Source organism: Tachysurus vachellii, chromosome 9, assembly GCF_030014155.1.
Source record: "Tachysurus vachellii isolate PV-2020 chromosome 9, HZAU_Pvac_v1, whole genome shotgun sequence".
Lineage (NCBI taxonomy): Eukaryota > Metazoa > Chordata > Actinopteri > Siluriformes > Bagridae > Tachysurus > Tachysurus vachellii.
The window spans coordinates 12780335-12852423 of NC_083468.1; the positions used below are offsets into that span (position 1 = coordinate 12780335).

At 39.4% G+C, this 72089-nt stretch overlaps 1 protein-coding gene across 4 annotated transcripts; it reads left to right on the plus strand.

Moving 5' to 3' along the window:
* Nucleotides 1–15655: 15655 nt before the first annotated feature.
* On the plus strand, nucleotides 15656–47564 carry alpk3a (alpha-kinase 3a). Of its 4 annotated transcripts, none has more exons than XM_060877713.1 (15): nucleotides 15656–15744; nucleotides 16034–16313; nucleotides 16896–16919; nucleotides 17391–17512; nucleotides 20608–20725; nucleotides 20971–22273; nucleotides 29627–31916; nucleotides 35960–36107; nucleotides 36304–36431; nucleotides 36540–36575; nucleotides 36677–36951; nucleotides 37455–37543; nucleotides 46378–46595; nucleotides 46846–46894; nucleotides 46994–47564. In XM_060877713.1, the coding sequence occupies exons 2-15, from the start codon at nucleotides 16183–16185 to the stop codon at nucleotides 47313–47315; spliced, it is 5253 nt and encodes a 1750-aa protein (XP_060733696.1). In that variant the 5' UTR covers nucleotides 15656–15744; nucleotides 16034–16182; the 3' UTR covers nucleotides 47316–47564. The 4 variants fall into 4 exon arrangements, with proteins under 4 accessions (XP_060733696.1, XP_060733698.1, XP_060733697.1 ...); XM_060877714.1 differs by having other exon boundaries at nucleotides 15685–15744; nucleotides 16037–16313; XM_060877715.1 differs by lacking the exon at nucleotides 16896–16919.
* The last annotated feature ends 24525 nt before the right edge of the window (nucleotides 47565–72089 follow it).

Here is a 72089-nt window from a genome sequence, read left to right on the forward strand (position 1 = left end):
GTCTGTGTGTGTCTGTGTCTGTCTGTGTGTGAGAGTGTGTGTGTGAGTATGTGAGTGTGCGAGTGTGAGTAAGTGTGCGAGTGTGAGTAAGTGTGTGTGTAAATGTGTGTGTAAGTGTGTGTGTGTGTTCCTCATAAAGACCTTTCTGATTCTGATTCTGATTTTGTGTGAATGGTGCTTGCACGTGGCAAGTTCCCCTCATCAGGCTGAGTGTTTTGATATATGACATGTCCATGTTGTGCAAAATTTTTGATTTTGCTTATTTTGGGGGCGGGGCTACACGTGACGACACGTGACGTGACCAAAACACGCGTGAGGCAGTTCCCCTCATCGGGCTGAGTGTTTTGATGTATGACATGTCCATGTTGTGCTAACTTTTTGATTTTGCTTATTTTGTGGGCGGGGCTACACGTGACGTCACGTGAATACCCGGTGGGGTGCCAATACTTTTGGACAAAAGTGACTACTAAGTGTTTTGACATTTCATGTAAAAACTGCAGTCATTATGGAATTCTACTTATTATTATACTGAATAGAACAGTATTTTGGGGGCGGGGCTACACGTGACGTCACGTGACGTGACTAAAACACGCGTAAGGCAGTTCCCCTCATCGGGCTGAGTGTTTTGATATATGACATGTCCATGTTGTGCAAAATGTTTGATTTCACTTATTTTGGGGGCGGGGCTACACGTGACGTCACGTGACGTCAGCAAAACACACGTGAGGCAATTCCCCTCATTGGGCTTAGTGTTTTGATATATGACACATCCATGTTGTGCAAAATTTATGATTTCGCTTATCTTGGGGGCGGGGCTACACGTGACGTCACGTGAATACCCGGTGGGGTGCCAATACTTTTGGACAAAAGTGACTACTAAGTGTTTTGACATTTCATGTAAAAACTGCAGTCATTATGGAATTCTACTTATTATTATACTGCATAGAACAGTTTTTGGGGGCGGGGCTACACGTGAATACCCGGTGGGGTGCCAATACTTTTGGACAAAAGTGTATTGACTGGGGGCCAATACTTGTGGAAACATTGGATTGATAGTGTGGAGTTGATAGTTACATGTATTGAGAGTGTGCTTTACATCTACAGACAGAACAAAAGAATTTTAAGAATTCCCCATTCAAGTCTATGGAAAAAAAAATCCCTTTGAGCTTCCGTAGCGGGAATTCCGGAATTCCGATCGCTTATAAAAGTCATAGCACACCTCTCCTCAACGAGCTGGTCGATTTGACACCTCATTCATGGGTCTAGGACAAAAGCTGCGGGACAAGTTACGCGCCGAAAAAGTGTCCGGAATAATAATAATAATAATAATAATAATAATAATAATAATAATAATAATAATAAGTATGCAGAATAACAATAATGATGCTTTTCAAGCACCATTAATAATAAGTATGCAGAATAACAATAATGATGCTTTTCAAGCACCATTAATAAGTATGCAGAATAACAATAATGATGCTTTTCAAGCACCATTAATAAGAAGAAGACCGACAATAACAATAGGTGTCTATGCCCCTTCGGGGCTTGACCCCTAATAATAATAATAAGAAAACTAACGATAACAATAGGTGTCTACGCCCCTTCGGGGCTTGACCCCTAATAATAATAATAAGAAGAAGAAAACTAACGATAATGATGTTGTGAAAAGTTGTTGCACTATAAGACGTGCCCCAAAAGAAGTGCTCTTACATTATAGATTGTGAAAAATCATTGCACTATAAGACGTGCCCCAAAAGAGAAGTAATCTCACACTATAGAAGTGCCCCAAAAGAAGTTGGGATCATGTTTTAAGAATATTATAATTGGTATCATATGATACATGGGAATAGTTCCCAGATGTTATAATAAGATTAAGGCGATATATAACTAATGAATAAATAAAGCACACAGGACTCAGAAGGAATAAGAAGTTTATTACAAGTAAACTTAATAGTAGTGAGATCCAGAGCTATCAGGCCTGGGAGAAGTAGGGGTGTAGTCTGGAGACCCAGGTCTAGGAGAGGGAGAAGAAGGGACAAAGCCTGGGGAACCAGGCTCAGAGTTAGATGGAGAAGATGCCAAAGTAGGGGAGAGAGGGCGAATATAGGCAAAAGGAGGAGATGAGATACGAGGAGGAGAGGAGAGTTGTCAGCCTGGGGCAGCAGGGTTCAGCATGAGGACAACCATCAGTTTGTGTCCTTTGGTCCACCAGAACAGGAGGCAGGAGTGTTTGAGTAGAGAAAGACCGAGTCATAGGCGTCTGCACAAGGTGAAAGAGCGTGAGAGGCTGCTCAGGGAGTGTAGGGGAACACAGTCGTTCCAGGAAGGAGCAGAGCTCCTGAGACAGATGACCCAGCTGATAGCGGCGAAAATTGGCCAAAACCTCAGCAGGAACTGGCCTCCTATAGGGAGTAGGCCGAGAAATCCAAATGGTGTGACCAGGACGAATTGGCTGACCCTGAGGTTGAGAACCTAAGGGAAAAAGGGAGTAGCCTTTAATAGGAATAGAGGAACTAAAGCTTAAAGTATGCAATAGGCAAGCCCGGTCTGAAGGCCAGACTGAGATCATAATAAAGTTCAAAAGTTTAGCAAAGCTTAAAAGAGTCAACATTAAGGACTCCAATAATATACAAAGTAGCATTACAGCAATAAAGCTTAGCAACAGTAGCAATGCAATATAACCAAGTAGAAGTAAGGACTTATGATATAGTTAAACTCGTAAAGTTAACAAATAATCAGTAAACATATATAAAATAGTAATAAAAGAAATGAGAAAAACTTACTCATTGTAGCTGAAAAGAGGATTAATCCACAAGACGTCTGTCATGAAAGGCTGAACGACAAATGTGATACCAACTAGGAAGTAGAGCTCTCTTGAGCATATTTTTTAATAAGTGACGAAAAAGGCTGAAAATAATAGGAAATTAAGAAAAGAGGAAAACCCATACATGGGCATACGAGTAAAGGTCAGGTGATGATTCTGGGAAACAAGGGGAATTCAGAAAGATAGGATATTAGGTCACCGAGGAGGCATATGAGGTAATTCGAGGAAATAAGGGGATTTCAGAAGAAGCATGTAAAGGATCAGGCGGGGCTTCAGAAACAACATCAAGAAATAATGGGAAATTGCCTGAAAGTATGCAGATTAAGAGGGGAGGCGCCTAGAGGCGCCAGGGTATATATTGAGGGGAAATTTCATTGGAAAGTTCAGTTCCTTTTCGTAGGGAGAGTAGTTCTTTTTGGACGGAGAAGCTATCTTTTGATGCTACAGCTCTTTTATTCTTTTGATACTTTGAGTCTTTTTGTTTTGCAAGGGAGAACCTTTTGGTTACATGTGGATGTTTTCTTTTCGAGTTTTCATTTGTCACTTGTGACTTATTGGTTTTTCTTGAGCTCAATGGAATGGATGACTGATTGACTGCAATAAAGAAGTTTTTGCTCATTCTCATCCAGGTCTGAGAAGTTTCTCATTATATTATCAATATTGATTATAGTGTAAGTAATAGAGCTTGAGTAAAAGTAGACGACAAAATAAATATAGTTATAAGTATAAATCACCCTTGTGATATGTCAGCTTGGAGGCGGGTTCTAAGTTCCGACAATAACAATAGGTGTCTACGCCCCTTCGGGGCTTGACCCCTAATAATAATAATAATAATAATAATAATAATAATAATAATAATAATAATAATAATTAAAGCTGCAAGCAGCTTTTCGCGGGTTCAAGCGTTTAAGGCCTTTAGGGAGTTTAAGGCCTTAAAGGATTTTCACATACACAAAGTGACCCGCAAGTTACAGAGGGTGGCACCTGCTCCTAACCTAGTGTCTCTAATACAGAAAAGCTTACCAATGTGTTGCACAATATATGTCATGTGAAGTACTCACCTGTCCAGTTTTCCCTAAAATAAACAAAGTCATATCCATAAAGTGAAGAAGTATAAGCATCCAGATGCAGAACGAGTGACCCGCAAGTCACATACACAAAGTGACCGGCAAGTCACATACACAAAGTGACCCTCAAGTCACATACACAAAATGACCCTCAAGTCACATACACAAAGTGACCGGCAAGTCACATACACAAAGTGATCCGCAAGTCACGTACACAAAGTGACCCACAAGTCACATACACAAAGTAACTAAGAAATTGGGATACATGAACAGTCTGACATACTAAAACTGAATGAACAACAATAGAGCCCTCTAATTGAAGCTGAATGTGCTTGGAGGAGAGCACTAATTCTAGAACACTGAGAGCACTGATTCTAGAACTGTGTTCGGACTGTGATGTCACACAGGATAATGAAGATTGACAGGAGATGTCCAATGGTAGGGATCTGAAAAGATAGATAGTGGAGCAAAGAGAGAGAGAGAGAGAGAACAAGAACAAACAATCGCCACGGTTTTTGAAATGTGACCTCAGTTTGACCTCTTTCATATGTGTCCCAGGTTTGGTGTTGATAGCTCATTTAGTTCTTGAGTTATTGACATTTTAGTAAAACTGGCTCCTCACAGTCCAAACTTTTTGGGGCCCCTTAAGGACCCTGAATCAAAATTTCGACTTTTTTTCGAAGATTATTGACATTAGGACTCCAGAGAATATTACTGCACTGGATAGGTCTCGACCAGGCGAAAAACCTAGGACTAGTTTGCAAAAGTAGGTTTCGGACAAAATGCACTATAGCGAAAAAATTTAATGGCGGAAATGAAATCGGAGATATAAGTTTTTTAAGTCATGAGCCAAGGATTCCAATGATATAAAGCGCTTGAGATTTGGACATAGGGGTTTTAGGGGTTTAGGGGTTATGGGGACAAACGCGTTGAGGGGTGCTGAAGAGCCCCAAATTGTCCGATTCTGCTGAGATCTTGGCCCTGAGTAACTGTGACCAGTACTACCATCTGACCAAGTTTGAGCTCTCTAGGCCTTACGGTTTGGGCTGCACGATCGTTTCTAGGGTGGATTAATAATAATAATAATAATTAAAGCTGCAAGCAGCATTTTCCGGGTTCAAGCGTTTAAGCCCTTTAGGGAGTTTAAGGCCTTAAAGGATTTTCATATACACAAAGTGACCCGCAAGTTACAGAGGGTGGCACCCGCTCCTAACCTAGTGTCTCTAATACAGAAAAGCTTACCAACGTGTTGCACAATATATGTCATGTGAAGTACTCACCTGTCCAATTTTCCCTAAAATAAACAAAGTCATATCCATAAAGCGAAGAAACACAAGCATTCAGATGCAGAACGAGTGACCCGCAAGTCACATACACAAAGTGACCCTCAAGTCGCATACACAAAGTGACCCTCAAGTCACATACACAAAGTGACCCTCAAGTCACATACACAAAGTGACCCTCAAGTCACATACACATAGTGACCCGCAAGTCACATACACAAAATTTTAGGATGTTGAATGCATGGAATGCATTGGGGTTGGCAACATGGTAAACTCTGATTCTAGAGTTTACCATGTTGCTATGACAACATGGTAAACTCTGATTCTAGAACTGTGTTCGGATTGTGATGTCACACAGGATAATGAAGATTGACAGGAGATGTCCAATGGTAGGGATCTGAAAAGATAGATAGTGGAGCAAAGAGAGAGAGAGAGAGAGAGAGAACAAGAACAAACAATCGCCACTGTTTTTGAACTGTGACCTCAGTTTGACCTCTTTCACATGTGTACCAGGTTTGGTGTTGATAGCTCATTCAGTTCTTGAGTTATTGACATTTTAGTAAAACTGGCTCCTCACAGTCCAAACGTTTTGGGGCCACTTAAGGACCCTGAATCAAAATTTAGAAGTTTTTTGAAAATTTTTTTAAATTTTTTTCGAAGATTGTTGACATTGAGACTCCAGAGAATATTACTGCACTGGATTGGTCTCAATCAGGCGAAAAACCTAGGACTAGTTTGCAAAAGTAGGTTTCGGACAAAATGCACTATAGCAAAAAAATTTAATGGCGGAGATGAAATTGGAGATATACGTTTTTTAAGTCATGAGCCAAGGATTCCAATGATATAAAGCACTTGAGATTTGGACACAGGGGTTTTAGGGGTTTAGGGGTTATGGGGACAAACGCGTTGAGGGGCGCTGAAGCTCCCCAAATTGTCTGATTCCGCTGAGACCTTGGCAGAGAGTAACTGTGACCAGTACTACCATCTGACCAAGTATGAGCTCTCTAGGCCTTACGGTTTGGGCTGCACGATCGTTTCTAGGGCGGAATAATAATAATAATAATAATAATAATAATAGTAATAAAAATCCTAACAAAAACAATAGGTTTCCAGCGCTTCGAGCTTGAACCCTAATTAAAGCTGCAAGCAGCATTTCCCGGGTTCAAGCGTTTAAGGCCTTTGGATTGACATGACAATATATGTCATGTCATGCTACATATGTCATGCTACAGAGGGTGCCACAATATATGTCACGTGAAGTACTCACCCGTCCAGTTTTCCCTAAAATAAACAAAGTCATATCCATTAGAGATGAGCCGGATACTCGGCTGAAACGAGTATCCGGTATGGATAAAGCACTTCTGCCGAGTACGAGTATTATACGAGTAATACGAGTCAATATCTGTGCTCGGATTGAATGAAAATCATCATTGGCTAGCTGATTGTGTCAGCGTTCTGTGATAGGCTAGTCACAGCGCCCCTCCCCTACAGTGATAGGCTAGTCACAGCGTCCCTCCCCTACAGTGATAGGCTAGTCACAGCGCCCCTCCCCTACACACATACAGATGTATTGTGTTGCTGTGTCTCGCTCTGCTCACTCACAGTCACACACAGAACAGCTCTCTGTCTCTCCCTCAGTCACTCGGGTTCGCGGGTCTTTTTCGTTAACGTTTAGGGTTTCTTCAGCTTTTTACTTCGGGTTGTAACGTTAATAATATGTACTTACTAACCAGTAGAGTTCTGGTAAACGTGGGTTCGTTCAGACGTGGTGCTTGCTTGGTAGAATGCGACTCGCATTGCGTCTCTGCCTGTCGGAGATTTTTTTTCTTTTTTAAACCTTCAGCTGTCTCTAACCAGTAACCAGACACTGTGTGTCTAACACGTTTTTGCTGTATTTCATAAAAACATAAAGGTAGAAAGCTAGTGTTATAAATATTACAAATTAATTATTACCGGTTAAAGCCCCGCCCACTTAAAGACAAGCCTACTTCGGGGTTAGGCCCCACCCACTCCGAGTCAGAACCAGAATCAGAATCTTTGCCTTACAAGTCAGCACAAAATTGGGTTTTTGGACTGTTGGCATCTTTCACATGTGTCCCAAGTTTGGTGTTGATAGCTCATTTAGTTCTTGAGTTATTGACATTTTAGTAAAACTGGCTCCTCACAGTCCAAACGTTTTGGGGCCCCTTAAGGACCCTGAATCAAATTTTTTTTCAAAGATTATTGTCATTGAGACTCCATAGAATATTACTGCACTGGATTGGTCTCGATCAGGCGAAAAACCTAGGACTAGTTAGCAAAAGTAGGTTTCGGACAAAATGCACTATAGCGAAAAAGGTTAATGGCAGAAATGAAATCGGAGATATACGTTTTTTAAGTCATGAGCCAAAGATTCCAATGATATAAAGCACTTGAGATTTGGACATACGGTTTAGGAGTTATCGGCACAAACGCGTTGAATTGTCCGATTCCGCTGAGACCTTGGCCCTGAGTAACTGTGACCAGTACTACCATCTGACCAAGTTTGAGCTCTCTATGCCTTACGGTTTGGGCTGCATGACCGTTTCTAGGGCGGAATAATAATAATAATAATAATAATAATAAAAATCTGAGCAAATACAATAGTGTTCCAGCGCTTCGCGCTTGAACCCTAATTAAAGCTGCAAGCAGCATTTCCCGGGTTCAAGCGTTTAAGGCCTTTAGGGAGTTTAAGGCCTTAAAGGATTTTCACATACACAAAGTGACTCACATGTTACAGAGGGTGCCACAATATATGTCATGTCATGCTACATATGTCATGCTACAGAGGGTGCCACAATATATGTCATGTGAAGTACTCACCTGTCCAGTTTTCACTAAAATAAACAGTCATATCCATAAAGTGAAGAAACACAAGCACCCAGATGCAGAACGAGTGACCCGCAAGTCATTTCTTGAAGAAAATGTGAATGTGCTTGCACGTGGCAAATTCCCCTCATCGTGCTGAGTGTTTTGATATATGACATGTCCATGTTGGGCTAACTTTTTGATTTTGCAAATTTTGGGGGCGGGGCTACACGTGACGTCATCAGAATACCCGCGAGAATCAGAATCTTTCTCAGAATCAGAATCTTTGCCTTACGAGTCAGCACAACATTGTGTTTTTGGACTGTTGGTGACGCTAGCAAAAGTAGGTTTCGGACAAAATGCACTATAGCGAAAAAATTTAATGGCTTCGCGCTTGAACCCTAATAATAAAAATCCTCACAAAAACAATAGGTTTCCAGCGCTTCGCGCTTGAACCCTAATAGCAATAATAATAATAATAAAAATCCTGATGAACCATACCAAGTTTCGTAACGATATGGCATTGCATTCGTAAAATACTGAACTTCACATGAAAATTCAAAATGGCCGACACACACACACGCACAGTGTGAATGTGTGTGTTTGTGAGTGTGTGTGTGTGTGTCTGTGTCTGTGTGTTTGTCTGTGTGTGTGTCTGTGTGTGTGTGTGAGTGTGTGTGAGTGAGTGTGTGTGTGTGGTGTGTTTATTGAGTGTAAGTGTGAATGTGTGTGTGCATGTGTGTGTGAATGTGAGTGTGTGTGTGTGTGTGCATGTCTGTGTGTATCTGTTTGAGTGTGTGTGTGTGTCTGTGTGTGTGTCTGTGTGAGTGTGTGCGTGTGTCTGTGTGAGTGTGTGTGTGAGTGTCTGTGTGTGTGAGTGTGAGTGTGTGTGTGAGTGTCTGTGTGTGTCTGTGTGTGTGTGTGTGTGAGAGTGTGTGTGTATGTAAATGTCTGTGTAAGTGTGTGTGTGTGTTCCTCGTTTGTGAAAACATACTTGGCAATAAAGTGTGTGTAAGTGTGAGTGTGTGTCTGTGTGTCTGTGTGTGTGTCTGTGTGTGAGACAGAGTGTGTGTGTGTGTGTAAATGTGTGTGTATGTGAGTGTGTGTGTGAGTATGTGAGTGTGCGAGTGAGTATGTGAGTGTGCGAGTGTAAGTGTGCGAGTGTAAGTGTGAGTGAGTGTGTGTGTGTAAATGTGTGTGTAAGTGTGTGTGTGTGTGTTCCTCATATGTGAAAACATACTTGGCAATAAAGACCTTTCTGATTCTGATTCTGATGTTGCAAGAATCTTGCCTCTAGGCCTTACGAGTCAGCACAAAATTGGGTTTTTGGACTGTTGGTGGCACTAGAGGGTTTGAGCTAGACACACCAAAGTTGCTATAGTAACTTCTAAGACTGGCCTCTACATGTGTGCCAAATTTCAACTTTCCTACGTATGGTTCTATGGGCTGCCATTGACTTCAATGGCTGAAGAGGAAGAATAATAATAATAATAAATATAGCTGCAAGCAGCGATACCGGGGTCAAGCCAATCAAATGCGCTCAGAAAATGTCGCTGATGAACCATACCAAGTTTCGTAGCGATATGGCATTGCATTGGTAAAATACTGAACTTAACGTGAAAAACGTGAAAAAGTGTGAGTGTGTGTGGGAGTGAGTGTGTGTGTAAGTGTGAGTGTGTGTGTAAGTGTGAGTGTGTAAGTGTGTGTGTAAGTGTGTGTGAGTGAGTGTGTGTGAGTGAGTGTGAGTGTGTGAGTCAGTGAGTGTGTTTGTATGTGAATGAGTGTGTGAGTATGTGAGTGTGCGAGTGTGAGTGAGTGTGTGTGTAGATGTGTGTGTAAGTGTGTGTGAGTGTGTGTGAGTATGTGTGAGTGTGTGTAAGTGGGTGTGAGTGTGTGTAAGTGTGTGTGTGAGTGTGTGTGAGTGTGTGTGAGGGTCTGTGTGTGTGAGAGTGTGTGTGTGTGTGTGTGTGTGTGTTTAAATGTGTGTGTAAGCGTGTGTGTTCCTCGTATGTGAAAACATACTTGGCAATAAAGACCTTTCTGATTATGATTCTGATTCGGATGTTGCAAGAATTTTGCCTCTAGGCCTTACGAGTCAGCACAAAATTGGGTTTTTGGACTGCTGGTGGTGCTAGAGGGTTTGAGCTAGACACACTAAAGTTGCTATAGTACCTTCTAAGACTGGCCTCTACATGTGTGCCAAATTTCATAACTTTCCTACGTACGGTTCTATGGGCTGCCATTGACTTCAATGGCAGAAGAGGAAGAATAATAATAAGAAGAAAACTTACCGATAACAATAGGTGTCTACGCCCCTTCGGGGCTTGACCCCTAATAAGAAGAAAACTAATGCTAACAATAGGTGACTACCCCCCTTCGGGGCTTGACCCCTAATAATAATAATAAAAATCCTAACAAAAACAATAGGTTTCCAGCGCTTCGCGCTTGATCCCTAATAATAAAAATCCTAACAAAAGCAATAGGTTTCCAGCGCTTCGCACTTGAACCCTAATAATAATAATAATAATAATAATAATAATAATAATAATAATAATAAAAATCCTAACAAAAACAATAGGTTTCCAGCGCTTCGTGCTTGAACCCTAATAATAATAATAATTATAAGTATGCAAGAGAACAATATTGTTGCTTTAGCAAGCACCATTAACTAGAACGGTACATTTCCTGAAGAAAATGTGAATGGTGCTTGCACGTGGCAAGTTCCCCTCATCGTGCTGAGTGTTTTGATATATGACATGTCCATGTTGTGCTAACTTTTTGATTTCGCTTACTTTGGGGGCGGGGCTACACGTGACGCCACATGACGTGACCAAAACACGTGTGAGGCAGTTCCCCTCATCGGGCTGAGTATTTTGATATATGACATGTCCATGTTGTGCTAACTTTTTGATTTAGCTTATTTTGTGGGTGGGGCTACACGTGACGTCACGTGACGTGACCAAAACACGTGTGAGGCAGTTCCCCTCATCGGGCTGAGTGTTTTGATATATGACATGTCTATGTTGTGCTAACTTTTAGATTTCGCTTACTTAGGGGGCGGGGCTACATGTTACGTCACGTGATGTGAAAAAAACACACGTGAGGCACTTCCCCTCATTGAGCTGAGTGTTTTGATATATGACATGTCCATGTTGTGCAAAATTTATGATTTCGCTTATTTTGGGGGTGGGGCTACACGTGACATCATGTGACATCACCAAAACACACGTGAGGCAGTTCCCCTCATTGGGCTGAGTGTTTTGATATATGACATATCCATGTTGTGCAAAATTTATGATTTCGATTTGACCCCTCATTCATGGGTCTAGGACAAAAGCTGCGGGACAAGTTACGTGCCGAAAAAGTGTCCGGAAGAATAATAATAATAATAAGTATGCAAGAGAATAAGAATGTTGCTTTAGCAAGCACCATTAACTAGAACGTGCTTGCACATGGCAAATCTCTGAGGCTAGTGCAGACGAGCATGTGATGTCATCTGAATACTCTTGAGGCAGTTCCCCTCATAGTGCTGAGTGTTTTGATATGTCACATGTCCATGTTGTGCTAAATTTAGATTTTCACATGACATCACGTGACGTGTCGTGACCATAATACACATGAGGCAGTTCCCCTCATTGTGCTGAGTGTTTTGATATGTCACATGTCCGTGTTGTGCAACTTTTTTTATTTTCACATGAAATCACGTGATGTCACGTGACTTAATCAAATTACACGTGAGGAAGTTCCCCTCATTGTTCTGAGTGGTTTGATATGTCACATGTCCATGTTGTAAAAAGTTTTTTTGATTTTGCATATATTGGGGGCGGTGCTGCGGCACAACCAGAAGGCCAGTCGGTACTCCAATTTAAAAGTTTGTTCAGAGTATCACCCTAAAGGAGCTGGCCGAGTTTGGTGTAGATAGTTCGAAAGCTTGCCGAGTTATAAACCTCCAAAATTTAAGGGAAAGTCTAAGGGAAAAAAGGCCACTTTGAGACCTGGTACCGGAAGTACCGGTACTTGGATCGCTTAGAAATGTCATAGCACACCTCTCCTCAATGAGCCAGACAATTTGACACCTCATTCATGGGTCTAGGACAAAAGCTGCGGGACAAGTTACGCGCCGAAGTTTTGTCCGGAAGAGTATGCAGGATAGTAAGAATGTTGCTTTGCAAAGCACCATTAATAAGTATGCAAGAGAACAAGAATGTTGCTTTAGCAAGCACCATTAATAATAAGTATTCAAGAGAACAATAATGATGCTTTGCAAGCACCATTAATAATAATAATAATAAGTATGCAGAATAACAATAATGATGCTTTGCAAGCACCATTAATAAGTATGCAAGAGAACAAGAACGTGCTTTGCAAGCACATTAATAACTAGAACGTACATTTCCTGAAGAAAATGTGAATGGTGCTTGCACGTTGCAAATCCCGGAGGCTAGTCGAGACGAGCATGTGACGCCATCTGAATACTCTTGAGGAAGTTTTCCTCATTGGGCTGAGTGTTTTGATATGTCACATGTCCATGTTGTGCTAATTTTTTATTTTTACATGACATCACGTGACATCATGTGACATCATCAAAATACATGTGAGGCAGTTCCCCTCATTGTTGTGAGTGTTTTGATATGTCACATGTCCATGTTGTAAAAAGTTTTTTGATTTTGTGTGCGGCACAACCGGAAGGCCAATCAGTACACCAATTTAAAACTTTGTTTAAAGTATCACCCTAAAGGAGCTGGCCGAGTTTGGTGTAGATAGTTTGAAAGCTTGCCGAGTTATAAACCTCCAAAGTTTAAACCTCCAAAGCCACTTTGAGACCCGGTACCGGAAGTACTGGTACTCGGATCACATATAAAAGTCTTAGCACACCTCTCCTCAATGAGCCGGTCGATTTGACATGTCATTCATGGGTCTAGGACAAAAGCTGCGGGACAAGTTACGTGCCGAAGTTTTGTCCGGGACAATAGTAATAATGTTGCTTTGCAAGCACCATTAATAATAAGTATGCAAGAGAATAAGAATGTGCTTTGCAAGCACATTAATAAGTATGCAAGAGAACAAGAATGATGCTTTGCAAGCACCATTAATAAACACATTTTTAGATTTGAATTAAAAAAATAGAAAACTACCCTTTCATAACCGCCATATATAGATAATATTTGAAGCCTTACAAACCTACGTGGCGGGCAATAACATTTTGGGTTACCTTAAAGAGTTATATCGTATATGTCCAATAGAATCGTCAGTATTTTTCCTCCGAGAATCAAGTGCAGACCTCAAACAGAAATCAAAATGAATCGTCCAGAGAATCAAGGAAAGCCTTAGCTGACTTCGGATCATTCATTGAACAGTGTAATCTTTCTGTTGTGCAGACACCTGAGTCTGGCTGGATAGCCGAATCCCCGATATACACCGCGGGCGGCCAGAGCTTTACCCACGGTCGCGAACTCACGGCGCTTCTGCAGCAAGCCAGCTGATTAATCCGAGTAGAACTGAAGCTCCGAGCCATTGTTAGTAACAGTCTTCTTCATGGCTACTTTCAGAATTTCTTCTTTATCAGTAAACCATAGGAACCGAACTAAATACTTAAAAAAAAAAAAACGAACTAAATACGAATAAAATACTTCGCGGAGCTGAGTTCAGATTGTTAGATGCGAAGGTGGGAGATCGGTGAGCCCTCTCGATATCCAATGCAGGGAAGTCAACAGGCAGATCTAACCATTTAGGGATCATGTCTCGCAGAAACGCTGAGAGTGAGCCAGAGCCTTCCGACTTCTCAGGTAGACCCACTGTTTTCAGATTCTTGCAACGGCCTCGGTTTTCAAGATCATCTACCTTCGCCTGTAGCTGATACACCGTCTCCTTCAGTCTGGTCAGTTGCCCCTCAGCAGTTGCTGCCGAATCTTCGGCGGATGAAATCCTCCGTTCGGCTTCATCTAAGCGAGTTTCAGCACCCGTAACTCTCTCGGTGAGGGCAGCAAATGAATTCTGGAGACAAGACACAGAGTTGGCTATCCCCAACAGACGGCTATTAATTCCATCGAGGCGTGATCCATTGGCCTTTATTTCTGATAAAATTAGCGACATATCTAGAGGAGATTCGGCCATGCTAACGTCCGCTTCTGCCGAAGGCGCTTGGTGAGTAGGCCTCTTCTTGTCTTTTTCTTTAGCCTCTTGTGAGCGCATCGAGCCAAAAATAGGAAAATCTTTATCAGAAGGTATGTCTGACATCGTTGTAAACCAGTTCAATGAAATAAAATAAGAAATCAGAGGAGAAAGATGTAAATTATTTGTAAATTTGAGCGGAGCTAAGAACTCAGGCAGCCACCTCACTCTGGGTCACATAACGCCCCCGAGCATGTCGTTTTTAATTGTTCCGCTAGTTCATTTAGCTTACATGGAACACACAAGCTCTCTCGGTTTTTCTCATGTTTAAATGAATTCTGAATCTAGAATGATGCAGGATATACTTCAAAGCCTCACAGTCACTTTTACAATTCTTTGTTAGCTCTCTTGTCGACAACTTACAAATATTGTTTTAATTTTTTAATTACCTAAATCAAAGACTGTCAAAAATTCTAACACCATTCCTTTCTTCTCCCACATACTAAGTGAACAGACAGTTAGTCGAGCATAAAAGTGTCCCTTTCCTCACTAAGGTTCAGTCTTGGGTAGACATGGGCAATCAAAAACCTCTATAAAATATATGATATGATTATAAAGGGTTTGAATTAAATATAAGGAATGAGCAAGTGGACTCACCTTGGCAGACTCAATTTTGTTTGTGAAGTGAAGTCTATTTCGAGTATCTTTTGCAATATAAGTTATTCATTATATTACAGTTTATGAATTTGTGTCCATTTTAACTCTTATCCATGAATGTCCATTTTGTACATTAAGAGAAACTTAGAGAGTTTTGTACACATTAACTTTGTCAATCATAAAAAATTTAAAATGTTAAATTATTTTTTAGTAATTTTTGATGCTATAAAATGTTTTTAAATATATAATATTCAAAGATCAAGAAAATCTCTCTCACTCAGACACATACACGCACACACTTTCTTCCTTTTGACCAAAGAATCACATGCAGAAACGAACATTGACTGTCTGATTAGGTGAATGAGAGAGAGAGAGAGAGAGAGAGAGAGAGAGAGAGAGAGAGAGAGAAAACCAAAGTGTGTTTCTGTGGGGATCTGTAACCAGAGCCATTTTATGTTTGGAAAATGAAGCAACAGGACTAGAGCAGTGGCCAAGTATGTTGACTCTAGAAGAGAGCTGAGTGTAGTGAGTGGCAGTATCATCTGAAAGGGGCTGCCCTAATTAAGGTTGAATGCTGCTTTTAGACAGGTCACTGTCCACTGATCTGATCCCCTCAACTATCTCTGTATAAACTGTAACTTATGTATTCGGCTAGAAGGAACTATCGCGACTGGTTCATCCCTTTGGTCATCTGGATGATATTTGTCCCAGTCTTAGGAAATGGTTATTAAGCTGTATAATTTTGCCATTGATCAGTGCCTGTGTATGACACTGATTATAACTCTCCTTTTGAGTGTCCTAGCAAGTGGCTTTGGAACAGTGCCTAGATTCAGAAAATGTGATGTGCTCAAGCACCTATTTTTAAGCCTGCTATAAATAGGGCCCTTCTGGCACCACATGCTCAGCCATGATTGACAATTGCAGAGCTTTGGTCCAGCGAAAGCTGCCTCTAAACAACTAGAAAAACACCCGAATGGTAAGAATTTGAAAATGTTAGAATGTATTCTTTTACAGCAAAGTAAATTTACAGTGGATGTTTATCTATTCAAACATCTATAACTACACACAACCTTAAAAGTAGCTTACATGTTCTATTTATAACTTTTCCAAGTACTCTGTCTGAATAAACTAGGTTGTTCAGATTTTCTTGTTCAGTTTTATGAATCATCTGATTAATTCATCTGATTAAGTTAATTTTATCAACATTATTATGCTTAACGAAGTCTAAAATTCCATAAACTTTGTTTATGTTTTTTTCCTTTCAGCAGCTCCAGACTCAGTAGAGTGGAGTTTTGTTTTTTTTTGGAGTAGATTTTTGGATAGCAGAGACTGTTTATTTCCAAACAACAGAGCTATTCTACAGCAAGACACTGTATTCATTTGGATTATATAAACCACAGTATTTTTTTGGACAATGACATCACGGAGGCCAATGGCCAATTCATATTCAGGCAATGGGAGATATGGCAGTCAAAATGGGGATGATGTCCTTTCACCACGTTTAGATAGCCGAAGCTACCTCTCCAATGTCCGGCCTGAAAACAGGTAAGAAAGACTTTGTCTATCCAGTGTGGCAGGGCATAAACTGAATTTGTTGATGTTTAGGAGTCAAATATCATCTGATAAACATCTGATCAGATTGAGTGGTCACTCATCACAAGTGTGTACCATAATGTAATGTAATGTCTGTACACATTAAAACATAAATTCATATCTAGAAATTGATCTATGGTCTGGTTTAATCATTGCCCTGTTCCTATTTAATTATTATTTTAAGACTAAAAAAGCATAATAAATATGTTTAATAATATGATACTGCTGCTACTTTACAGATACAATACTAATACAATGCTGAAAAAGATTTATATGGACTGTGCTTTAAGAAAATGTCTCTAAGGTACATCAGCAGCAACATTTAAAATGAGCACAGGCTGATGATGTTGCAAAATAATAGCTATAGAAATTTGCCAAGATATTTAGAGATACCTATGTTTTATCAATTCTTTTGTATTCCATTTACTAAATAGGTACTCAATTCACTATAGAGATTTGGCAAGATATTTGGAGATACCTATGTTTTATCAATTCTTTTGTATGCCATTTACTAAATAGGTACTCAATTCACAGGTATTCAAACTACAAACCAGTGAGGTAAACCATGTTTTAAAACAGATTTTTTTTTTTTACTAATGGCACCTAACAAAATATAACTATTCCAGTATTACAACCCTTCTATTTCCTTAAACAAAAAGCAGACAATTTGAGATTAATGAAATGAAATGAAATGAAATGAAATGAAATGAAATTAATTTAATTTGAGATTCATATATTGTACACATGGTTGATATATTTTACTTACAAAAAATAATGGTTCTCATTTCTTACATACAATGAAAGTATTTAATAATGCAACTTCAGTTACTGAATTCACTTCTCTCTTCCCAAAGTCATAGCAATGTTAAATCACTGACAATCCCCCATATCCCATCCCCTTATCCTTTAATTTTTAACCTGTATATTTAGTCATAATTGGTTCTCGCAAAAATGCCTGTACACTGAAATCACGGATACCTTGTGAATTAAAGATGAATTTACTAGATATAGATGTTCTTTCATGTTCAGGAGTACATTTTGTACTGTCATGTCTCAACTGACAGAAGAAACTCAGCCATGTTTTGAGACTACCATTAAGTCCAAGGCGGTATCAGAGACCTGCAATGTGAAATTCACCTGTGTGGTCACAGGTAGGCAATGCTGAAATACTACTAGATGTGTATATAAACTTTGAAAATTTTAACTTGTGTAATTTTTAAAATTGAAAAATTGTAACTTTTGATCAGATAATTTGAAATGCGAACCAAAATTATTTAGATTTGAAAAAGGTTCAAATCATACTACACTTGACCCTGTGAGACCCTCTCTATGAATATGGGCATCTTGCCAGGATACAGTGTTTCTAGAAAGTATTCCTAATGATTATTTCTTTGTGTTGCAGCATAAAATTTAAGTACATTAAAATGAATATTCTTCTCCTCTTTATTATTATTATTATTATTATTATTATTATTATTATCGATTATTTTTTGCTCCTTTAAGATTGACTGTCTATAAAAAAATGTCTCAAAATTATTTCAAAAGCTAAACACAGGTTAAATTCCATTTTCTATTTAGCTTCTACTGGCATGACGTATGGAGCCTGCCAAAAATCAATATAATCACAATTTCCTTTGCATTTGCATTTCCAATGTCTGCAGGTAAACCTGTCAATCATTGTTGGGGGGTGGGATTATATTATGGAATATGTTTGTATCTGGAAGTGACGTCATTCACAATTGACTGTCGGCATGAACAGAATATGTGCAATCGCACCGTTTTTTATTTACTTTTTAACACAGTGTAATGGCAACCTATTCTGAATTTCTGTCTAAATATAGTATTCCAGCTTCTCCTAAAGACTATGCTGTGGTTATGAATGCTATTCCCTTTGGTCTAAAGATGCATCTTAAAAACACCTGCCCTCAGCCTCCTGCATAATTCTGCTGATACTAAAATTCATAATCCTTAAATTCTGCTGATACTAAAATTGGTCCCATTCGTTTCTCCCATTCCCCAATAGAAAACAATAATCACTCTATTTGGGATATTGTCACGATCCTGACTATTATTTCATTTTGGAATGGTTTTACTGATGACCTGTTGTGGAGTAAAATTTGGAAACTTCCCCAAAAATAATTAATCACTAACAAAATCTAATAAATTTCATTTAAGCTCATCTATTAGTATTATCCTTGCAATTATTATCTTGTAAACAGATTTAACTGATATTGACATATGCTGTTCTTTTTGTGGTTTCCATGATGAAACATTCTATCACTTATTTTGGGGTTCCTTTCACTCTTCTGGTCTACTACTGGTCCGATAATTCATTCTGCTTTTTCTTCTTTAATAAACGTTATCATAAGGAATATTTCTTAATTAATTTGCTACTTCTTTTGGCTAAATTTAGTATTCATAAATGTAATTTGGGGGAAATGCTATCCATTTTAAAAGCAGAAATTTAACAATATTTAAATACATTGTTATGTTCAAGTAATAAAAAATATGTAAGATTTATTCAATCTGTAAGCATTTTCACATTTTTACTTCACTTTAATTATTTATGTAATATTATGCCCTTTTTAAATGTATATATTCTTGTTCCTGTATTTAATTTTTGTTTATTCAGTATACCTCAGACTGATGTTATGATTCTTTAAAATCAATAATTAGAAAAAAAAAAACTGCTGCAAGAGGCTGCTGCAGATCTGGAAGAGACGTCTCAAAATACAGACAGAAAACCTTTCATTCAATTCACTGATTTTGGCAAAAACAAGTGATTTAATGTTGCTATTTGTTACGGTCACAAACTCACTTAACCGGTCTATAATTATATGGCTTTTCAGCAAGAGGTAATCAGCAAAGAAGGAAATGTCTTTGGCCTGTTGTGCGAGTATCATAATGTCCTCAACAACTTCACCAATCACATCCATCGTAAATAAAAATTAAAAGAGTCAAATTCATGTGTTCTGTCCTGTTCACTGACCGCGAGGCGCTCAACACGCGGTTGACTGTGAATGACGTCATACCAGGTACAAACACGCCCAATAATATAATCACCCCCCAACAATGATTGACGGGGAACGCAAATGCAAAGGGTATTGCGATTACATTTGAGTTTTGGCAGGCTCCTTACCTGATGCCAGAGGAAGTGAAATAGCACATGGGGAATTGCTATTGAAATTCAAATATGGCAGGGTCGGAACTCGAAAGACATAGGAAATTCAATTGCAGATGGACTTTGAAATTTGTATGCCAAATTTCAAATTGTGCATACGCATAAACAGAAATGAAAACGGTTTGAATTAGCGTTTGAATTATGTCACAGTTTTACATTGTGCGTACGCATAAATGGAAATGCAAACGGTTTGCATTTGCATTTGAATTCTGTCAAGTAGGAAACGCAATTGGAAATATATTTTGCAATTTCTTTTTAATATTGTCCGCAAAATCGCTCCATAATTGGATTTTATAGTGCTTCTAATACAATTATGAGCATCACTGATTTTTTCCTTCATATATTCTCTAACACTTTTCCTCTTAACAAGTTCATCTTTAAGCTTCATGGGCACTAATTTAGTCCTCATGAGATTAGGACTATTCTGTATGCAAATACAAAGGTGCATTTGAAATTAACACAGTTGTACCTTGTTTATCATATCTAGTTTGAGCACCCAATTAAATATTACTATTTCTTATTTTTTTACATTTTTTTTTTTTTTACAAGAAAGGAAATTCAATGTACTGTACATCTATAACTTTAATGGCAGTAAATATTTTCTTACATATTTGTGACACACTGTAGTAAGTAATGTTTTAATTATCATTCTGAGGTTTATTAATTTCAAAATCATTAATATAAATATGCTTTATATTTGGTTGCAATTTTGTATTTACTGTATTCTACTGCTGTACTTTAGGATAATAAACAAAATGATAAGGACTGAAGCTTAAGAAACTGCAATGTTAAAAAACACTCTGAATAACCACCTTTATCTATTATATTTCATGCTGCAAAATTAACAGACATTAAAATTAACTAACAAACAAACATTTTGTTGAAAAAGCTTCCTTCTTATTAGTTCACACTGTTTTGGTTTTATGAGATTTTAAATTGTTCAAGAGTTTACTACACTCTATTACATAAATATTAATGACACTGTAAAAAAAAACAAGAACAGCATTTGCATTTTACATTTAAGTCTTCATGAAACAACTTATTCGATTGTTTTTCTATTCATAGGATACCCAGTTCCTGAACTGACTTGGTATAAAGATGATATGGAATTAGACAGATATTGTGGTCTTCCCAAATATGAAATTTTTTGCAATGGCAAAATCCATACGCTTCATATCTACAAGTATGTTGAGCAGAACTGACTTTCTCTAATTTTCTGGTGGATGGGAATACTTACATAGCTTATTGCATATCTTATTTCAAAAATTACTAATCAAATACCTTTTCATTGTTTGATCTTAACAGTTTCATACAAGCTCGTTAATTTAACTGGATTTTGTTCAGTGGTTTCAAATAATTCCAATTCTTGGTAGATAAATGTTACTTAATGTATATATAAATAAATAGCAATTGTCAATTTCTTTTTAGCTGCACAGTGGATGATGCAGCCATCTATCAGGTCTCAGCCAGGAACAGCAAGGGTATTGTCTCTTGTTCTGGGGTGTTAGAAGTGGGCACCATGAGTGAATACAAAATCCACCAGAGGTTCTTTGCCAAACTCAAGCAGAAGGCTGAGCTAAAACGAAGAGAGTTAGAGCACAGTTACTGCCAAGAGAAAGACAACATTCACCAAGAACACCTGAGCAGAAGCCAGAATAATGTCAGGTGGTTTGATCGTCTAGTATATCAATCTGTGCAGGTTGGAGAGGATAATGAAGCAACAGGAGAGGAAATAACTGAGGAGCAGCCAGAAACTTCTAATGAGGAGTTGAATAAAATGTCAGTGAAAGTTAACAGATATCCGATGAGATCTGATAGAAGACAAGAAAATGACAGGCAGCATATGAGCTCAGATCAACAGCTTATCTATGGTTCTGAGAAGACAGACACTGGTGGTACCACTACTCTCACCAAAGAGAAAGAAAGCAGAAATAATATCACATTATCTAATGGATTTGATGAGGCGTTTACCACTCAGTCTAACCAAGTTGTAGTTGGAGGGAAGGATACACAGGAAGGAATGAGCCTGGCAAAAATTTTGTCCTTGCAAATAAAACTGTGTGAAGAACATCAAAAGACTACACTTCAGTCACAGGAGCTTACAAGTAATAAAGGCAGCACAATTCAAGAAAGGGACAGAGAGAAGAAGGTGGATCAAGAGTGGGAAAATAACTGGAAAGGAGAACAAGAAGGGTCATTGGAAAAAGATCTAGATTTTAAACAACTTGAGCCTGAACATAGACCTGCAGATGTTTCTGAAGCAAAGATGACTGCATACAAAGAACCAGAGTATCAGCATAAGTCGGCACTCAGCTCAGTGTTTCATTCCCTAAAGGATATATTCTTTGGCAAAAATAAAAAATCACCTGAGAACACAGACTTCTCTATGAAAGTAAATGACCTAAATATTGAAAAAGATATTTTGGCTGTTAATACAGAAGCATATTGCCATCTCCCACAAACACTGCCACAACGATATGACACAACATCAGGTGTTTGTGGTACCATGCCTGATCAGCTTGCACCTGTGTCAGGAGATCAGCAAAATCCCTCATTACATATAAAAAACAAAATGGAAAGTCTGAATTTGGATAATCACATTCATGGGTTTACTACAAATTATATCAAAGATATTTCCCAAGTTTCAAAGATTCATCATGAGAGTGTAGAAAAGGAAAAGGAAACTGGTCCAGAAGCACTTCAGAGGAACACCTTGTTGACAGCTCATGAGGTGAGTTTATTCCAACTATGTAAAATGTGGTAATAAAAAATGGTAATTACCTGTATTAATACATTTTAAAGTTTTACTATCCCAAAATGTTAAGCACTGTGCACCAATGACTACTAACTTAAATAAAAGGACAGGCATGTATCAAAATAGATCATGGTTTTGAAATGTTTAATTTTATTATACTGAGCTATTTATTATATAAACTATACAATAAACTATGATTGAACTGTTTTTTTTTCTACCCATCATATATAGTTCATTGTTACCTTGTTTACATGCTGTTGTTTGATGGCAAAAATGTTTGTCTTGTGATGTCTCTTATACTGGGTCATATTAAAGCAAGAATTCTGTCAATCCATAAACTAGTACCAAGCTGAAACATTTGCACTAAGACAGAAAAATTTCAAAGTTAATTTGCAGATAGATAATTTATTACTTAAAAGATGACATGCGGATTTTGTTGATATCACTATTTTGCCATAATAGACAGGCTGTGAAATGCTTGTAATTATACTAAATTATACCATAGTAACATCTGACAAAAAGATCTAACACTGAAGTAGCAGACTGTAAATATTGTTATTTGTGTCATTTGGAAAACTTTTGGCCATGGCTGTACATACATGCATTGTTTTCCCCTTTGATTTGTCTGTGTATTTGATCCCATGTGTCTCATTTATTTGGCCTGTAGTATCTATGATGAATCTTCGCAATTACCTGTACTGAGCCCTGTTTCCTAGTTCACAGACCCTCGTTTATCCATAGCCATTGCCTATTTGACTGTTCGTGTTCATGACCTCTGAATTTGTTCTTTGATTTCTGTGTTTTGGCCTGTTTATTTAATTCAATTGAGTTAAATTCATTAAATTAATATTTATCACCAACATATATCTCTAATGCGACTGTGGCAAAGAAACACTTGCTGAGATGATATGAGGAAGAAACCTCGAGAGGAACCAAGGCTCAGAAGGGAAATCATACTCAATTGGGTGACAGTTGACAGTTAATAAAGTCCTTTCAACAACAGTTTATAGTCGAGTGGAATTGTGCAACCAAGAGCTCCTGAGTAACTAATAGGTCAGGGTAATTTCTGAATTCATTATAACACTAATTTGTTCCTGCTGAGGTTTTCAAATGTTCATACTGTAGATGAAGCCCTAAGCTCAAAGCTGACCAATGCAATGGCAGCTCAAAGACATTGTGACAGTCTCTAAGTTGGGCTGTCCATAGAAATCTATCCCCAGCAGAGAGCACCACCAAGGGCCAAGACTCTAACCAGGGGTAAGGCGTTATGATGGATTTGGTAGGTCCGGAAAGAAGAACAAGTCAGAATAGTGGGAGCTCGGGAGTCACATGTATAGCTCAACAGAGAGAAAGAAAAAGTAAGAAAGGGAGATTATGTAGATTATGTAGATTATAAAGTAGATTATGTGCAAAGTGCAGACAGGGACTCCGTCAAGACTAGCTTTGACAGCATAACTAAAATGAAATGCTTCCTGGGACATAAAGCGTCCAACTACTCCATAGTCATCAAACTTGAGTGCCCTGTGAAGGTGGCAAGATGACAGCATCCAAACATCCCAGTTCAACAAACACTCTATGCCCATGAACCCTCCAGATCTGCTATTTTACCTAAGAAAAAATATATATAATAAAGCTGGGCTACACAAATTGTTTTCAGCCTGGAATTTAACCCCCCGAGCAGTCCAGGGGTCTCATTTATAAAACTGTGCGTAGTATCCCTACTAAAAGTTTACGTACGCCCAAAAGCCAAAAATGGCGTACGCCAAAAAAATTCCGATCTATAAAACCGTGCCTACGCACTCCTCTAAGCAATGTTCCCTTTATAAATCACAGATCACCCACAGATGTGCGTACGTGAACCAGCCTCAAATCCCGCCCTGTACACGCTCATTTTTAACCATAAATAGTCAATGCAAATCACTGCGTGGGCACGAGAGTGGACCTCGTTATAATGAGTTTCCTCTGCGCTCTGCGTGTTTAAAAATGGGGATTAGGAGCCAGCGTCTCAGGGGGTAGCCACTGTCGCCTGCAGGTTATAATTATATTAAAATATACAAAATTGTTACAGTTTCTACTTTTTAATATTGTTAAACTCACCAAGAAGCCAGCCATCACGTACTGCACCTGCATTTAGTCTGTTCCGTACACTGTTATGTGTCAAGATAAAGGAATCATGTGTTGAACCAGGCCAGCGTGCCACAATGTTTGTGAGGGTCATGTTGGAGTCACATAGGATTTGCACATTAATACAATGCACATGCTTTCTATTAACATAAGCAAATTCATTTTCAGATGGTGCCCTTATAGCAACATGAGTGCAGTCAATTGCGCCGGTTACATTTGGGAAACCAGACATTGCTGCAAATTACATTTTAATTTCGGCCTGTTCTCGCACAGTGTAGGGGAACCTGATGTATCGACTATCCATATTAAGTATACCATTCAAAATGACAGATATTATGGCAATCAGGGACGGCTGTGATATACCAGACCTATAGGGTGAGATGATAGATTCCAATAGAATTATTTCATACAAAAGGTTGAGGATTACTTATAGTTTTTTTGTATATAAATAATTTACCTGTCTGCCAATTCCCGCTGGAAACAGCCGGTTGCCAAGAACCCCAGAGTGGTGAGGACTTGTATTTGGACTGGGATGGCATGGTTCCGGCGTGTTGCCCTGTCTAATACTGGACACAATTCAGCACATAGATCCAAGAGCACAGCTCTAGGGAATCTAAATCGGCTTATTATCCAGTCATCATAATGGGCCAGGAAATCATCATGGTCCCTGAAAACTTGTTCTCTCCTTATTCTGCCATTGGCGTAATCCTCCAACAGTGCCAGCAGTGCCATCATGAAGCATTACATACCTGGGTCACCGGAGGTTTTATATGTTTCTAGCAATTAGACTGATCGTTAACACCTTGACAATATCACAGAATTAATTTGTGGGTGAAAATTTAAGACGAAAATGTTATAGTGAACACATACTTCTTCATGACGATTTTGTAATGAACACCGTAATAGTTAGGACTGATGATGAGTAGCGATTGTGCTTCATGACTGTATTTGCAGACTTTGACATTTAATGATATATGTACATTAAGGAAAATATTTAGTTTTTACACTGTGCTCTGCAGTTCTCTAATAAAAGGGTATTTCATGCTATTCTGTATCACATGTAGTCGCGCCATCTCCTCCTGCGCTCCCGTTGTGGACAATGTCACTGTAAGGCAGCGCTGATTATTCATTCATTCATTCATCTTCTACCACTTATCCGAACTACTCGGGTCACAGGGAGCCTGTGCCTATCCTCAGGCATCAAGGCAGGATACACCCTAGACGGAGTAGCGCTGATTATTATTATTATTTTATTTTTAATACATTTTGAATTACGTTTGGATTTTACTAGATGTATATAGCCTAAAACAAATAACACTTGGATTTAATCTTCATGATAATGTGATATAACGTATGAAATGGAGTGAAAATTAAATGTCATTAATTCTTATAATCGTTCTTCTCACATGTATTATCTACAATCTAACTTCAGTTCATGACCTCACCATCTGTGTCACCAATTCCCTTTGTCTCCAGAATGTGCGTACGCACGTCTTAAGCACCTTTGCTTAAAGGTGCGCACATCTTCCCGTCGTTTGTTTTTTATAGATCACAACCTTTGCGTGAAAATTGGCGTACGCACGTTTCCAGCCCCGTTTTGTGCGTACGCACGCTTTATAAATGAGACCCCAGAACTGTTCCATAAATGCGGGTCTCTGTAAGAAAAAGCTCTTTCCCCTGCTGTAGTCAGTTCAATGCTGTAGTGTAGCTCCCATTCAGTGCTTTATAGGCAAGTAATAGTATTTTATAATTCAATTTGACGACGACTCAATGCAGTGTGGACAAGATAGGAGTGATATTGTCTGGATCTAGTATGAACTCTAGCTCCTGCATTCTGGACTTACTGGAGCTTGTTTAGTCTCCTACTGGAACACCCAGACAGTGAAACATTATAATAGTCTAATGTAGCTTTAACAAAAGCATGAACTAGTGTTTCTGCATCATGTAGTGACATCATATTTCTTATTTTTGAAAAGACAGGTGCGGTGACATGACTAGAATCAAAATATAATGCACATGGAATGCGATAAAAAAAAAAAAGCAGGGAAGTGCTGTTCCAAACATGAACATTGGTGTAAATGTATTTAGCCTAGGTGTACAGTATATAAACCTTTGGCCTCAATTGCATCTGTTTGGGCATTGCCCCTATTACTGAAGGACTCATTAGGAGAAATAAATTGAGAGCAGCTGGTTTGTTCCAATGAACTCAGCAGTTTCAAAGGACGTGGGTAGTCAAGACAGAGATACAATATTTTGAGAATCAGCCAGTGACAACCATAATCACAGATTTAGCTTAGTTAGTCTCAAAGAGATTTGTGGTAGTGTGGTACCAAGGTTGCTGTGCTGTGGGTAGCTGCATGACTTTATCCTATTGTCACTGTACTTTTTCTTTGGCACAAGTAGTGCCAAGACAAGATAAATCTATGGATGTTGGTTATCATGTAAGGCCACCATTACTTACCTTCAAAAGGTGACTTGTTCTTTGTGTTCCATAATGCTTTGTGCCTGAATTTGTGTGTGCCCTTGTGATGAGCTTGCTTCTAAAGATGGACTGGCATAAAGTTTTTATCTGGTAGGCAAGAAGGGAGTTGTAAGCAGATGATTATATGGTATGAAGCAGTGATTGATGTAACAATTGGTGGTTCTAAAGGCCTGTAGGTTTCCTGGTGGAAGTTGTAGTGGTAGTGGACCAGAGTTTTTTTCATGAGAAGGTCACTGTGTGTGAGAGAGAGAGATTGAGAACAAGTGTGCATCATTAAAACTTATGTGAGTGTGAATGTGTCTTTGGAATGTGTTGTGCATGGGATTGTTATCCATAGTGATCAGTTGGTGCATGTTGGTCATTGTGAGCTAATGGGCTGTTTGTCATTTAACAAGTGCACATGATTCTTGTTTTGTATTGGTGCAAACTTTCCATGAAATATTTCAGTCATTACTTTGGGTTATTTTGTTTTGTTCACCTGGGCAATTAAAATATCCAGATACTGTATAGCAAAAATTGGCATATTTACTAGGCAGTGTGACAGTTTTCACAGAGAGAATCCGTGTTTGTGTAGGGTATCAAAATGGTGCACAGCAAAGAACACATGAAAAAAGTTAAAAAAGCTGTAGATTAAAAAAAACAGTGTGTTTTTTCATTTACTTATTAATTTGTATAGCTGTTTTGTATTCGCTTCATTATGCATGCATATGTATATGACTGCACATGGTCCCAGTCTATTATAATAATTTGTTTTCCGGTTCAGATATAAATTTATATTATATTAATTTTATACTTAAAAGCAGATGTTGAAGCAGTGAAATACACATCCCTACTCTAAAAGTTTTCCAAGCAATTTTATTACCTTTCCAAATATGTAAAAGGCTCTGAATGTAGCTAAGAGATGCTTGTGTCGATATATATAAATGTTTTGATAATTAAGTAAATTAATTTGTAATAATATATTTCCACATTTTAATAACCACCTATCAAGATTCAGAACATTTTATCTTAAACATATTATAAAATGCTGATCATGTCTTCTAACAGATAACACAACAGGAAAAAAGGTGACCTTTTATATTTCAAGTATGTTCCACATAAAACATCAATATATAGTACTGTGAAGGTTTTAGGCAGCTATGAAGAAATGCTGTAAACTAAGCATGTTTTCAAAAAATATATATTTTCTTCATTTTCATCAATTTACAAAATACATATTAATATTACAAAAGATTTATGCTGTATTGGGTAGACCAGGCACTGGAAAATCTGGGGCACATTATGTTCAATTATCTTTGTAAATATGTTCTTATCTAACCAAAATAGTTAAAGGATTAGCTCAGTTAGGGTTTTAGTCCATCACATGATGCTTCTCCCCTCCTGCTTTCAATACTAGATATAAAGGAGAGTTTATTTTTATAATATAATTTTTCATTTAAATTTAAATCCTAAAGATGGGAAAAGTATTTGAAAAGTACTTACTGCAACTGCATATATGCAATTGTTTGCCTAAAGTGCACATTAATGTTAACATATACAGTATAGTACTATTTGTTGAGAACAGTGTTAGGCCATATTTGATAAATTTACTTGTAAACACTATTTCCACTACTTTATACAATTTATTAATAATTATGCATTTTAATGTAAAAGATTATATTATAATATTTCACACTATTTTTCATGATAAAGATTTGGATCTGTTACTGAAATGTTACTGAAAAGTGCTTCATACAACTGCACATATGCATTAGAAAGACAACTTTCCCTAAGCTTCAAGTGCATTGAAACTCAAGTAGTTTACTGCCTAAAGCACACTGCTGTTAGCAAATATAAGTCTTTAAAGAACACAGTGTGTTAGGGCATATTTGATGGAAAAATACTTTGGAAACAACTCTAGCTGTTCTCCATTAAAATGAATAGTTAAAGAATGATGGAAACTGCAAGTGCTTCTCAAGGCTTCTCATCCTTGATATTTTGAGAATGTAGCTGAAAGTAAGAAGTGATATTTATATTTTCATTTTGGAAATAATTTTTTGGTCTCGGTAAGTAAACATTCTGTGGTACATCTATTCTTGGTGTTTGTCCATTAATAAAATTTATTATATATCATTAACAATAATCAAATATATAAAACAAGAGTATTGTACATTGCATACTCCTTATAAATCAGATAACTGCATTACAATATTCCATCCTAATGACTACAAATTCTTTTTGTAAATTTACAAATTTACAAAATAATTTCTTGAATAAATGTAAATTAATTGCACAGCTTATGAATGGTGGCACCAGTTGTCAATTTAAGATTGCATTTAAAGATTTTACATTAAAGATGCAGAGTATCAACTTAAAGTTATACTAAAGTTATACTAAAGTTTGTTTTTTAACTTATTATTGACTTCTTCCTTTTCTTACTTCTTAGTTCTCACAGAGGTTTTTATAGACATTTTGCTAAACCTATTATTAACCTTTTATATTTAACTTTATCTATTTGTTCTCAGTAAAAAAATTTGAAGTTAAGTTAATTCACAGATTTATTTTGATTAATGCCATAGTCTCTAAACACATTTGAAAGAAATGCCTTCTAAATTTTCATGTAGAACTTTGGTTGGCTGTATTACATTTATTGGGCCACCAAGAGCCAAAATTGAAAACCTCTGGTTTAGAGTACATTTGAGGGTTTGAAGTTGCTATGACCAACTCTGTCTTTATTCCACAAGGCTTCAGATGACCATACAGATCCCAATAATGATGTACCTAACATGGATCAAGAAATGCAAGCTGTAAAGCAAGAAGATTATGCAGTATTCAGTCTGATGTCAACAGCCTCTATGCCACAGCCAAGCAGGTCAAACCAAGTCAGCCGAGCAACTCTCTTGGTGCCCAAAAATTGTGTGCAAAAGGACGGTATTAGTGAGGATAAGAAAAAAGCAGAATGTCACCACATCACAGAAACTAACAAGATGGATGTGGCAATAGCAGAATCAGCATATTTCAGAAATAAGTCTGAGGCAGACACTGCTGACGAGAGGGAAAAATGCAGTGCCATTTCTCAAGATAAATCAACCCTAGTACTTGACACGAATCATGGAGAATCAGATATGATGGAGAGCATGATTACAAAAAATAAAAGTTCTATTCTGTTTCTTAATAGTTTTATGGAAAATGTTCAAGAGTTTACATCAAACAAGGTTAGTCATGATAATCTCAAGTTAGAATCAGTAAGCAGCATTGCACAGAATGATAATAACACTGAAGCAATAAAGGTTGATAGTATTGAAAGACTGAAGAAGAAGCAAGATAAAAGTAAAGGAAAAATGATGAGTAATGAAAACAAGCAGAGAGTTGATAGCAAAGGTCTGATCTCTGAGCAAGGTACAGGAATTTCTCATTTTCAAAAGCAACCAGAATTGGAGGGTCTAAAGATTCATTTAAATTTAAAAGTAGAAAAAACAAAGATAGATTCAAAAGTACTACCAGAAAAGCACACAGTTGAGTCTAGGGAACAATTTGTTGTTTCTCCTATTGTAATTCTTCCTGACACACGAGAAACAGTCATCAAAAATGTGGCAAAGATGAGAGCTATGCCATTTACACCAGAAATCAAGGTTACGGTCCCAGAAAAAGTCAGACAAGAGGAGCCATTCAGTGTCCCTAGAATAGATGTTCTGTTATCAGAACATGAGAGAGTTAGCCATCCAGTAGTTCATGACATTACATTTATGCATAGAGATAATGAACCTTTTTATGAGGAGACAATGGGTACTGCCTTAGTAGCTCCAAAAAAAAATACCAGAGATGACAGAGTGGAGTTATTTGCAGAACCTGTAGATGTTATGCCTCCTCAGCATGAAAAGAATGCTGACTGGTTTCAATCAGATCAGAAAACCACAGGGGTTAAAACAGAATATGTAGAGACTCAAATTGGGGATTGTGAAAAACCATCTGTCAGTAATGAGTTGAGCAGAGAAAATGACAGCAATAGTATCCCTATAATCAGCATAGCATGTGCCGATGATATTAAACCCATTCAAGAGCAGGAGAAAAAATATGGAAAACCTGTCTTTCAAGATACAGTTAATCAAGACATTGCAGCCCTTAACATTCAAACCCATTCATCCTCATTTAACCCCAAAACACATGTAGAAAGCAGTACAGAAAACATTAAAAAAAAGGAAATAGTACTAGAGTCTTTGACTATCATTAGTGAGGCTGTGGGTGATTTTGAAAGTGTATCTAGTTATAACAAAAATCAAATAGTTGAGAAAGCTGCATTGCAAAAACATGCAACTGAGAGAAGAAACTTGTTGGAGACTCAACTGAGCTCTGATGTCTCCTCAGCATTACCACCAATTCAAAATACCACTGCTTGTACCACTGATGTATGTCCAGAAAAAGAAGCAAAAGTAGAAGTAGATACTGATAGGTGTCAAAGAGATAAACCTGCTATGGAAAAACTTGGCCTGACAACCCCTGTTGGACCAACACTTCCCCCACTTAGCCCAGCTAGTTTGCGTAAGCTTATGGCAAAGAATAACCCAAACTTGGAAAGCCAGGGTTCTACTGTGACCCTATTAGTTGATGGAAGTGAGAAGAAAGGCGATGATAGTGGAGGCAGCACACCCACATCCACTCTATCCTGTGAGAGCAGCCCCAAGATGAAACGACGAGACAGTCTTACTCTTATCCCCTCTGCTACCCCAGAGGAACTGGCATCTGGGGCTCGCAGAAAAATTTACTTAGCCAAAACAAAATCTGAAGATGATGGCCCAGACATCCTAAACAAGAGAGACAGCCCATACATGTCACCCAGCCAGGCACGCAGGGCTGCTTTTTTGCAACTTCAGAGTGGGCAACAAGCACAGCACATGGAAAAACGTTCACCTATGTTAGGTCGCCGAAAAACCATGGTGGAGGTGCAAAAACCAAAGGAGGAGCATTCAGAGGAGACTAATTTGTCAAACACACAGAGCAAACCAACACAAAAGGCAATGCTAGACCCCTACAAAGGTAATAATTTAACTTTTTAACAAACATAAAACATTACAATTGTTTGGGGGGTAAGGGTTGCAATATAGTAAAAATAAGTTCTTAAAAAAAATCTCTTGTATTTCAGCTATATAATCAGAATTTAGTTTTAGTGGCTAGCTTCCCCCAGAGTATATATCCTTGTTCTTGATCAGGCATTTGTCATTATCATTGGGTCAAATTTACATTTCACATTTTGTTTTTATTTTTTTCTTACACTTTTACTCTACTTTCATACAACTGTAAAATATCTGCTATATAGAGAATGGCCTGTGATATCAAGGAACAAAGAATGCTGGCTAGGAAATTGATATTTATTTAATGGAATACAACAATGTAACCAAATTCAGGGATTTTATCAAATTTAAATAATAATATTTAATATATTGTTATATTAATTTATATCAGAGTGCACAGATTCAACAGTAATGGCTGCCTTCAGAGTGAGCTGTTGAATTCTTGGTGGCAAGTCAACTGTGATGGGGCTACCTGCAGAGGTAGTCGTTGAATATTAAGCAGTGTATGCAATCAAAATTCACTTCCTCATTTATGTACATTTAAGCTCACTTATTGTGAGTAATGCATAGTATTTTCAGTACTCTGCATACCAAGCCTTAACTTTTTATCGACCCTATTCTCCCAGTTTCTTGTTTTAAGTTTAAGGTTTTTGTTCTGGATTTGTTTGCATCAGTAAATGTTTTTGTGTGTTGCTTCTTGTTTCTCATCCTGGATTGTTTGCTGGTTCTAAATAAACTATGAATATTTATTCTAATCTGCCTACAACTGCAGAACCATTACAGAATACTTTGCCTAAAACGAATCTAGCGTGAATTACGCAGCTACAGGCCACCATTATGCATCAAGGTGAAATGCTCAAGACCTATTATGAACAACTTACAATGCTGCACACTCTCGTACAGTTTATCTAAGGCCTCCCATCATCCAGGTCAGATCTGGTAAAACTGGCATTTTGTGGCAGCGCATAATTTATTTTTCACACCAATCTGAGACCTACAATGTGGGCATTATTTATGTCTCTGTGTATGGATAAGGCCTTAGAGTGAGCATCAGCTGTCTGGGAGAGTGATCCACAAATTTGGAACTCTTTCAGGTATTTTTCACAGCAAATTCATGGTGTGTTTCAGTATACAGCTGGGCAAAAGATGTCAGTGCAGCTGTTGCAGATTTGTATGCTCACCACTTAAAGCATGTGGAATGAAGCTGCACTGAATGGTGTTTTTTGTGAAGGATTAAACACTAAACTTCAAGCAGAGCTTACCTGCAAGGATAATTAATTAATTAATCCGGCCATTAAGCTTGACAACCTTGTATGTAACCAGCCTTCTTCCTGCTAAGGGCAGGGTTGGCAAGACCTCCAGTTCTGCCACTCACAGCAATGAAAAGCCCATGAAGTTGGGCTTGGTGAGAGTTTCTTCAGAAGAGTGCATGCTACACCACCAGCTGTGCTTCTGCTGTCATCAACCTTGACTGACCCTGTCTAAACAAGAGGGAGACTAGAAGGTGACCCTGCTTCTTTCTTCTCACCAGCAATAATAATTATATCGACAGACAACCAACTCATAGGTGATGACTTGACTCAGGCCATGGATTCAAAAGAGGCAGTGACCTCAGACTTCATCCATCCTATCACCTCTCCAGCCATGGCATGCTTCTTCTTTGTTAATAAGAAGTATGGGGTCATATCATTTTGTATTGACTACCAAGGGCTCAATGCCATCAACCTTGAACAATTACCTGAATTTTTACCAAGTTTGACCTGAGAAAGTGCCTAGTGTCTCATTTGAAATAGGGACACGGATGAATAGAAACTGCCTTCATCAGTCGAGAAAATTTTGAGATTTCCAGTTTCTGTCGTCGGTACATCCATGACAACAGCGCCAAAGTGGTGTCTCTGACCTTACTGTTAAAGGGCCCAAAAGGATTTGCTGGAATGGGATAGCTCAATCAGCCTTTGACAGACTAAAAAACAGATTTACCACACTTCCCATTCTGAAACACCCTGACCCTGACTCGCCATTCATTGTAGAGGTTGACAGCAATTCTCCAGACCCTGAGCCTATCCTGCCTCCCTGAATGATCCTTGCTTAATGGAAGAAATTCAAAGAGTCACCATTAGCCAAATGTCTGCTGACAAGCAATTGGTCACACAATCCCACCAAAAAGAACTGTGCAGTGAGTGCATAACTCCTTGGGCATCCAGGGATTCAGCGGACCATGGCTTTTGTGCAGAATGCCTTTTGGATTCCACTCTTAGCTTAGATTTAAGGGATTTTGTAAATTTATGTCAGGTCTGTGCACAATATAAGATGCCTGGACAAGTATCTCTCAATAAATACAGTAATACATGTCTGGATCACTAGGTTACAGACTTAGGATACATCAACCTAAATCTGTTTTCCATTTTTTTTTTGTTTAAGAAAACGTAGGTCTTCACCTGTCATTTGAAAAACCCATTAACTGTTTGAACATCTGGGGACATCATGGGTAGCTGCCAGGGACATCCTTGAAACCTCCCTAATGGCAGAGTTCCATTATTTGTTGTTTCTCATCCATTATTATTTGCTTGAAAATAAACTACAGCATTTGGATTCTCATGTGCCTCCAACTGTGGAATCATTACAACAACCTACACTTTTTTCTTATCTTTGTCAGGACTCTCTACCCGAATATTAGTGGGGCATTCTGGCAGTGTTTTGGAAGCACATGTGTTGCTCATCTTTACTCAACTGTTCCTAATCATCTTAATTACCATGCCTATTTATTCCCTCTGTGTTGCAAATGGTTTCACAGAGTCCTCTTCTTTTCATTCTTGTTGTTGCTTTATGCACTCTGTTTCTTAGTTGGTATTTTCAGTGTTCGTTTGGCCGTATAATGTTCCTAGTTCTCGTGTTTTTTCCCTGTCAATGTCTCACGTCTTTTTAATAAACCGTGTTTATTTGGTTATCCCTGCATCTGGTTTTATCCTTGCTGTGGCCACTGCCATCCCTGACAGAAAAACTCCACCATTTGCAGCCCCAGCAGGATAACACCAATCTCAGGACGTTGCAAGGTGCTACTGCTTGGCTGTGGATGACTGTCGGCTCATGGCCCGGTGGTTGACGTTGCCCTTGCCGTTGTATTCCGCACTTCGCAAACTGTTTTTTTTTAATTGAAGAAACAACTTAACAAATTAAAGAACAATAAAAATGAATAAAATAAATATACCTACTTACATTTAAACAGGTGGAAATTTTAACGGGATATCATTAGCATTATAAACTAGGTGGAAAATATAAGTTATAATCTGGCTACTGATAAAACAAAAAAGAACCATTTATTAATTTGCTTGTTGACCTTTACAGTTTATAAAATAAAAACATTGTTTATTTCAGTAGCAGTCCATGACTTGAGTCTAATGTGAGTTACTTCAATCAAAACATACTTAAGTAAAAGTAAAATTACAAATTTTAAAACATATTTTACAAAATAGAAGTAGACAAAAAACTACTCAATTACAGTAACGTGACTAAATTTAATTTGTTATTTTCCACCTCTGTTAATTACCATGCTTAATTATTTCCTCAGTGTTGCATTTGGCTTTTAAGAAAAGAGTCTTTTCTTTATCAGTGTTGTTTTATGAAATATTTAGTTACTATTTTCAGTGTTTGTTTGCTGTACTATGTTCCTAGTTCTCGTGATTCTTCCCTGTGTATGACTCACGTTTTTGTCTATAAACCGTGTTTGTTTTGTTATCACTGCTTTTGGGTATGGTTTTATCCTCGCTGTGGCAACTGCGCTCCTGAAAATCTTATTCATTTCAAATGACAGGCTATGAGGGAAAGGCTGTCATTCTTTATTTTCTTTGTATAACTGCAAAATTAGTTGTCTGTTAATCCTTACTTATATATCTCATTACTACTAATGCTGACTAGATTGTCTAGATTGACTGATTTAGAATGGACAGAGGTTATAAAATCTTTAAAACGATAAAATGTTTATCTTCAACCAATTTTTTCTCCCTTCAGCTCCTCAGGTAATCCGCAAGATCAGGGGAGAACCCTTTTTAGATGCCTTGCACCACTTAAAGTTGTGGTGTCAATTCTTTAATATACTCAGTGACTCCACAATCAAGTGGTTCAAAGATGATATAGAGATTGCAGAAATTAAAAGAAGGTAACTTTAATCATATGTAATCACATCCTGTCTCCAAGTGAGACTGTAGATTGCATATAAAAGAATAATATTAATTTTAGTTTAAAGAGATAAGATACCATTGAATGCAATACAAATTGTATGCTCATGAATACCATATGGGCTGTAAATTTGTCCCTTAATTGTTTTATATGACATGAGATTTTACCTGTCTTAGTGCTGGAGATGAAAGTCAAGTGGCACTAGCCATTGTTCAAGCATCAAACAGAGACTGTGGAGTATATGGCTGCACAATCAAGAATGACTATGGCACTGACACAACTGACTACGTACTCAGCTCAGACAGTAAAGTAGCATTTTACATTTAATTAATCAGTGAAAAGATCTGATGTAATAATGAAAAGTATTGAAAATTTAAGCATAAATCCTAAATTTGTACTTATTCTTTGGCAGTACTGGCTGAGTTCTTCATACAAGATGATTCAGAAGGTATGGGTATTTTTAAGAAGATGTTTTACAATTTGGCATATGACAATTTATTGTTTTAGGAGTATAGATCCTCTACATGTCTTGATATGCATTCTCTTCAGTGGGAGAGGAGATTGAGATGACACCCTTGCTGTTCAACAAAGGCCTGGTGGACCCCGGCTACTGGGGTAACAAGCTATTTGGTCGCATTATGATGGAAGAACTGCACATTGGGGAAGGAATTGCACACAAAATCAGCAGAGCCAAGGTCATCTACGGTCTGGATCCTATCTTTGATTCAGGAACCACCTGCATTGTCAAAGTCAGAAACCAAATTGTGTATGGGACCAAAGAGGAAAACTGCTTAGCTGAGATCAATTTAGAGATCACCAAACAGGTGTGATTTCATAGATTTCACTGAATGCATAACCAAGAGTAAATAGCAGTTATGTGACAATTATGGGAAGTACTATTCTTATTCATTAAAATTAATTATTAATTTTACATTGTTTATAAATGAATGCAGTTATAATCCATTTTCACCCCATATTTTATGAACCGTTTTATTTTGCACACTCTGTCTGTATTATTGATTCAATACAAAAACATTTTAGATTTCCTAATAGTACTTTTCAGACAAAATTGTACTTTTCAAGAAAGTAAATTATTTCAAAATACATGTTTCAAAAACATTAAGCACACATACACACACACACAGTTAGGATTTTTCATTCCTAATTCATTAACATTAATTACATTTATTAAACAATTTACAGTGTTTACAAATTAATGCAATTATAAGCCATATTTTGTTGTTTTTTTTTTTTCTTTCATTGTTATTATATTTGGAGTACTGAAGAAAGGTTTAGAAGGATATTTTGTCTATTTCTTTTTCCATAGGAATGTAAAATCCATAACACAGTCCGGGAATACTGCAAAATCTTTGCTGCTGAAACAAGAGTGATTGATAAATTTGGTTTCGCACTAGAGTAAGTCTCTCTCTTTCTCTAATTCAATTTAATTGTATAGCACTTTTAACAATTTCCCATTGTCTCAAAGTGAATCAGTGCAAAAACATTTTAGATTTTCAAATATTATTTTTCACACAAAGATGAAATTTTACAAAAATTGATATAAAGAAAGTAAAATATTACAAAATACACAATGTTTTAAAAATCATGAAGCACACACATATACACATGCAGCTACACACACACAAAATATATGAAAATATGTTTAAGAATTAAGATTATGTTGCACATGATATCATATTGCACATATATATGATATGATATAATGTGATATTGTACATGGTATGATATTAATGTACATATTGTATTGTGTGCACATAGTAATACAGTGATAAGGTCAGTGTTAATTGTGTCAGCTCAGGTCTTTACATAAAGTCTAGGAGTTATAGAGATTGATGGTCAATGGTAGGAATGACAGTTTCTTTCTACAGTGCATCAGTGTTTTTGGTCTATTCGAGCTTGTTGTCTATTTAAATTGTTCAATTCAATTTATTTGTATAGTGATTTTAACAATTCACATTGTCTCAAAGCATAAACAAACAAACAAACAAACAAATAAATAAATAAATTTATTTACAGTTTACCATTAATTTACTATATGTATATCTCTAACATCTATCCCAACTGAGCAAGCTGGAGACAACTGGTGGGTAAAAACTCCCTGAGATGATATAAAAAAAGAAACTCTCAAAGGGAAACCCATCCTCATTTGGGTGACACTGTACAGTAAATAATGTAAATGTAAATATTGTTCTTCCTACAACAGTTTGTAGTTGAATAAACTAATTGGTCAGCAGGAGTTCACCACAGACCCAACACTATTTTTTACCTGCTGAAGTCTTCAAAAGATCACTGATAAAGACCCAAGCATAAAGCTGGCTGAATGCAACAATAGTTCAAAGAAGGCATAGCAGACTCTGGGTGGCCCCATCTATGGGTCACTGGCTGTCCATGCAGATCAATCCCCAGCAGAGTGCACACTGGGTGACAAGACTCCAACCAGGGGTATGGCATCAGGATTAATGAAGTAGGTCCAGAAGAAGAGGTGATAAACTGATTATGATCAGTCAAATACTGCAAGTCCTGAGTCAGGAAAGGGCTGTACGTTTAACACCAACAACATGTTCTAGCCTATCAAGTAGCCTCCTTGACCTTTCAGCAGCGTTTGATACGGTCAACCATAAGACTCTCTTAGCCACCCTCAGGAGTCTTGGGATTTGCGGATCAGCTTGGGAATGGTTCGCTTCCTACCTGGAAGGACGCTCATATCAGGTAACATGGAGGGGAGTGACATCTGCTCCACGCAGACTCTCCACTGGCGTCCCACAAGGCTCAGTACTTGGTCCTCTTCTTTTCTCCCTGTATACTCACTCTCTTGGGGAAGTTATTTCCTCACATGGGTTCTCTTACCACTGCTATGCTGATGATACACAACTTATCTTCTCTTTCCCACCCGCAGATGCCACAGCTTCTGACCGGATCTCTGCATGTCTGGCAGAAATTTCATCATGGATGACTGCTCATCAGTTAAAGCTTAATCCTAGCAAAACTGAGCTGCTCTTCATCCCAGGTGATTCATCCCCAGGTCATGATCTTGCTATATCCTTGCACAACGATCTGATCTCCCCTTCAGCCACAGCTCGCAACCTTGGGGTAACCATGGACAATCAACTGTCCTTTTCCTCTCATGTTGCTAATGTGACTCGCTCATGTCGGTTTCTTCTCTACAACATTAGAAGGATTCGACCATTTCTGTCCACACAGGCTGCTCAGGTACTTGTTCAGTCTCTTGTCATTTCTAGACTGGATTACTGCAATGCACTGCTGGCAGGTCTACCTATGAACGCAATCCGTCCTCTGCAAATGATCCAAAATGCAGCTGCCTGGCTTGTTTTCAATCTGCCAAAGTTCTCGCATACCACCCCGCTGCTGCGATCCCTCCACTGGCTTCCGGTAGCTGCACGCATCAGATTCAAAACACTGATGCTGGCCTACAAAGCCAAAAATGGACCAGCTCCCTCTTACCTCAAAGCCCTCATAACTCCTCGCACTGCACCCCGCACCCTCCAATCTACCAGCACTGCTCGACTGGTTCCACCATCTCTCAGGGTAAGAGGCAAGTATACTACAAGACTCTTCTCTGTACTGGCACCAAGGTGGTGGAACGAACTTCCCCTAGAGGTCCGGACAGCTGAGTCACTGGCTATTTTCAAGCGGCGGTTGAAGACCTACTTATTCAGGAAACACTTCAACTAGCACTTCTTTCATTATCTTTTGCATTTTAAAAAAACAAAAAAAAAAAAAACAAAAAAAAACACACCTTTGGCACTTTCATTGTAACTTTGAACAAATGTTTTAAACTCATGGTATCTTAAGTATGTAACTTAGTGAGCCAGCATTAATGTATTCAATGTTAGAGATTTAAGCACTTATGTACGTCGCTCTGGATAAGGGCGTCTGCCAAATGCTGTAAATGTAAACGTAAATGTAAGTAATATCACATGGTCAGTGGTATCAAAAGCTGCACTAAGATCAAGTAACACCAGCAAAAAAACACAACCCTGATAAGAGACCCGTCACAGGTCTTTTAATCAGTGCTGACTCTGTGCTATAATGAGGCCTAAATCCTGACTGATACATTTCATGAATATTATTTCTATGTAGGTATGAGAATGATTGCTGTTCTACAACATTTTTTTGGTCTTGGAAATAAAGGGGAGGTTGGCCTATAGTTGGACAATTGATAGGGGTCAAGGTCAGGTTTTTTTAATCAGACGTTTGATAACCGCTAGTTTAAAAGATTTTGGCACATAGCCAGTGCTAAGGGAAGAATTTATTATTTTTAGAAGGGTTTCAGTAGCTACTAGTATTACCTGTTTAAAGAAACATTTGGCTAAAGGATTCAGTATGTAAGTCACACAAAGGGGAGTCAAACAGTCTAAGTGCTGATCAAAAACAGTAATACTATCTACAGCATTACTGTATCTATCAAATTGTTTAGTATTAAATTAATGGTCTGAATTTGTTGCCTGATGGTATACATTTTTCCATTGAAATAATTAATGAAATCATTGCTGCTACAAATAAATGGTGTGCGTTTTTTGAGATTTTGTACAATGCTGATAAGTTAACTGCAGGGGGGAAGAGAAATAGTTCAACTGTTATTATTAGGTAATTCAGGAGCAGTCAATTCAGTGACTTCATGACGTGAGGTCAGAGCCACTGAACTGTAGTCACTGAATTTCCTTGGTTGTTTATTTTTGGCAAAGGAACCAGGGATGTTGTTTTTCACAGGGCAGGTACAGTCATTACGCTCAGGCTCATAGCACATCCTCTTTGTACCTGTGGGATAAGTCTGTCAGGTTTTGCAGCTTCAAATGAACTCTCTCTTCACATCTTCTGTTGAAATGGCTCTGATGGATGAGGGGGGCATGTCTGTGTTAGAATGACAGGAGTCATTGGGGACAGATAATGAACTGGGAAGGGAGAGCAGGGGAGGTGTTTTAAGGTATATGGTGGTATAATTGAGGGGGAGAAGGGTAGTGTTGCATGGAGGAAGAGGGGGGTTGTCGTGGTGGGATGGGTGTGAGTCACAAGAGAAGCTAAGGTATGGTTGGGCAGGAACAACATGATCAAAACTGTTCTTCTATAGCCAGTGTTGGTTTAATACCATACTAAAGGCAGCCTTCTTCTTGTTTAGTGGTGCCTTGATGACCTTGGTCACCCACAGTTTGTTGTTTGGAAAGAAATGTACAATGTCAATGTCTTGGTGAGGCTTACAATGGTTAAAATATGTTTTAAACACATCACCATTTTTCTCAGTAAATATATTTCTAAAGGGCCTCCTGAAATGAACTTTTACCAGATGTCAATAACAACCCAAGTAATCCATCCATACAAAAAATATAAACCAAATAATTTCAGAAATTAATTTAAGTGTAATAAAATAGTTACTGACATCTGGTAGCCTAAAGGTTTCATGTCAACAGCAATTCTAGAACTATATTTACTAAGAAAAATTATGACATGTTTAATACTCACTTTACCTGCTGTACATTGTCCATGCAGAAATGGACATAATCTGTTGTAATAATGCCACCAGTAAGTTCATTCACACCCTCCTCATGTGCATTACAGAGAACATCCCAATCCTTTCAAAACAGCCAGTAGAATCTTCATAACCTCCTGTGACCATGTCCATACATTTCTCTTGGTCACTGGTTGCTGCTTGACTGCAGGTATTTACAGGGGTTTACCAGGTTGAACCAGGTTGTGATTTGATCTTGTCAGGATTTAGCCTGGACTTTGGCCATGTGCTTTTTTGTTTACGTTCTGTGTTCACCTGTCTGCCCCGCCCTTGTCTATTCCTCCCCGCCGGTGAGGGATGCTGTTCCACTTCCTGTTTTCTCCGCCACCTGACTTCTTGTCCACAGGGGGTGATGCGGGGCCGTATGTTTTGCCATATAGATATTTTTGTTTAATTTATGCTCCATGGCGGAGAATTTCCCCGCCCCATCCCCACATTTTGGTTTACTGGACGTGGGTCTGGCCACGGTGTGTTGGGGGTTGTGCTCGGCCTTTCAGCTCAGCTGTGGACAACGCTCGGCCCTTCAGCTCGGCTGTGGACATCGCTCGGCCCGCTCTGGCTGCGCTGCCGTGTGCCTTGCTCCCCACTGCCTCGCCATGTGCCTTGCTCCCCCCACCTGCCTCACTGTATGCCTCGTTCCTCCCTCCTGGATCTTGCCGGGATCATGGTTCCCTCGGATATGGTGACTGAAATGGGAATGGCGCATCGGGAGCCGCACCCTGGGGGTTTGGGAGGGTACTGTCAGGATTTAGCCCAGACTTTGGCCATGTGCTTTTTTGTTTACGTTCTGTGTTCACGTGTCTGCCCCACCCTTGTCTATTCTTCCCTGCCTCTGCACACCTGTTCCTTATGTGTTAATTGTCATGAGTATTTAGCCGTGCCGCATTGCCTAGTTTCAGAGTTGATGACGTCAGCAGCTTGGGACACATTGGCGGTAGAAGGAATGTAATAGGTGATTATTATGGTATAGGAAAACTCTCTTGGCAAATAATATGGACAAAGATTTTCTGCTAACAATTAAATGTCAGGGCTGCACACAATTTCCTTCACTGTATATGTCCAAGATTACATCATATGTTCTCACTCAAATTGAGAACTCCCTCTCCTTTCTTCTTGGTGCTCACTGTTCAATTCCGCTCTGCTGGCACTAACCAAAAGCCAGCTAAACCACAATAGAGTCTGTAATGTTATCAGACAGCCATGTTTCCATAAAACACGTAACAAATGCTTGGTAAAACATGCTCTTTTAAAATGATGTTGTTATCCACCATGTTAGCCAGTGATCTTAGGTTTCCCATGATGACAGAAGGAAGAGATGGTTTGTATCTCCTCTTGCTTTGTTCTCTTCTTTTGCCTGCTCTCCAGCTCTGGTATTTCCTTTGTAGATCCTTGGGGATTTCAGGTCTTTGTCTAAGCATGCTTTTGTTTTGTTTGTTTTAAACAATGTAGCACCAGCATTTCTCCACCAGGACAGGAATCCAGCATGATAAGTGGAATCATCACCATTATTTACAGATACTGTCTATAAATAATTCATTTCAATTAATTTCATAGGGGGGCACGGTGGCTTAGTGGTTAGCACGTTCGCCTCACACCTCCAGGGTTGGGGGTTTGACCTTGTGTGTGGAGTTTGCATGTTCTCCCCGTGCCTCGGGGGTTTCCCCCAGGTACTCCGGTTTCCTCCCCCGGTCCAAAGACATGCATGGTAGGTTGATTGGTATCTCTGGAAAATTGTCCGTAGTGTGTGATTGCGTGAGTGAATGAGAGTGTGTGTGCCCTGCGATGGGTTGGCACTCCGTCCAGGGTGTATCCTGCCTCGATGCCCGATGACGCCTGAGATAGGCACAGGCGCCCCGTAACCCGAGGTAGTTCGGATAAGCGGTAGAAAATGAATGAATGAATGAATGAATGAATGAATGAATGAATGAATTTCCTTTTTATTTGTATAACACTTTGTACAGCAGTTTTATTAAAATATAAAAATGAAAGGATTTACAATTTTAGGATGTCCCTGGATCCATGCAATTTGATGTACTACCAATTTAGTTTGATCCCATTTATATTCAAGTTTAAAGTGGTGCCAGTATGACACTATACCAGGGAACTAGTTACAGTGGTGTGAAAGTGTTTGTCCCCTTCCGGATTTTTTATTTTTTTGCACATTTGTCACACTTTAATGTAAAATAAAAATTTTATTATATTAAAATATACTAAATATTTAAATATTAGACTAAATTATTAGTCAAAGATAACACAAGTGAACACAATATTCTGATAGCCCAGGACACATTGAAATGGCAAGGTTAGAGAATTCTGGGCATATTCGGCCCGGGTGAGGAACTGTTGCTCATGGATACAGCAAGTTCTGAGATATCTGCTTAGTTCCTGATAGAGGTACTTGACCATTGCTTTCCATGACAAATGGGGTTGCTGTGGTAAATCTGTGTTTTAATTGATTAATGGCCTTTTGAGCAGAGTGGTCCTTAGTAGTTTTCAGGGTATTTCACATAGAAGAGCTGTGAGGAGAGCCACCAGGATCTTCAACTCCTCTCCTTCCTTATTCCTTAGTATTCCTTAGAAATGTGGACCTCTCGGTCTGAGTCAGGACTCTCAATGGATGGACTCTCATGGTTATCAAGACAATGTGGTGACCATTGGGTCATTTCTGTGATCTGCTATGACACCTGTGGATCATGTGTGCTTAGCCAGTGCAGTCCTTAGCAAGAAATATACTCCTTTATGTAAAATATGTCCTCCTGGAAGGTGATGGGAACCATCTGGTGAGTAATATAGCCAGGCCCAGTAGGTTGATTGTCCACTACTGAGATCCTCAGGGGTGCAGCACAAGGCTCAGTAGGTAGATAAAGTTCCTCAACTAGTTGTCAGAGAATGTGAGTTGCCTGATGAACTAGCGATGAACTGGGACAGTGCAAAGTTCTCAGCTTTGCAGACCATCTCTGTCTAGAGAGAGTCCCTCTGCAAAATATGGAAATACAAATAACAGAGAAGCAAAATAGGGAAAACAATGAAATGGCTCGGTATCTAGGAAAATCGCTAGCAATACTTTGCATTGTAATGCGGCATGAGTGCAGTTTAAATGTCTGTGAACCCTGGAAGTGGATGGAAAGTACTCAGTTTTCAGGTGAGGTTCCCTCTGGTGGTTTGGAGGGGGAGTTGCAGTTAAGACTGTAACAGATATTCAGTAGAACTGTACAGTAGGTGATGTAATTATATGTTTAACCCTTGTATGGTGTTTGTATTTTTGTTACTCAGCCAGTGTTCGTGGGTCTGGTGGACCCGCTGCATTTTTGGGTTTTTAATTCAACACAATCAAAAATTTTATGTTAAAATACTCTACAGATGTTTACTCATCCAAATTACAAGCAATATAAACAGCATATTTCGTTAATATTTGCCCTTTGCCTTTATTACATCACATTTTTTAATAAAAGTGCTAATCGTTTTTTGTTGTTTTTTTAATAAAATGTAATTTAAAAAAAAACAAATTTAATCAAATTATGAGTGGAAAAAAATCAACAAATTTACAAGGAAGCAAAGTTTTTCAAAACTATTGATGTTTATGAATTTGGGTCCCACAGACCCGAACAACATACAAGGGTTAATACTGTGGCAAAGTGAATATATTATAATTAATATGTACATTACATTTAGAAGATACAAATGAAATAAGGTAATAATTTGACATAGCTTCAGATTTGGGAAGTGTGACTATGTTTTTGTATTTAATTCAAAATAAATATTCTATGGCCTAATAATACTGAATTTGCCTACAGAAACAACCAATTAAATTCTTTAAATCTTTAAATACTAATTAGTGTTATTGAATGAGTAGATTTTTACTTTAATTTTTAATTATTTATGCCATCTTATGATAAAGAACTACAAATGAGTTACTTTCATGTTCAGATTTTTGTATAACATCTAGAATATCATTATAAATACCTGCAATCCCTAGTTTATCACTAGTTTAAAGAAGCTGCTGCATTCAGGAAGATAGTATCATTTTAGTACTACATTAAGAATAATTCATATTTCTTGTAATTACAATACATTAAATTCCTGACCAGTTATGGTTTAATTTTAAAAAGTGCTTTGTAAGAGATCATTTAGCAGTCTTAGCTTTAAATCAAAAGTATTGTCTGTGCATCAATTTTGATATTTTATGTTAATTAGTGTAGTAAACAAATTTTTTTGGTAGTTAAAAAAAAACTTTTGTTTGCTTGAGGAACAGACACATTCAGCAATTGGCTTGCTTTACTGGTCAGCTACCTGACCTCAGGTCTGGATCATCACCAAATAAGTAGGCCAAATAAGTAGGCATGGTCTTTTTCTAATCTGCCTGCAGAGCTGCTCACTGGATGTGTTTTTTTTTTTCATACCGTTCTGTGTATACTTTATACTGTAGATTGTTGTTTATGAAAATCTCAGCATATCAACCCTGGCACAAAAAATGTTTCTCCTATTGTATTCTCTGATATGAAAATTACCTAAGGCTCTTGACTTGTAACGTAAGGATTTTATGCATTACACTGTTGCCACACAACTGACAAATTTGACAATTGTGTGAATACAGTATACTGTTGTACAGATGTTCCTATCTCAGTGACCAGAGCGTGTATGCTATATACGTATGAGTTCAAATTAGTAAACACACTGATTTTATGTTTTTGTCCTAAAAAAACAGAGTGATTCCATTATATTTGATCTACCGGCCTGCCAACAACATCCCATATGCAACAATAGAGGCTGAATTAAAGGGGGTGTACCTGACATACTGCACTGTGGATAAGACTGGAAGACTGCTCACTCAATGTACATCTGAAGTGGAGCAGAAATGCTGTACATTTCAGCACTGGATCTACCAGTGGACAAATGGCAATCTACTGGTCACCCAGCTAAAAGGTTAGATATCTCCTACAATTCAACCTATCATAAAAATGGAGATCTACCTTCCAGCAGAATATAGTTCCAAACAAATACTTTGCCCTAATATTCATATGAATAATCTTATTAATTGCATGTGGTATGTAAGGGCTATGTGGGACTCTACATTTTTCTGGAGCACAGACAAATAATCGACACATGTCTAGAAATAGATTGTTGATCACTGTTTAAAAACTGCTTAAATAAAACATTATTTGTTTTATTTCAGGTGTAGGCACAAAGATCACAAATGTTAAGATTGTCACCAGGTCCAAAGGGTTTGTCTATATATTGTTCTACTGTACTATATTATCATATTTTACAATATGTTATGGATGTTTTATATTAATTCTCATTTTATCATTTGTGTACTACAGGTATCAGAGTCTCACAGATAATGGTTCCCCAAAGATATTGGAAGAATTTGTCATCCAACATCAGTGCAATTACTACTGTGGGTTGCTAGGCTTGAGGGTCCTGACAACTATGGATTCTTTGCAGCAGTCAAAGATAAAAACATCTAGGAGTCCTATGCTGGCTCGTAGGGTGGGTCTTGCTGATTCATCGAGCCCGCAGCTTCAGAGGAAGGTCTCAAGCAACCCTCAACTGGCCAAGAGTCCCAAGGTAGCCAAAAAGACAGATAAAGATGGGGAGAACAACCCTGCTCCCAAACATAAAACAATGGAACCAAATCTGTAAAAATGAGGTAAAGACAATTTTTTTGTTAAAAATAAAGAAGCCATCAGAGCATTTTCTTTTAAATTTTCACTTTAAGTCATTTTTCTCAATTACCTTATGATCTAATTTAGAATTTGGATGGCTGAAAATGTACACTTTGTTTATATGAAGCCTGCTAGCTTAAAATAATGGCCCTTGTTCATCAATGTTGGTCAAACCTGATTGTAAAGTAAGCATGCATAAATAAATTAATAGAGTTTCCTAACCATCAATTTTGTCTTTGGTGTGTCCATACAATGAATCTCTTGTGTGGTCAGTGTGTGGAGATTTTCTAGTAAACAAAACCATGCTTGATTTCCAGTTTGGGGTTTTTTGGGTAATGTTCACACCAAAACATCAAAATGGGGAAAAATGTTGCAGGTGAACAGGCTTTCCTAGTCCCCAAATCTTAATATATTAAGATGAATGAGAATGAAATGAATGAAATATATTAGAATTAAAAAAATCTAAGTAGAAAATAGATATTAGTAAATGGAGTAATGGATGTATTTGACAGAAGACTATTTTCACTAATTTCATTACTGATGTAGGTACACTTCTAGAACAAACAAACAAACCAAAAACTAGACCCAGATGTAATAACATGATTTAAATACTAGTCCAAAGTGGGTAAAATGAGTATCAAACACCTCACCATTTTTCTCAGTAAACATATTTCTAAAGGTGCTGTTTACATGACAATGTCAACAGGTGTTGGTAACAACCCAAGTATTGAACACATGAAGAAAGGGAGGTGGAAAATGGCATGGAACACCAAGACACTACCTGAAATCTATCAGTAATTAGAAGGGAATCCTGCCCCTTATCAGTGGAAATTAATATCAGCTGGTTCAGTCCCAACTGATGGCCTATTAAAAGGTGTCTCATTACCAAGGTGTCACACAAGAAACACTTCATGATGGGTAAAAGCAAAGAGCTCTTTGAAAACACACACACACACACACACACACATTTGTGCTCAAATGTTGTGTCTGAAAAAAATGAATTGCCATTTTCTTATGACTGATAAAGCAAAATAATTGTTTATTATCTTTGGATAGTGGTCATGTGAAATCAATAATTATCAAAAAATATAACAATGATAACCGAAATCACCTAAACAACCTGATCAAAGGTTTACATATCTTTGAATGTTTGGCCACATTATAAACACACAGGTTGACACAGGTTTATATGGCTAATAAAGGGAAGTTTCCACACCCGTGATTCATTGTAATTGTAATTAGTGTTTGTGCATAAATAATCAGTGAGTTTCTCAACTCATGAGGTGATGCACTGACCTGGCTGTATACTGCATCATGGAGAAGACAAAAGAACTGATAATGGACCTGCGAAATATGGTAGTTGAACAGAACAGGAAAAGAATATAAAAAAGATATCTCAGCACTTGAAAATGCCAGCCAGTACTGTTCAAACTCTGACAAGGAGGTGGAAAATGAAAGGTTGTGTTGATACTAAGCCATAGCCAGGTAGACCAAAAAAAGACTTCACCCATTAATGCCAAAAGAATTGTTCTGGATGCAAAGAAAAACCTACAATAATTTTGAGAGTAATACAGAATATTCTGGAAAAATGTGGTGGTGTTGTTTCATGGAGCACAATAAGGAGGTACTTACAGCTTCTGGAGCCAAAGTCATTTGCAGTGATAAGACCCACATATATATATATATATGGTGTATATATATATACAGTATATATATATGGTGATATGTTATAAAATAGATTTCAGGAGTTTTTAGGTTTTAACTGCATGCATTCAAAGACATACTGTCTAAAATTTGTCAGGTGCAAGTTTTATTTTTTTATTGATGCTATGTTCCATCTTCTCTTACTCTGATATGATATGTGTGTGTGTGTGTATGTATAAAATTATTTTTATTTATTTTAACTATAATACATAACTATAAAATATATACAGTGTGTGAAAGTGTTGGCCCCCTTCATACCTTCATAGCAAAATCCAAACCCACATGGACCTGTGTAAAAAAGTGTTTGGTTTGCTGTTAATTGTTAATAAAATAGCTCTCTGGAGCCTTCACAAAGAAGATTGTCAATGCTTATGACTCTGGTAAGGGATGTAAAAAAGATCTCAAAAGAATTTCTGAATTCAGCCATTCCACTGTTTGAGCATTATTTACAAGTGCAGATTATTTTGAAAGAACTGCCAACATTGCAAGGTCAGGATATCCAAGCAATTTCACCCCAAGAACAGACTGAAAGATGCTTAAAGAAGTCTTAAAGAACCCTAAAATATCATTACAGGACCTACAGCAACTCTTGCTACAGTTGATATCAAAGTGCATGAATCCACAATCAGACAGAGACTGCACAACTTTATCTGAAACCTTTGCTGTCTTTAGCACTATTCGGATGGGACTAGTTTTACAGGGGGTCGTTAGAGAAATTTCAGTTTCACAGACGTACTTTGTGATTTTAATCCCGTCTGAATCTGCCATGTCTGTCTTTTTCTCACACGACCTGTGTAAAAATTCCAGAGCAAATTACCTACTGTTTTTCAGCAAAATCCGAATGCGAATGTCTGTGATTGCCGAAAATGTTTTTTCCAAAACGCGTTTTCTTGTCTGTTTTGGTCAACGTGAACTACCGTATTGACCCTAGCGCACCGGTATTCAAGTTTATTGATCGGTCATATGACCATACGCAATCCACGCATCCTGGACATGTGCAACGCCCACATGTAAAACACAGACACTCCCACCTCCGTAATAAACACAGAGATGTTAGTCCCGTCCGAATCCATACATGAAATGACAGACGTCGGCTGAAAACAATTCTAACTCAAACGTCGTTTGGAAAACTAGTCCCGTCCGAATAGTGCTTATGAAAATCATGAGGGCAAGTCTGAAGCTTGTGAAAAAAACAAGGAAACAAGTGTCAAGACTTCTGGAATAATGTGCTTTGGATGGATGAGTCTAAAATTTAATCATTTGGAGACCATAAAAGAGGGCACGTTTGGCATAAACCAAATACAGCATTTCAGCAAAAGAACCTTATACCAACTGTGAAACATGGAATTAGAATTGTTACCTTTTGGGGATGCTTTGCTGCAACATTGACATGTTGACATTTCTTAATACAAACTTCATATTTAATGTGTTGTCCTAATTTCTTCATGACTGTGTATATTTACGTATTTGTTTATAAAATGGCTACCACTGAGCTAATCATTTTATGTATGACAAATCTTGGAATTTGGCAACTGTTTGTGCTTTATTGTTGTTGGATGGAAAGTCTAAAATCTGCATACAACTCCTAGACAGCTATTACCATTTCAGTAGGTAATCCATTGCTTCTTTTTTGTCATGTCTTGTAAAGAAAGTAAATGCACTTTAATTTTAGATATTGTTTGGAACAGGATAGTGAGAGTGAAAAGTGGCTATGCTGATGTTGCAGTCTTCCTGGCATGGAGCCCATAGAGAGCAGGGTTGCACAGTGATGAGGCAGGAGCCAGGGAGCTCTGAAGGGCACTACATGTCTAGGAAGCGCAGTCCTCCCTGATAAATAATTTTTTTTAAAAAAAAAAAAAAAAAAAAAAAAAAAAGAATAGATAAATCAAAACTTGATACAGTTAATAGTGAGATGTTATAAACTAGATTTCTAAACTTTTCAATACATGAATTCAAAGAGATATAAAGCTCCTTTTTTCCCCCACATATTTGACAGAAGAGGATGCGCCGCCTGCCTCCTGGGTCGAAGACCTTCTCTCCCTCTACACTTTGGAGATGCCTGCATCTTCGCCTTCCCTAATCTAGAGTGCCCTACTATATATATATATATATATATATATATATATATATATATATATATATATATATATATATACTTATAATATATAATATACTTTTGTTTAGGCATAGCTTTTATGACATCAAAATGGAAGTGATTATGGGATTTATTGGGAAATTGGTGGACAACACAGTTCACAAAACCACCAGCAGAATGTTTACCAATCACAAACAGTGGGTGGGGAAAACCATCTGCGATGCTCTGAGATCCCGAAAATCTCAGAAAAATGTGTTGGAGCATGAGCAGGGCAGACTCCCTGGCTGACAGCAGTTTGGGTAGGGCGATAAAGTGAGCCATTTTAGAGAATATATCAAACACAGAGAGAATGTTTTTTTTTTTCCTGCTGATGGATGTAGTCCAGTGACAAACTACAGGCCACCTGGGGACAAGAAGAGGGCACAGAAAGCCGGCTGGAGGAACCCTGGGTGTCTTTTGCTGAGCACAGTTGGTACAGGCAGCCACAAAATCCCTGATATCTTTCTTAAATGAAGGCCACCAAAAGTCCTGCTGGAGAACTGTCAAAGTGTGACAGAACAGGCAGGAGCTGTAACACCACTGGAGGACTTGACAGCGTAGGTGGTCGGTGACAGCTTCCCCCCCGGGCAGGATCTATCTGCACACTACTGGCCAAGAGAATGAATCCCAGGAATTAAGTTCAGGAAACAAGGAACTCACATTTCTCAACTTTCAGTACAGATGGTTATGGAGCAGGTGCTGGAGCATGGAAGGGACATGGTCGACATGTTCCTCCAGGGATTGGGTAAAGATTAGGATGCTGTTTAGGTAGAAAAAAGATGTACAAGTTAACCATGCGCCTGAGAATGACATTGATGAGTGCCTGACCAGCATAACCAGGTACTCGTAGTGACCATTGGGGTTGTAAAATGCAGTCTTCCACTCATCATCCTCTCTGATACGGACAAGATGGTATGCATTGCTCAGGTCCAGCTTGGTGAAATCTGTGGATCCCTGGAGGAGTTCAAAGGCTGAAGACAGGGGTAATGGGTAACGGGTAACTGAGTGGCATAGGTAACGATTCTTGACTATGTTAGCGTTAAGCCTGTGTTAGTTTCTACATGCACAGCATGATTTTTCTTTCTTTTCTACATAGTAGGCCTTCATTTCGGGTGCTGTCAGGTGATACAGGTGGCCCCGCAGGGGCATGGATTAAATTTTTATTTGTATAGAACTTTTAACAATTCACATTGTCTCAAAGCAGGTTTACAGAAGCATAGAAACAGAAGAGGAAAAAAGAAAGAAAAAAATATAATAATAATAATAATAATAATAATAATAATAATAATAAAAACTAGAATGTACATTTCCTGAAGAAAATGTGAATGGTGCTTGCACGTGGCAAATCTCGGCACTCGGTTTCTAGGGTGTTTTGTGTGTAACTTTTGAGGCAAGTGGACAGAAAGCTAGCGTGCCAAAACATTTGGAAGCTAGTGGAGACAAGCATGTGACGTGACCAGAATACACATGAGCCAGTTCCCCTCATCGGGCTGAGAGTTTTGATATGTAACATGTCCATGTTGTGCTAACTTTTTGATTTAGCTTATTTTGGGGGCGGGGCTACACGTGACGTCACGTGAATATCCGGTGGGGTGCCAGTACTTTTGGAGAAAAGTGGCTACTGAGAGTTTGGACATTTCATGTGAATTCTGCAGTCATTATGGGATTCTACTTATTATTATACTGCATAGAACAGTACATACAATTCTTAATGTTGAATAAACAATAGATAGATAGATAGATAGATAGATAGATAGATAGATAGATAGATAGATAAAGGTGTGGTAAATGTAGTGACTGGGGGCCAATACTTTTGGAATCATTGGATTGATAGTGTGGAGTTGATAGTTACATGTATTGAGAGTCTCCTTTACATCTACAGTCACTAGGAGAACACAGAAGAGAAGCGGTGCCTGAGCTCTGCGCATGCTGCGTGTGTGAGAGCTTAAAGGAATTTCAGGAATTTCCCATTCATTTCTATGGGACTTTTTGGTTGCTTTTTCGTCTGCTGTGCGAACATCGAAGCATCGATCGCTTATAAAAGTCATAGCACACCTCTCCTCAATGAGCTGGTCGATTTGACACCTCATTCATGGGTCTAGGACAAAAGCTGCGGGACAATATATGCGTCGAAGTTTTGTCCAGAAGAATAATAATAACTAGAATGGACATTTCCTGAAGAAAATGTGAATGTGCTTGCACGTGGCAAGTTCCACTCATCGTGCCGAGTGTTTTGATATGTCACATGTCCATGTTGTGCTGACTTTTTGAATTCGCTCATTTCTGGGGTGGGGCTACACTTCACGTCAGTTCCCCTCATCGTGCTGAGTGTTTTGATATATGATATGTCCATGTTGTGCTAACTTTTGGATTGCGCACATTTTGGGGGTGGGGCTACACGTGATGTCATCAGAATAGCCGCGAGCAAGTTCCCCTCATTGTTCTGAGTGTTTTGATATGTCACCCCAGTCAGCAAATTTCCTTTGGCCCAGATTTGGGCTAGATAAACAGCTGAGCTGTGGCCCAGATATGGCCCACATCTCCTTTGCCAAAACTGAACCAAAGCAGTGCCATAAGTCCACCAAGCATGAGCCAAATGTAATTTATATGGCCCAAATATGGCACACCTATTCTTTGCCAAAACTGAACCAAAGCAGTGCCATAAGTCCACCAAGCATGAGCCAAATGTAATTTATATGGCCCAAATATGGCACACCTATTCTTTGCCAAAACTGAACCAAAGCAGTGCCATAAGTCCACCAAGTATGAGCCAAATGTAACTTATATGGCCCAAATATGGCACACCTATTCTTTGCCAAAACTGAACCAAAGCAGTGCCATAAGTCCACCAAGCATGAGCCAAATGTAATTTATATGGCCCAAATATGGCACACCTATTCTTTGCCAAAACTGAACCAAAGCAGTGCCATAAGTCCACCAAGCATGAGCCAAATGTAATTTATATGGCCCAAATATGGCACACCTTTTCTTTGCCAAAACTGAACCAAAGCAGTGCCATAAGTCCACCAAGCATGAGCCAAATGTAATTTTATGTGGCCCAAATATGGCACACCGCTTCTTTGAAAGAACTGAACCAAAGGAGTGCCATAACTCCACCAAACATGAGACAAATAATACAATTTAATGTGGCCCATATGTGAGCCTTATATGCAATTTTAGTATGGTTGAGTTCTGTTAAAATCTAACGGCCCATATGTGCCCCACATGAAGCTGACAGTATATAAAAGTCTTATTAACTTAAAGGTAAATGAAACACTCAACAACAAATTTACTCAAAACAATTTACTTCAAAAGAAGTGTTTAAATAATTACAGCTTTAAGAGTAAACAGAAAAAAATACATTTAAGAATGTATTCAACTCAGAGTAATAAAAATCACAAAAAAAAAAAAAAAAAAATACAAAAAAATCAGAGTAACTTGTACAAAGAACTTGAATTGAGAAATTGAGTTTTGATGTGCAGGGACGTTTTGATGCGGTTTTGATGTGCCAAATGAGGGACGGCAGTGTTTTGTTGGGCCTCGTGTTTCTTCATTCGCTCCCTCCTACCCCCCTCTCGGTCTCCAGCGAGGTGCAACCATTTAATTATGTTGATTTCAATGTCTTTATTTGAGGCTTTTGCAGTAAGGGGATTCTGCCTGACTGCACCTGCAATAAAGATGAATTTAAATAATGCTTGGAGCAATACAACCTGGAAGTTAGAGCTGGAGGATAATGGGGAAAATCATTTAATATAAATTATTTCCTTTAATATTTTAATTGCAATAATTAACCACCTCTGATTGACCAAAAAAAAAATTTCCGGTATATTTTCGAAAGGAATTGCAAATTGTATTTTTCAATATGTGGGCCATAATAATACCATAATTTCTTATGACAAATTATTTAGATTTTGTTTTTAGAATATATTTTTAGAATACATTTTCACCAACTGGTTAAAATTTACAGCACTGGATGTATTCTGCTTTAAAAAAGACATGCATGACTTTCAGTGCAGGAGACAGATTCCAAGGGACCGTCTGCAAAGTCCAAATCCCGAAAAGCGAATACTAAAAAACAGTCAATAACCACCGTAATACACTGTACTGTCACCAAATTCAGCTCACACATCACTGATGTCCTGATAGTTATACTACAACACTTATTTGGGGGAAATGTGTTTTACTTTTGGGGGAACTATTTTCATATAAAAAAAAAACATAAAAATTATACAACAAGACATTTCTCCCAAGTTGACTGTTTTTAGTATTCGCTTTTTGGGTTTTGCACTTTGCAGACGGTCCCTTGGTTTGCACATATAGACTTGTGTATTTTGTCCACTGCGGAGAAAAGCTGAGTTTGAGGAAAATTGGGTTGTACAGTAGCTGCCTCTCTACATTACTACGATAGAAAAGAGGTGTTATTTGTGTAGTAACAGTGTTTAGCTCAGGAGCATATTTCAATTATATGACTGTAAAGTGCCAATCACTTACCTGAACGTAGCCTACACAGTCGTGAGGAAAGCAGAAATGCCGCCCGCTGCCGTAATCTCACTCCACCAATAGGAGGGAAGATGCATAGCAACCTGAGGTGTGGAACGGCGGATGTCTGCCGCACTTGATTTCAGGATTCCTGTGTTTTTCCACGTATAAGCCAAATGTTTACCACAAGTCGGTGTTTCTCACTGTGTGCCATAGCTCAACCACATATGGTTCTCATGTGTGCGTTGTTATCTGGGCCATATACCTCAAAAAGAGAGCATTTCCTGCCGATTTTAAAGTTCTAACAAAACAAATATGGCCACAATTTGGCCCATATCTGTATAGCCACACCACATCTAGGCCATATGTGCCAGATAATACCCACATGTGGCCCAAACGTAATTGCTATCTGGGTCAGCCCGATGATGGGAACTGCCTCACACTTGTTTTGGTCACGTCACGTGACGTCACGTGTAGCCCCACCCCCAAAATAAGCTAAATCAAAAAGTTAGCACAACATGGACATGTCATATATCAAAACACTCGGCACGATGAGGGGAACGTGCCACGTGCAAGCACCATTCACATTTTCTTCAGGAAATGTACCGTTCTAGTTATTATTATTAATGTGCTTGCAAAGCACATTCTTATTCTCTTGCATACTTATTAATGCACTTGCAAAGCACATTATTGTTCTCTTGCATACTTATTATTAATGGTGCTTGCTAAAGCAACATTCTTGTTCTCTTGCATACTTATTATTAATGTGCTTGCAAAGCACATTCTTGTTATTCTGCATACTTATTATTAATGGTGCTTGCAAACCAACATTATTACTATTGTGCCGGACAAAACTTCGGCGCGTAACTTGTCTCGCAGCTTTTGTCCTAGACCCATGAATGACATGTCAAATCGACCGGCGATAAGCGATCTGAGTACCGGTACTTCCAGTAGTGGGTCTCAAAGTGGCCTTTTTTCCCATAGACTCCCATTCTAAACTTTGGAGGTTTATAACTCGGCAAGCTTTCGAACTATCTACACCAAACTCGGCCAGATCCTTTAGGGTGATACTCTGAACAAAGGTTTAAATTGGTGTACCGACTGGCCTTCCAGTTGTGCCGCAGCCCCGCCCCCAAATGCAAAATCAAAAAACTTTTTACAACACGGACATGTGACATATCAAAACACTCAGAACAATGAGGGGAACTTGCTCGCGGGTATTCTGATGACGTCACGTGTAGCCCCGCCCCCAAAATAAGTGAAATCAAAAAGTTAGCACAACATGGACATGTGACTGTAGGAGAAAATCGCCTCCAACCTACATTGGGCCAGGCTAGCTCCTGCAATCTGACTAAGTTTAAACAATAATTCTGAGTTAAAATTCAAAGAAGAAATGATCAGCCAAACTCACGAAGACTGGATTAAGTTGAGATAGGTTTATTGACAGTCATATAGACAGCAATTAACCAGCTGGTACCAGGGATACAAGTTTGTCCAGTAGACGAGACTTGCACCGAAGCACTGCTGATCACATCAAGCTTATATACAGTTCTGACATGCCCCCCTTTTCCTCGTTATCCAATCATAATACAGCTCACGTACGCAGTTTTGCTCGCTTACGGAAAAATACCATTATCTCCAGATGGTCAATGTTTACCTATGCATTAGGCTATGCATTTAGGCCATCTCAATTCCCATTATCTTCTAACCGAGGGGCCCCATTCCTATGTCTCTTAGCTCACAGCCTACGTCATCAGGTCATAAAACTTTTAAGTTGGTTTTGTGTGCTTTTAGACTTTATTCTCCTTCATGAGGTCTTTGTCAACACAACTCACTTTCTTCATGGGTACGTATGGGTTTCTTGTACTTTTGTTCTGTATCCTTGGATACGGTGTGCATTAGCCATTAGTTGATTCATTAACTCAGTGGCCAGAGGCTGTATGTGCTTACTGAGGCTTTATGGACTTGTGATGTGTTCTAGCTTCAATCTCTGCATGGGTCGCACAACTTTTGGATGAAACCAACCTTTCTACACCATCACCAATGGCTGATCTTCTCACTGAGGTCATTACTCATTATATCCAGGATATGGAGAGTCGTGGTCGACCCAGTGACACATCTGCTGTTAAGGGGGTCGATGTCTCAACACAGACTGCTACAGTGGTTACCAAGTCTACTCAGACTCCTTCAGCCTCATCCACAAGCAAACAAGCTACTCAAGCTTCATGGTGTGTTAACAAGAAGACTCAATATCCTCCTCGTCATGCTGTCAAACCATTTTATATTAAAAGTGACTCTTTTTGATTTTGCATCATCTTATTAAAACTTATGCTCAGTTTTGGGCCTTAACATTGTGTGCACGTGTCCTTTCTGCATTCCTGTGTGTGTTGGTTTCTGTGTGTCTTTAGCCTATAGGAGTGGTTAATTATTCTCTACCTTTTATGGCCTATGTCTAGGACCTGCTCGCATCTAATGGCCTGTGCATACAGTAATATAACATTTGACTCTTAATGGATGCTTTTTCTCCCCCTCTCACCTTTCCCCTAGTTTGTGGTGCATTATTTTATTAAAAAATTCCCACATGACATATCAAAACACTCAGCACGATGAGGGGAACTAGCCACGTGCAAGCACCATTCACATTTTCTTCAGTAAATGTATATTCTAGTTAATGTGCTTGCTAAAGCACATTCTTATTTTCTTGCATACTTATTAATTAATGGTGCTTGCTAAAGCAACATTCTTGTTCTCTTGCATACTTATTATTATTAATGGTGCTTGCAAAGCAACATTATTACTATTGTGCCAGACAAACCTTTGGCACGTAACTTGTCCCGCAGCTTTTGTCCTAGAGCCGTGAATGAGGTATCAAATCGACCGGCTCATTGAGGAGAGGTGTGCTATGACTTTTATAAGCGATCAGAGTACCGGTATTTCCGATACCAGGTCTCAAAGTGACCTTTTTCCCATAGACTCCAATTATAAACTTTGGAGGTTTATAACTCAGCAAGCTTTGAACTATCTACACCAAACTCGGCCAGCTCCTTTAGGGTGATACTCTGAACAAACTTTTAAATTGGTGTACCGACTGGCCTTCCGGTTGTGCCGCAGCCCCCCCCCCCCCCCCAATATCAAAACACTCATAACAATGAGGGGGACTTCCTCACGTGTGTTTTGATGACGTCACCTGATGTCACATGAAAATAAAAAATTAGCGCAACATGGACATGTGACATATCAAAACACTCAGCACAATGAGAAAAACTTCCTCAAGAGTATTCAGATGACGTCACATGCTCGTCTCAACTAGCTTCCGGGATTTGCCAGGTGCAAGCACCATTCACATTTTCTTCAGGAAATGTACATTCTAGGTAATGGTGCTTGCAAAGCATCATTCTTGTTCTCTTGCATACTTATTATTATTATTCTTCCGTCTTCCGGATCAACGGTGTTGGCACAGCGGACGGAAAAGCGGCCAAAAAAGTCCCATAGAAATGAATGTAAAATTCCTGAAATTCCATTAAGCTCTCACACACGCAGCGTGCGTATTGTATTGGCACCCCACCGGGTACGCACGTGACGTCACGTGCAGCCCCGCCCCCAAAGTAAGCGAAATCAAAAAGTTAGCACAACATAGACATGTCATATATCAAAACACTCAGCCCGATGAGGGGAACTGCCTCACTCCTGTTTTGGTCACGTCACGTGACGTCCCGTGCAGCCCCGCCCCCAAAGGAAACGAAATCAAAAAGTTAGCACAACATAGACATGTCATATATCGAAACACTCATCCCGATGACAGGAACTGCCTCACACGTGTTTTCGTCACGTCACGTGTAGCCCCGCCCCCAAAATACTGTTATATGCAGTATAATAAGTAGAATTCCATAATGACTGCAGTTTTGACATGAAATGTCAAAACACTTATTAGTCACTTTTGTCCACAAGTATTGGCACCCCACCGGGTATTCACCTGACGTCACATGTAGCCCCCAAAATAAGCGAAATCATAAATTTTGCACAACATGGACGTGTCATATATCAAAACACTCAGCCCAGTGAGGGGAAGTGCTTTACGTATGTTTTAGTCACATGACGTCACGTGAATACCCGGTGGGGTGCCAATACTTTTGGACAAACGTGTATTGACTGGGGGGCCAATACTTGTGAAAACATTGGATTGATAGTGTGGAGTTGATAGTTACATGTATTGAGAGTGTGCTTTACATCTACAGAGAGAACAAAAGAATTTTAAGAATTCCCCATTCAAGTCTATGGGGAAAAAAAACCCCTTTGAGCTTCCGTACCGGGAATTACGGAATTCTGATCGCTTATAAAAGTCAGAGCACACCTCTCCTCAATGAGCCAGTCATTTTGACACCTCATTCATGGGTCTAGGACAAAAGCTGCGGGACAAGTTACGCGCCGAAAAAGTGTCCGGAAAAGAAGAAGAAGAAGAAGAAGAAGAAGTATGCAAGAGAACAAGAATGTTGCTTTAGCAAGCACCATTAATAATAATAAGTATGCAAGAGAATAAGAATGTGCTTTGCAAGCACATTAATAATTAAAGCTGCAAGCAGCATTTCCCGGGTTCAAGCGTTTAAGGCCTTTAGGGAGTTTAAGGCCTTAAAGGATTTTCACATACACAAAGTGACCCGCAAGTTACAGAGGGTGCCACAATATATGTCATGTCATGCTACATATGTCATGCTACAGAGGGTGCCACAATATATGTCATGTGAAGTACTCACCTGTCCAGTTTTCCCTAAAATAAACAAAGTCATATCCATAAAGCGAAGAAACACAAGCACCCAGATGCAGAACGAGTGACCCGCAAGTCATTTCCTGAAGAAAATGTAAATGTGCTTGCACGTGGCAAATTCCCCTCATCGTGCTGAGTGTTTTGATATGTCACATGTCCATGTTGTGCTGTTTTGATTTCGCTCATTTTGGGGGCGGGGCTACACGTGACATCAGTTCCCCTCATCGTGCTGAGTGTTTTGATATGTAATATGTCCATGTTGTGCTAACTTTTGGATTTTGCTAATTTTGGGGGCGGGGCTACACGTGACGTCAGTTCCCCTCATCGTGCTGAGTGTTTTGATATATGACATGTCCATGTTGTGCTAACTTTTTGATTTCGCTAATTTTGTGGGCGGGGCTACACGTGACGTCATCAGAATACCCGCGAGAATCAGAATCTTTCTCAGAATCAGAATCTTTGCCTTACGAGTCAGCACAAAATTGGGTTTTTGGACTGTTGGTGGCGCTAGAGGGCTTTTTTTAAAAAGGGCTGTTTTTAGTGATTTTTCCGTTATAGCGCCAACAAGTGGCCAATCGCCGCGGTTTTTGAACTGTGACCTCAGTTTGACCTCTTTCACATGTGTCCCAAGTTTGGTGTTGATAGCTCATTTAGTTCTTGAGTTATTGACGTTTTAGTAAAACTGGCTCCACACAGTCCAAATGTTTTGGGGCCCCTTAAGGACCCCGAATCAAATTTTTTTTCAAAAATCATTGACATTGAGACTCCAGAGAATATTACTGCACTGGATTGGTCTCAACCAGGTGAAAAACCTAGGACTAGTTAGCAAAAGTAGGTTTCGGACAAAATGCACTATAGCGAAAAAATTTAATGGCGGAAATGAAATCGGAGATATACGTTTTTTAAGTCATGAGCCAAGGATTCCAATGATATAAAGCACTTGAGATTTGGACATACAGTTTAGGAGTTATGGGCACAAACGCGTTGAGGGGCGCTGAAGTGCCCCAAATTGTCCGATTCCGCTGAGACCTTGGCCCTGAGTAACTGTGACCAGTACTACCATCTGACCAAGTTTGAGCTCTCTAGGCCTTACGGTTTGGGCTGCACGATCATTTCTAAGGCGGAATAATAATAATAATAATAATAATAATAATTAAAGCTGCAAGCAGCATTTCCCGGGTTCAAGCGTTTAAGGCCTTTGGATTGACATGACAATATATGTCATGTCATGCTACATATGTCATGCTACAGAGGGTGCCACAACATATGTCATGTGAAGTACTCACCCGTCCAGTTTTCCTTAAAATAAACAAAGTCATATCCATTAGAGATGGGCCGGATACTTGGCTGAAACGAGTATCCGGTACGGATAAAGCACTTCTGCCGAGTACGAGTATTATACGAGTAATACGAGTCAATATCTGTGCTCGGATTGTATGAAAATCATCATTGGCTAGCTGATTGTGTCAGCGTTCTGTGATAGGCTAGTTACAGCGCCCCTCCCCTACAGTGATAGGCTAGTCACAGCGCCCCTCCCCTACAGTGATAGGCTAGTCACAGCGCCCCTCCCCTACAGTGATAGGCTAGTCACAGCGCCCCTCCCCTACACACATACAGATGTATTGTGTTGCTGTGTCTCGCTCTGCTCACTCACAGTCACACACAGAACTGCTCTCTGTCTCTCCCTCAGTCACTCAGGTTCGTGGGTCTTTTCCGTTAACGTTTAGGGATTCTTCAGCTTTTTACTTCGGGTTGTAATGTTAATAATACGTACTTACTAACCAGTAGAGTTCTGGTAAACGTGGGTTCGTTCAGACGTGGTGCTTACTTGGTAGAATGCGACTCGCATTGCGTCTCTGCATGTCGGAGATTTTTTTTTCTTTTTTAAACCTTCAGCTGTCTCTAACCAGTAACCAGACACTGTGTGTCTGACACGTTTTTGCTGTATTTCATAAAAACATAAAGGTAGTAAGCTAGTGTTATAAATATTACAAATTAATTATTACAAATTAAAATTATACAAATTAATCCTTGCACAACGATCTGATCTCCCCTTCAGCCACAGCTCGCAACCTTGGGGTAACCACGCTTCGCGCTTGAACCCTGATTAAAGCTGCAAGCAGCATTTCCCGGGTTCAAGCGTTTAAGGCCTTTGGATTGACATGACAATATATGGTCACAATCCCAGTAACCTCATCTACCCTCCTCTGTTGTGTAAGTCTCAAACAGTGGTGGTAGGTGGGCTCTGGAATTGCCAGTCTGCTGTGAAAAAAGCTTTTTATCTCTGCTTTAACTTCCCATTACTCCTTTGATTTTCTTGCACTAACAGAGACCTGGATATCCCCACAGAACACTGCTACACCAGCTGCTTTATCCTCTGCCTATGCTTTCTCTCACTCACCACGAGAAACAGGCAGGGGTGGTGGTACAGGTTTATTGCTGTCAAAGAAATGGTGCTTTACACCTCTCCTCTTGTCTCATTTAACCATCTCCTCTTTTGAATTCCATGCCATTTCAGTTACCTCTCCAATTAACCTTGTTATCATTGTTGTTTACCGCCCTCCTGGTCCCCTAGGTGACTTCCTGGAAGAAATGGACACACTGCTTAGTGCTTTCCATTCTGATAGCGCCCCCCTGACAGTGCTTGGTGACTTCAACCGCCCCTCTGACAAGCTACATTCTTCTTCCCTCCTGTCTCTTCTCAACTCATTCACACTCACGCTCAACAGCTATATCCCCACACACAAAGGGGGCAATGTGCTGGACCTGGTTTTCAATCGTCCTTCTCCAGCTACAGACGTGGCTGCTACCCCACTACACGTCTCTGATCATCACCTGGTATCCTTCACCATCACTCTCCCTACCCTACCTAAAACTACCTCTCACCCCCTCGCTCTTACCCGCCGCAAACCCCTTCTTCTGTAGCTTCTGGCACTCTTTCTTCCCTTCCTGATCCTGAGTCTTTTTCCTCACTACCCTTTGACTCGGCCACAGATACTTTCCTCTCATCTCTTTCCTCAACTATGGACTTCCTCTGCCCTATGTCCACTAAACCCAAGAAAACTTCTTGTTCTGCTCCTTGGCTTTCAGATGTGCTGCGCAACAATTGAAGAGAGCTAAGATCATCAGAGAGAAAGTGGAAGAAATCACAACTTGATGCAGATCTTGATTCTTACCGAACACTCATGGCCAAGTTCTCCTCAGATGTGACTTCTGCCAAGACTTCTTTCTACAAGGAAAAGCTTGAAGCTTCCTCACATGACCCTCGGAAATTCCACAACATCATCTCTTCTCTGCTCAACCCCCCGGCTCCACCTTCTTCATCCTCCCTGACTGCAGAAGACTTTGCTTCTTTCTACCAGGAGAAGATTGAGGAAATCTGCCGGACCTTCACTTCAGCCCCGACTGCACTTACATCTCAGAGTATGGACTCCCCTACACCTTTGTTGTCGCATTTCTCAACTGTAACAGCAGAAGAGATTCTAAAGCTCATCCAGTCTTGCAATCCTACCACCTGCCCATTGGATCCACTCCCTTCCACTATGCTCCAGACCATCTCGCAAGACCTTCTGCCCTTCATTACCACTATCGCCAATAGATCCATAGCATCTGGTCAGGTACAACTACTTTCAAGAGAGCAAGGGTTATTCCCATCCTGAAGAAACCTGCTCTGGATCCATCAGTAACATCAGTAACTACAGACCGGTATCACTTCTCTCGTTTCTTTCAAAAATTCTTGAACGCATTGTCTTTAATCAACTGTCTGTCTATCTCTCACAGAACAACCTCCAAGACCCCAACCAGTCTGGCTTTAAAGCAGCTCATTCCACAGAGACAGCCCTTTAGATGTCTCTGAGAAACTACATGCTGCTAGATCAGCCAAACTCTCATCCGTCCTTATCCTCCTTGACCTTTCAGCAGCGTTTGATACAGTCAACCATAAGACTCTCTTAGCCACCCTCAGGAGTCTTGGGATTTGCGGATCAGCTTGGGAATGGTTCGATTCCTACCTGGAAGGACGCTCATATCAGGTAACATGGAGGGGAGTGACATCTGCTCCACGCAGACTCTCCACTGGCGTCCCACAAGGCTCAGTACTTGGTCCTCTTCTTTTCTCCCTGTATACTCACTCTCTTGGTGAAGTTATTTCCTCACATGGGTTCTCTTACCACTGCTATGCTGATGATACACAGCTTATCTTCTCTTTCCCACCCGCAGATGCCACAGCTTCTGACCGGATCTCTGCATGTCTGGCAGAAATTTCATCATGGATGACTGTTCATCAGTTAAAGCTTAATCCTAGCAAAACTGAGCTGCTCTTCATCCCAGGTGATTCATCCCCAGGTCATGATCTTGCTACAGTATATCCTTGCACAATGATCTGATCTCCCCTTCAGCCACAGCTTGCAACCTTGGGGTAACCATAGACAATCAACTGTCCTTTTCCTCTCATGTTGCTAATGTGACTCGCTCATGTCGATTTCTTCTCTACAACATTAGAAGGATTCGGCCATTTCTGTCCACACAGGCTGCTCAGGTACTTGTTCAGTCTCTTGTCATTTCTAGACTGGATTACTGCAACGCACTGCTGACAGGTCTGCCTATGAACGCAATCCGTCCTCTGCAAATGATCCAAAATGCAGCTGCCCGGCTTGTTTTCAACCTGCCAAAGTTCTCGCATACCACCCCGCTGCTGCGATCCCTCCACTGGCTTCCGGTAGCTGCACGCACCAGATTCAAAACACTGATGCTGGCCTACAAAGCCAGAAATGGACCAGCTCCCTCTTACTTCAAAGCCCTCATCACTCCTCGCACTGCACTCCGCACCCTCCGATCTACCAGCACTTCTCGACTGGTTCCACCATCTCTCAGGGTAAGAGGCAAGTATACTACAAGACTCTTCTCTGTACTGGCACCAAGGTGGTGGAATGAACTTCCTCTAGAGGTCCGGACAGCTGAGTCACTGGATATTTTCAAGCGGCGGTTGAAGACCTACTTATTCAAATCTTGTTTTTTTTGCATGAACAGTAAATGAGAATCAAGGTTGCATGATGTCTGTTCTGCTCCAAGATCACGGGGCAAACAGACCAGTGTGATACTTCTCAGCAAAACTCAATCCAGTGGCAGCAGGGCTACCTATGTGTCTTTGTGAAGTTGCTGCAGCTGAAAAAGCTGTAAAAACCTCACGTGACATTGTAGGATATGGTGAGCTAATCATACTTGTTCCTCATGCAGTCTCTCAACTAAAAGATCAAAAAGAGTGCACTTAACTGCCAGCCAGCTGGCTGCAAAACAACAACACTGTATTACTGGAAATGCCTAACATCACTGTAAAACATTGTACTGTCCTTAACACCGCTTCTCTCCTTCCTATAGAGGAACCACACAATTGTGTTGATGTTAATGAAATCTGCTGCCTGAGAACTGACTTAAGAAAAACACCTCTTCTTATACCAGATTTGGAGCTGTTTGTCAACGGATCAGCATCCAGAGATTCAGACACAGGCCAGAACTACATGGGGTATGCATTAGTCACTGAACATGGCACGCTACTAGCACAAGCACTCCTATCTAATTTATCTGCACAAGCAGCAGAGCTCATAGCCTTAAATAAAGCATGCAAAATATCTCAAGGTAAAACAGTGAGCATTTAGACTGACAGTAGATATACATTTGGAGTCGTCTATGACTTTGGCACATTGTGGAAACACAGAGGGTTTCTAACCTCTTCTGGCAAACCCATCATGCACCACAGCCTGATATCTGATCTCTTGAATGCTAGACCACTTTAACAATCGAGGAGAGACTTGTGTGAAAGAAGGCGGGTTGTGTGTCAAAAGGACGGGTTTGGTACGGCCCTGATGATAAACCATGCTTACCCAGAAAACTGTTTTATTATTATGCTAATTTAGAACGGGTTTACTATTGACATACAAAGATTTAGTGAAAGCTGCGTAATTTGTGCGACAAACAACACAGGCAGGGTTAAAACATTACTGACTGAAATCAGTCTGAGGTGGGGAATTCAGACAAAATAGTGTAGTGTAAATTTTCTAGCACACTCAGGGAACACGATGATTTCACTCAGACTGTAAAGAACGTTTATCCTCCGTCATGCAAATGCTAATGCTCAAGGTAGCAGGTCCAGCGGGAGACCCACTTCTCATGTACCGTCTACGGGGTGACAAGATGTGCAAAAACAACTCCCAGACCCAAGGGAAGTGGGAGGTCGAACGTTTGGCAATGAACTGATCCGATTTTGCTGAGAATTCAGACCCACGGCTCATGAACTGCAACGCCTCATGATGAGAAAACTTAGCTTTGACATGTCATGGCTGCACTTTGACTGCATGGAAAAAAATACCCATGTATACATAGGTATACATACCCATGTATACATACATGAATACCCATGTATACATAAAATACCCATGTATACATACATGAATACAGAGACTTAGTAGCATGCCTGGCTGATGCTCTTTACCAGGCTTCTCTAGTAAAAATGGACATGACATAAATCTCCAGTCTCCAGATATCTCACACGATTGACCAGAGGTGGGAGTAAGTCACACATGTGCAAGTCACAAGTAAGTCTCAAGTCTTAACCTTCAAGTCTCAAGCAAGTCCGAGTCATTTTTTGTGAGAGTCAAGTCAAGTCAAATCAAGTCACTGCTTTACTGTATGTCAAGCAATTCAAGTCAAGTCGTAGCTTGAGTCAAGCAAGTCACTGGCAAGTCATACAGATGTTTGGTAATTTAACTAAATGTATATATTAAAGTTAAATCTATAGTATTTATGGACTATGAGAGTTTTATTTGCAACAAAAATGATTATATGCATTTATTTTTAAAAGGTGTCCACATACAGGTGAGTTGTAAATACAATAAAAATCTAAAAATGAATAAAAATCAAAACTACAAAGCCTAAGATGTAAATGTAACTGAAATAAGGCACCATAAAAGCATGAAAAGTTTCAATATGCCTCAATATCCGAGAGAGAGAGAGAGAGAGAGAGAGAGAGAGAGAGAGAGAGAGATGATTGGAGTGAGTGTAATTTATTAATTAAAGGGATAGTTCACCTACAGTAAAAATGAAAATTCTGTTATCTTTTTCTCACCCTCATGATGTTACAAACCTGTATAAATTTCTTTGTTTTGATGAACACACATATGGACTGTTTGTAACCAAACCCTTCATGAGCCCCAAAAAAGAATACTATGGAAGTGAATGAGGCTCATGAAGGGTTTGGTTATAAACAGTCCTCAAAATATCTACATGTGTGTTCATCAAAACAAAGAAATTTATACAGGTTTGTAACAATCAATTGTGAGCGCATACTGCTGTTCTTCTCTTCTCATCTTGCACAAAATCCCGGTACCCGAACTTAATTATTTTTAGTGTAGTGCCTTCCATGTTTCGTCACGACTGTTTAGGTTTATTAGTGCGCGCTCTCCCTCTGCTTGCCTGCTGCGTCACGTGGTTAGATTATGCTCTTGCGTGCGTTTAAAAACTGATTTAAAGACAAAATAGACAAAAAAGATAAAACAAAAACAAAAAATCAAGTTATTTTGAGTCATTTAACTCAAGTCCGAGTCAAGTCTCAAGTCATGAATGTCAAGTCGAGTCTTTTTTTAATATTTGTCAAGCAAGTCTCAAGTCTCAAATTTGCGACTTAAGTCCGACTCGAGTCAAGTCATATGACTCGAGTCCCCCATCTCTGCGATTGACAGAAGTACATGATGCACACAGCAGCCTCAATTGCCCTGATAACATGGCTGCAGTGTAGTGGTTTAAAAAGATCAATATAATTAACTTAATGTGATGTTTATTATTGTTCTAAGTCTGTTGGTTAACTAACAATGTAATTCAAGGAGTGTAGGGGGAACTCAAAGCCTGGGGGGAGTAGCTGACTCCAGCTATGCTGTGTGTCACAGCCAATACAGCTGTGACAGCTCCGTACATAATTCTCAGTGTTCAGAACCCCACAGATCATGACTTTCTGTTAGCAGTCAAGATGGTCATAGGCACAGTGCAATCAGTACAGGCCGTTTATCCAACTGCTGCTTTTGAGGGACCATGTTTAATTTCTGCGAGTGTCAAACAAATAAAAAATGAAACCAGCCATACCTCCGACATCACGTGGGTTCCGCCAGTTGACTTGAGCTCGGCCTGAAAAACAAATTGTTCAACAAATGTTAAAAGAGAAAGCGACTTCATTCTCCAAATCTGAGAGTGACATAGGTTGCATAGAAAAGCTGCAACTAGCCATTTCGCTGAAAGACACTACCCCTGTTGCACGCACTTACCAGTCAGTGCCTAAACCCCTCTACCAAGAAATGAAAAACTACCTGCATGATCTCATTGCACAAGGATGGGTACAGAAATCAAACTCTTCATATTCCTCACCTGTTGTATGTGTCAGACAAAAACATGGCAGCTTACGTTTGTGTATTGATTACAGACAGTTAAATCGTAAAACTCATCCTGATCGACAACCCATCCCTAGTGTACAAGACATAATGGACAGTTTGTGAGGGAACTCCTGGATTTCACTTCTTGACCAAGGAAAAGCGTATCATCAGGGCTTCATGGCCAAGGAGAGTCGACCATTGACAGCCTTTGTGACACCGTGGGGCTTGTATGAGTGGATCCGGATACCTTTCGGCCTGATGAATGCTCCTTCGGCTCTGCAGCACTGCATGGAGGAGTGCCTGGATGAGCTAAGAGATAACATCTGCGTTCCCTATCTGAATGATACGTTAGTTTTCAGCAACACCTTTGAAAATCACGTAGAAGATGTGAGAAAAGTCTTGCAAGGATTGAGACAGTATGGAATAAAGTTAAAGCCTAGTAAATGTGAACTATTTAAGCGTGAAGTACGGTACTGTACCTTGGGAGGATTGTGTCTGCAGAAGGGAGTAAGATGGATCCGGCCGATACAGCTGCTATGACAAAGCTGAAAGAGAAGAGACCTAGTACAGTCGGGCAACTGCGAGCAGTCATGGGCCTGCTGAGCTACTATCGACAGTATACAGTATAAAAGATTTCTCCAGAATTGCAGGATCCTTGTATGACCTGCTGAAACACACTGAGACAAACAAAGAGGAGTGCAAAGAACCAAAGAATTGACAGTGGAAAGGAAAGAAAAGGGTGCCCTCTCAAATGCCAATCGTGTGGACGGACAGACACCAAGAGATACTGGAGGGACTGATAGACTGTCTGGTTGAGCCTCCTGTTCTCGCATTTCCTGACTTCTCACAGCCGTTCGTACTTCATACTGATGCATCAAATCAGGGACTTGGAGCAGTTTTATATCAAAAACAAGATGGAAAGCTTAGAGTGATCACGTACGTGTCCTGAACATTGACAGCTGTGGAAAAGAAGTACCACTCCCACTCAGGCAAACTGGAGTTTCTGGCCCTAAAAAAGGGGCTGTCACCGAAAAATTTAAAGATTATTTATACTATGCACCCACATTCACTGTGTTTAGTGATAATAATCCGCTCACCTATGTTTTGACCAGTGCAAAGTTAAACGCAGCGGGATGTAGATGGGTGGCAGAACTTGCGGATTTTCATTTTAACATCAAATACACGCCAGGCAAAGAAAATGTGGATGCAGACAGCCTATCCAGAATGCCCCTGGACTTTGAGACAATAATGAAAATGTGTACAGAGGAATTACCACCTGACTGTGATGAAGCGACCATCCAAGCAGTAGAGGTGCCGCATTCCAACCTCTCCTGGACTGCTATGATTTCTTTTGATGACACTCAGACATCGGAGCACATATGTGAGTCATTGCCAGTGGATGAGATCAAACAAGCACAGCGAAATGATGACCACATTGGACCCGTTTTACAGTTTAAGTTGTCTGACAAAAAGCCAACAGGACAGCTATTTAAGACCTTGAGTGCACAAAGTAAATGTTTACTGCGCAGCTGGGACAAACTTTTCTTGGGAGACGATGGCATCTTCCGTAGAAAGACAAACACCCGAACACAGCTGATTTTACCTGCGAAGTATAAGCAACATGTGCTGAGAGAATTACATGACAACATGGGTCATCAAGGCCTAGATTGGACAATGTCATTAATCAGAGAAAGGTTCTATTGGCCACAAATGAATGATGATGTTGATCATTACAGTATGTGATCAAAATTTGTGCTTGCCTGAAACAAAAGAAACCATGCAAAGAGACCAGAGCACCTCTCCAAAATATTGTCACTACTCACCCGTTCGAGCTTGTTTCCATTGATTCTCTACATCTGGATAGATGTAAAGGAGGGTATGAGTACATCTTGATCGTAGTTGACCACTTCACACGATTCGCACAAGCTTACGCAACTACCTCCAAATCAGCTAAAACTGTTGTTGACAAGTTGTTTAATGACTACGCTCTGAAGTTTGGGTTCCAGCAAAGAATTCATCATGACCAAGGAGCAGAGTATGAAAACCAATAGGTTGCTCAGTTGAAAAAGAGTTGTGGAGTTGCTCAAGGACCACACCGTATCACCCCTAAGGAAATGGGCAGGTTGAACGTTTCAACTGAACGTTACTCCAGATGTTGAAAACACTAACTGTATATCAGAAAACCAACCTGAAAGAATCCCTAAACAAACTTACTTTCACATACAACAGCACACGATGTGAAGTAACAGGATTTTCACCATTTTACTTACTGTTCGGAAGGTCCCCAAGATTACCTGTGGATCTACTGTTTGGCTTGACCTCCACAACAGGAACTACAGACTACAAAGAGTATGTAAAGAAATGGAGGCAAGAAATGCAAGAAGCTTTTGAAATTACTAGACAGACAGCAAAGAAGTCAGCAGAGAGGAATAAGAAGAATTATGATGGGAAGGTGAGAAGTTCCATATTGTGCCCTGGAGATCGGGTCCTAGTGCGAAACTTGACACCAAGAGGTGGGGCCGAGAAGCTCCGCAACCACTGGGAAGATGTGGTACACACAGTAGTACGTCAAGTGGGAGAAGGGAGTCCGATTTATGAAGTGAAACCGGAACAAGGAAACGGAAGATCTCGTGTTCTTCACCGTAATCTCTTACTGTCTTGCGATTACCTACCATTGGAGGTTGAACTCAGGAAGGAGTCAAAGACAAAGAAAAGAGTGAGCAAACAAAAGTTGGCTGACCAAAATGAGTCTAGTCCAGAAGAAGGGGAGGATGAAGAATATTATTATTACTTACCTGCTGTGCAGCATCAGAAACCTGTGGAAGAAAACAGCAAATTAGATAAAACATACTTACCTGCTGTCCAGCCCGGTGAACCTGAAGAGGAAAGAAGAGAAGTTAACCCAGAGATAACGAATGCTGATGAAACAGCTCAAACAATGAATGAATGCTCACCTCAACAGGAAAGCGATGCGATGGATAAGGAACAACCTGAAGGACAAACTGATGATGTAGCAGATGCTCATGCAGCCTCAGACGAAAGTTACGGTGAAGGAGAACAGGGGTACAGATGGCCTAGGAGAGAGAGGAGACCCCCGAAAACATTCACCTATGATTACTTGGGAACCCCTGCATGCTATAGTATACAGCATCCAAACGCAATATCATTTCACCCCACACCATATGAATTGCAGCACTTTACACCATGGACATACCCAGTGTCACAGTATCAGCCCACATATTTATATGCATACTGAAA

Bases quoted from the DNA above. Each gene is read 5' to 3' on its own strand.
- alpk3a (XM_060877713.1), top strand. From the start codon at position 16,183: ATGACATCACGGAGGCCAATGGCCAATTCATATTCAGGCAATGGGAGA. The intron at 20,726-20,970 runs GTATGTTGAGCA...ATTTCTTTTTAG, and splicing joins CATACGCTTCATATCTACAA to CTGCACAGTGGATGATGCAG. The intron at 36,108-36,303 runs GTAACTTTAATC...TACCTGTCTTAG, and splicing joins ATTGCAGAAATTAAAAGAAG to TGCTGGAGATGAAAGTCAAG.